Source organism: Triticum aestivum, chromosome 7A, assembly GCF_018294505.1.
Source record: "Triticum aestivum cultivar Chinese Spring chromosome 7A, IWGSC CS RefSeq v2.1, whole genome shotgun sequence".
In the NCBI taxonomy this organism is placed as follows: domain Eukaryota; kingdom Viridiplantae; phylum Streptophyta; class Magnoliopsida; order Poales; family Poaceae; genus Triticum; species Triticum aestivum.
The window spans coordinates 654,003,681-654,075,769 of record NC_057812.1 but is presented as its reverse complement, the minus strand read 5'-3'; the positions used below and the strand labels follow the sequence as shown (position 1 = coordinate 654,075,769).

Sequence of the window (72,089 nt, the reverse complement as noted above, 5' to 3'; positions counted from 1 at the left end):
ACCTAGATATGGAGGTAGGGAGCAGAGGAGTTGAATAAGAAATGTGTGTGTCATTGTGTTGGCAAGTGCTAGCTCGGTGTGTCTCCAGGTTGAGAGTGAGCTAACACGTACGTTGTCTTGGTACAGGTACTAGTAAGTGCAGAACTAATAGTAGTAGTACTACTATAAATTGACTCACTAATACATGTGTTTAGTACACAAATTGACAAGTTTAAACTCTGTATTATTACTGTAGGACTGCCAGACTGTAAATGTAATTTTCTTCTTAGATTCAGATTAAACTAATTCTGATATATATATTCACCGAGCTGCAAGAGACAGTAAAAACAGAAAAAGAAATGCCTAGGAGAAAACACTAAACAGAACATGTCACGATGTTAATACATTAACAGAAATCATGTCTCCAAGACCTATTTGATGAAATTATTGACCACACTTGATTACATTTTTTCATACTGAATTATATTTTGATAGAAAATAAACTGAATTAATACTAAACACTTGGTTATATTGATTTAGAGAACAGAGATACACCAAACTATTGGAAAAAATCTAAACTGAATTAGATTTGGTAGAGAACTAACTGAAATAGATATTGATAGAAGGTCGCATCTGCAGCCAGTTGACGAACATGTGCGGATATATCTACTTGGTACCTTGCAGTGTACAAGATGGAGAGAAAACTCAATGTTAAAAGATTCAAAGAGGAAGCATAACACAGACAACATACTGGCTGTTGCATGCACGCACATCTCACTAGTAGACACGCCGGAGCCACCGATTGCCGCTGCTGCCACCGTGTCATCACGCACACACAACGCACCCTACAAGTTGGAGAAGGCAATAGCCACGCTTAGAAAATCGACTATAGAGGGAGGCCACGCACCAGCCATAGCCTTCCCAGTGTAGGCAAATGAACCGGCGGTCGCACCAGCAACACAAGGCCATGGTATCGAGGAAGCCAAAAGGAGGGAGGGGCAAGGGCAGCATCACTAACCAGTCGCGACTAGGTGGGCCCTCCACTGAGCAATTGTGGTAACTGGCCACCCGAAGGTAGCTCCGGTCTGACAAGACCTGTGTCGGGGTTCAGCTTCGTCCCAGATCTGCGCGCGCCGGATCTATAGCAGCAGCCCAAGGCCATGGTATTGAGGACGGGAGAGGATGGGGTAGAAAAAGGCCGCAGCCGTGGAGGTGGGGTTGGGTGGAGGAAGGAGAACCAGAGCAGTGGGGGTGCGGGGGTGGCGTAAAGGAGAGGATCAGAGAGAAGGGAGAAGATGCTGGGGCGGCGGCGGTGGGAGAAAGAGATGGGGGAAGAAGAGGCTTAGGATTAGCTTTTATACGGGGAATGGGTCAGGCGGGCTTCAGCGGGCTAGGGGGCTGAACTAGGCCGGTTCATGATGGTTTATCAAAACGTCAAGAGAAATCCTTCATGTATTAACCGATTTCTTGTAGTGACACATGTAACCTAGCTAGTTACCTAACAAATCTACAGAATATTGATATGGAGTCCATCGATCAAAGATAAAAAGAAACCCTGGCCTTCCCCCAAAAAAGAGAAAAGGACTGACCAGAGCACACCTAGGATTTTACAAAAAACTAAAGGAGATAGATGACTAACGTCGTCTTTGTTGATGTCGCCAGCGACCACAGGCTCGGGCACCGGAGGCGTCACCCACGGCAGAGGAGACACCTGCTCTATCTGGGGAGCCAGAGCAGCTACTGGGGCCCACATAAATGGCTGTGCAAGGACAATTTCATGCCGGTTAAGTACCATATATAAGAAATTTCGGCCCAAAAAAATTCGGGTGCAGTACTGTACGTTTGTACCAGTGCTGCTGCTATCAAAATTTGGCATCAACACATTTTGGATGCACGAGAACCATGAGATCCGAGTGGTTCGTAGATCTTAAATAAAGATAACCTATACAATGAGGAGCCGACCCCCACACCCATGCACCCATGTGGATTCTCCCTGAAACCTAATGGATCTAACGAATCTAGGTTGACACCTATGATTGATCAGAGCACACCTAGGATTTTACAAAAAATTAAAGGAGATAGATGACTAACGTCTTCTTTGTTGACATCGCCGACAACCACAGGCTCGGGCACAAGAGGTGTCACCTGCTCCGTCTGAGGAGCTAGAGCAGCTACCTGGTCCCACATAAATAGCAGAATATTTTATATAGATCAAAAAATGTCATATACATGCCTAAACTAATGCAACCTAGCAACACAGCTTCGGATCCAGGATTTCAAAGTTGGGTGTTCAAAAATTAATATTGCAAACCAAAACCACAACAATATATTTTAAACGGCTGAGATCAAGTTGGCTTTTGAGTCCAGAAGGCATTCTCCTGCCCCTGCTTCTGTTACTCAAGAAATTAAAGAGTTAGGAGTACGTAATAGCTAAAATGTTCATGTGAAAATATTATTTTTTTCATCATACTGACAGTACAGACATGAATGACAGAAAATGAAGATTATTTAGTATGACATTTTCGTAAACAAGGCATGGTGTTGTTATCCTTTACTTGCAGAAAATATTATGATGAAAATAAGCAACCAAATAATATATTTCAAATAGGGATGATAACAAGTCAATAATATTACAGCCTATGGTAATTGGACTCCAGGAATCAAGCAATTGGTGTAGAGCAAATTGAACGACAAAAAATATGTCTGCTGGATTAAGCGTAAGAGGCTAGTTTTATACAAATTGACATGAAGTTTAGTGCATAAACTACACCACTTCTAGTACATTTAAAATAAAAGAACCATATATAAGAAATTTGGGGCAAATAATTTCGGGTGGTTGGTAGATCTATCTTAAAATTTGGCATCAACACATTTTGGATGCACGAGAGCCATGGATTGGAGTGGTTGGTAGATCTTAAAAACAAGATAACCTATGCAATGAGGAGCCGACCCCCACACCCATGCACCCATGTGGACCAAACCTACCTGATCTAACGAATCTAGGTACGGATTTCATAGATGGAAGAAAAGCAGAAACCCTATCCATGCCAAAAATAGATAAGGGGCTGAACAAGGAAACCTAGGATATTTCCTAAAATAGGACTGACCTCTTCTTCATCATCGTCGCCGTCGAAGTTGACCATGGGCTATGGCAGAGGAGGCAGATGGCGTGGCAAAGGAGTCACCTGCTCCAGCGTAGGTGACACCTGCACCGGAGCCTGGACATGGTCGATGACGTCACGGCCGCCCTGCTGCCGGATGGACCCCTCGCCGGTAGGGAGGGGTTTCTCCATGTGCAGCTTCGCATGGTTCTTGGATGCTTCGTGCACCATGGCGTCGGCCCCGGCGTCGGCCCTCCCTCCCATGGTGCGCTTGGGCATCTCGACGACGGAGGTGCAGCGGCGCGAAGGGAGCAGCGACGGGGTGAGCAGGCGAGTGGTGAGGCGTGGGAGGAGAAAACCCTCGAATTTGTAGATGGGGAAGAGGACGGGAAGAGGGCGGCGGCGATGTGATAAATGCTAATGGGGAAGCAGAGCGTGCTATGGGGAAGCGGAGCCGCCCATTTAGTCGTGGGAAGTCAAAAGGAGTTGTTGCCATGTTCACACCTCCCCGTGCATTGTTCACACCAACACGTCTTGCCACGTCAAAATGTAACTTCTCACTTCTCACTAAAATGAACAGCCCGATCGTGCACAGCCATGATTTAGGAGTAATTCAACTTCCCTTCAAAAAATTGTGTAATGCAATTGCTCCCTCATTACACAGAACAAAGTCATACAGTGGGACAACTGAATTGGTAGGCTTGTTTCATCTGCACATGTCATGTTTTATATTTGTCCTAAATTATGTTGTAAAACTTTACAAACAATGGAATGGAAAATGGATGTGACAAAACTTCGTCAGCAACCGTGCGGATTCGTCTGCCATATATCCGATGTCCGGTACCGAGGAGGGGAATGTTGATCCACGTGATGCCATGTGTTTCGTCTGGACCCATATCATGCACCCCGAGCCAACCGGGCCAAAACATGCGCCGCTAGCCTTCTCGATCCAAACAACGAGCTAGTGTCCACCATGCGCAGAGATGCTCATGCGGACAGGTTTGCTAGCACTAGTGAATGACGTCGGATCTCGGTGTGCAATATGTGAAGCCGCGTGTCTCTTTGGCGTGCCTGGCATACCGAAGGGACTCGTCGAAGGTCCAACGAACCGCGGTGGGGTCAATGCTGGATGTATGGTGTGGGTCAACCTGGCTAATGGTGCATGGTTTGAGTTTAGGTGGCTAGGTTTGCATGTCTGGGGGGCTAGATGGCTAATGAGTGCGCATGCGTCATCTGTACATTGTCAAGGTTGAATGGTGGTTGTCTACGTGGCCATGCGTGCATGCATGGTGTGGGTCCAGTTTGCGTTCGGCGCACGGGATGTGCCTTGGTGGGTAGGGCCCAAAACTTGCGACACAGAGTTCTAAAGCAGATGAAGGGGTGGGCCCCAGTCTTCGTCCACAAGCAGGACTTGTTCCGTCTCGATGGCTAGCTCCGGGATGCATTTTTGTCTCATTTACACACAACCTATGTGAAGTCTTATGTGTGCCGCTCTCGATGTTCGACCACACCCACACCGCGAGAGGTCCCAAGAAATTTGGATCCCTCATGAATTTGCACGGATTATAGCGGCGGCAGACGAGACCCGGCACTTTTTGCCCTTAACAATGGCTCTGAGGCGGCCCTGCCCATTGGTCACACATGGCACATATATGGACCAGAGCTTAGCATGGAACTGTCACCCCCAACCCCTGCTGTGATTTCATGTGGCCGCGGTATAGATCCTGAATTTCCGAGGATACTGCCCTTGAAATGCGGCAAATATCCTGAATATGGCAAGCGCGGGCTCCGAAAAAGGTCGGGACCTTGCATGCGCTTTTGGATTGTTCTCCATTGACCCAAGAGAGAGCATCGACGAAAATGGAGGAACGGGCCCGCATTCATTGCGCAAACCGGACACGTTACCTCAAGGTAACTAGATCGAAACCATGCACCCCCGCCGTCTAGACCCACGTGGTGCACCACTTAGACACTAGACCCACATCACTTACGCCGGCCCCCAAGCCAACCATTCCCCGTGTAGACTCATATGCCGCACCCCGCAAAATAGCTTAGCACAAGACTTCCACCCGATTTCCACAACATGCACCACTACACGTAAGTGTCAAAAAAATGGACTATCGCATTATTAACATTTTTTTGCCAAAACAAATATGTTGTTTTTAAATTGCTTGAAAATAGCAAGGTTTCTGTTAAATTATAATTTCATTAATTACAAATTATAACGTGCATTTGTTGTCCCTCAAAAAGGGGTGCATGCCTTTTTTGTAAACCCACAAAATTACTTCCTTTCCCTCGAAAAAAACGAATCCTTCTTCACCCTCTCACGATCACGTTCACGGTGGCCTCGCCCTATAATCTAGGAGTGGTCATTCCAATCTCCCCACGGGGGACAACTTCCACGCACTATCTATCTTGGTTGGTTGCAACCATCTTGCCATCATAGTTTTTTATGGGAAAATCACATTCTTTTGTTTTTCCTTCCAAAGATATGTGGCGAAAAAACATGGAACAAAAATTGTAGAAGGCATGGTGGGATACGTGCACATGTTGTCTTTTTGTACTACAAGTGCACTTGTTGGCAAGTTGCATGTGCATGTGTCATTTTTCATATTTTTATTGAAAATTATGTTATACACCTTTACATAGACACTTGAATTATTGTTTTCGTATGTTAATAATTCCTAAATATTCAAATTCAGCATGCACATAACACATGGTTTCCAAGCTTTGTCAGCGACTGCTTGGATTCGTCTGGTATATGCCCGCTGTCTGGTATTGGGCAGGGGAATGTGGATCCATGCGATGCCATGCGTTTCATCTGGACCCATGTCATGCACCCCCAACCAATCGGGCCGACATCATGTGCCGCTAGGCTTCTCGATCCTAACCATGCACTAGTGTCCATCATTTTGGCTGGCACTAGTGAATGACGTCGTATCTTGGTGTGCAATATGTGTAGTCGTGTGTTGCTTTGACATACCTGAAATGCCGAGGGAAGGGACTAATGTCGGAGGTCCAACGAACCGAGGAGGGGTCAATAATGGATGGATGGTGTGGGTGAACCTGGCAAACGGTTCACGGTTTGAGTGAAGCTGGCTAGGTGTGCATGACTGGGTGCTAGATGGCTAATGAGTGCGCATGCGTCTTTGTACATTGTCAAGGTTCACCGGTGAGTGTCTACTTGGACAAGCGTGCATGCATGGTGTGGGTCCAGTTGGTGTGCGGCGCACGGGACGAGCCTTGGTTGCTAGGGTCCACATCTTGCGGCATGGAGTTCTAAAGTAGATGAAGGGGTAGGCCCCGCACACCGTTCATAGGCCAGACTCGTTTCCTCTCAATGGACAATGGCTCCGAGGCGGCCCTTCTCTTTGGTGGCACATGGCCCATATATATGGACCAAAGAGCTTAGCATGTGATTGTTAGCCCATTCCCTGCTTGATTTCATGTGGCCACGGTCTAGATCGTGAATTCCCGATGATACTACCCTAGAAATGTGGCAACTGTCCCGAATATGGCACGCAGGACCCAAGAAAGGCCGGGACCTAGCATGCGCGTTTGGATTGTTCTCCATTGACCCGAGATAAAGCACCGATGAAAACGGAGGAACGGGGCCGCACTCAGTGCGCAAACTGGATGCGTTACCTCTAGGTAGCTAGATCCAAACCATGCACCCCCGCCGTCTAGACTCACGTGGCGCACCACTTACGCACTAGACCCACACCACTTACACCGGCCCGCAAGCCCAAGAATTCCCCCCAGGTAGACTCATATGTCGCACACCACAAAATAGAATTAGCACAAGACTTCCACCCAGATTCACCAGGTTACTACCTTGTGCACCCCTAGCTAGCACGATACACTGCAAGCACCTAGAGCCACCTGGGCCCACAACATGCACCACTACACAAAATGAACTAACCCATAATCAACATTTTTTTGCCAAAACAATTTAGTTATTTTTATAATTGCTTGAAAATGGCAAGGTTTATGTTAAATAATAATTTCCTTAATTACAATAAAGTCCATTTTGTAACCACACAAAATTCCTACCTTCCCTCGAAAAAAAGATTTCTTCTCTCACGATCACGATGGCCTCACCCTATAATCTAGGAGTCGATCCAATCTCCCCACGGGGGCCAAGTTGCACGCAGTAGTTATTTTTGGTTGGTTGCAAATTTCTCTCCAAAACGTTTTATTATGAGAAAATCACCTTATATTTTTTTTACTTCCAAAGACATGTGGCGACAAAAGCATGGAACAAAATCGTTGGAGGCACGGTTGGATACGTGCACATGTTGTCTTTTTCTACTACAACTGGACCTGTTGGCAAATTGCATGTGCACGTGTCATGTTTCAGTTTATCTTGAAAATTATGTTTTATACATTTACATAGTCGATCGAATTGTTGTTTTCATATGTTAATAATCCCTACATATTGACCACGTGACACATGTGGTAAGCAATCCAAACAATCCAAAAAAAAGTCCCTAAATATTGAATTTAAGCATGCTCCTAGAAATTATCAGTCATAGAACCAACTTCTCTTTCGTAGAGATTAAGGTACTTCCACATTAAATCTAATACAATAAATTCAAATGATCAACTTAATACATTAACAGCACATAGGGATGTAGCCCAGGAATCCAACGAGTAGAGAGAAAAGGAGGAACAAAAGCTAGAAGAAGAAGGACCAGCCAGCAGCAGCGCCATCAGCCCCTAGCCTCACAACTCCAGGTCTCCAGCCTTGTGAACTCCAGTTTTTTTTCCTGCGAAACACGAATGGCAAAGTTGCTGTTACAGGTTAGGACTTAGTGAAAATTACAGTTATGTTGAAACAGTTATAATGAAAAACAGTGTTGACATGATGGTTACAACAAGCAAACAAAACCAAGCTCACAAGTGCAACTTACTTTTAACATCAAACAATTATATTAACATGGCCACTTTAGAGCAAGATTTTACCATGCAACATAAACTTGTCATAGCAACAAAAGGCATGGCATGAAAGTATTGACGACATAATGCAAATAAATTTTAGGAAGCATGGCCATAGAAGTTATATTTTTAGTGGCAACCTTCAAGCAAAGTTGCATAGTTTTATAACAGAAAGGGCTGCTGTTATTGGTAGAGGCACACTGAGGTTGGCTAGCCATCGAGGATGACCAGTGGGCCAGGGGCCACATGACTGGGAGCATTTGTGTGTGCGTGACTGCCGTGGGACCCGGATGTCAATGGCTTGCTTTGAAAACAAAAGGGGGATTTATAGTTTAGTGGGAACCATCAAGCAAATTCGCAAAGTTTTATAGTTGACAGATCTATACTTGCTAAGATGCATAGAGTAAAATGATGGCATGTTGGAGGCAATAAATAAATATGCTACATGGCTTGTCATGGCATCTAATTGCACAGAATGCTAAGTACAAATAATGGAGAACAAGACATACAACATGAGCATCTCCATAAGAGCTGGTAGCTCTACCAACAAGAAATCAACAACTCAAAAAAAGGTTCAAATATAGTATGAAGCACTTAATAATAGAAAGACACATAACAAATTTTTGGAGTAGAAGTGCAGGTGAATATCAAATACTACCACTACAACAGTACAAATTTAGCCTAGGGTTCATATACATCATAATCCAGCCCCCAAAAGCATGTACTCAATCACTACCACCGCAACTGTAAGCACGAGCAGTAGGAAGATTAGGAGTGGGGAAGCTTACCCTAAACAACGGTACCACCACCGTTCAGACGCGGAGAGCAGCGAGGGAAGCATGGAGAACGGCGGGGAAGCGATGTCGCGACCACTGTCCTCCTCCTCTTGCGCTTCGGAGTCATCTCCGACTCGGTTGGAGGCTCCACAATCTGCAACGGCACCTCGTGCACCGTGGGTTCTTGACCCAGTGGATGTTCTACCCTGGATCTGAACGCCCACCACCTGCGCCTGTCCCACGGGCTGGACGAATTGGCCTGCTCCATCGCCCACAGGAGGATCTCGATGTCGTGCCTCGGTTGTGCGGGAGGGGAAAAAAGCTTTTTCTTCTCCCTGGATGTCATTTCCCTCAAAGTGGCCCTTGCCATCCAGTGCAACTGCCTTATGTTGTTAAACCAAAAACGGATCTCCATCAACCTGGCCATTTTTACCTGGTCGCCGCTGGCGATCTCCACGAAGTCGGCGTTCTCGCCGCCGGCGATCTGCTCCTCCATCAAGGTTCTTGCATGGATGGAAGAAGGGGGTGGGATGTGGAAGAGGAGACAAGCAAAGTTGCGGCCGCGAGAAGGAGGAGAAGGAGAGGGAGGAGATGTCACGGTTATAATGGCGATGGGTGAGGGAAAGGACGATGGCGGCGGCGGTTCTGCATTGGATGAGAGGGGCGGCGGTTCTGCATTGGATGAGAGGGGTGGCGCGTGATTGTTTTCTTCATATGACTTTTTTTGAGACAATTTTTTCCTATGACTAAAATGCCAGAGATTAAAACGGTTCCAAAAAAGCCCAACCACTATAAAACTTTATATAATAAATATAGATAATTCGGGCCAACCAAAGCCCACAACATGAATTAATAGTACGCTTACAACTTAAATAGCACCAAGTCAAATATAGATAGATAGATTTTTTAGCTAAAAAAGATAGATAGATAGATAGATAGATAGATAGATAGATGGCCGCCGCTTCTCCACCAGGCTCCTCTTTGCTCCTCCTCCGGGCGCCCTTCACTGCTCCTCCGCGATGTTGTTGATGGGGTATGGCAGAGTGTGCATGCGCTCGTCGGTGGGGAAGACGTTGTCGTAGTCCGTGAAGATGTTATGGGTGGTGAAAGCTATGAACTCGCAGCCACACCAGAACACATGACCGAGGAGGTAGAGCGCGTCGAAGGGGTTAGTGAAGTTGGCAAGGATAGCAACCACAACCCCGTTGTGGATGACCTCCTCGACTCGGAACATCCTTGGAGATCCCCAAGGGAGGTCCCCATAGCCGGTCCGAAGGAAGAAGTTGGTGAGCCCCGTTGCGCCCCTCCACCTTGACATCGCCCACACATGAAGGGTGCTCTCGACGTACACCCCGGCGGGGTAGAGCATCTCCGGCACGGTGGGGGGGAAGCGGTAGGTTGGCCCGGTGTACTGCATGGCTGCGGCGGGCTGGTTCATGGGGCTGTTTGTGGTGAAGAAGAAGAAGGGCAGGCGCAAAATTCAGGTGGGAGAGTATGGGAGATGGATGAAGGGTGTGAGAGGAAGAGGAACATGATAGGTGGCTTAAATAGCCACCGTGGCAGTAATGGGGTCAAATGTGAACAAATTTTCCACCCACCGCGGCATCGGGAGTGTACACGCGTGGGAAACTGTAGTGTGAATCAAAATGCGAAGTTTAAGTGCTGGCCTATGTGCCGTTGGTCGGGTCAACCGGGGACGGCTCTGTGGCGCGTGCTCCTTTGCGTATGTGCACGCATGCAACGTAGGCTGAAGCGGACGCATGCATGCAACCGCATGCAACGTAGGCTCGCTTGGGCGCATGCAACGGCGGCGGACATCGCTCGGTCCAACGGGTGGGCTTCTTTACACAGCCCAATGACACGATGCATGGTAGCCCATCCTCGAGCGCAGAAAAAAAAAGCGCAGAAAAAAACGTAAGTATTAGTATGATTTATCGACGCGAAAGCCCTAGATAATCCTTCCAATGTCAAAAAGCTATGAAACTTGGCAATGATGCTAGTCATGTTGGTACAAGGTTGCTGGTCCAATTCAAGGATGTCGACAAAAACATGCTTCGAGACGGACCCTTCCCGTCCTGAAAGGCCTCCCATGAAGCAGGTTCAGAATGACACCGAATTTTGCCAGGATGTAAGTCCAATGAGATCAACACTTGTTCATGTTGGCCAATGTGGGACTGACCGTCGAAGGAGATAAAGATTGATACTTGTTCATGTGGGCCCATATTTTTTTACATTTGGTGTTGATAGAACACAAAAAACAAACATGACTATATGCTTTTAGGTCTTCACCCTCCCCAATTTGTTCGCCAACTCAGCAGGTTTTGCCTTAAGATGCCACCTCTTTCTGTAAGCTGCAATTTTTGTGGTTTTGGAATGCTGGTTCTCTTTCCTGCAGAACGGGCATTTATAGAGACCGTTACGCCGGTACACAATCTTTGTAGCCATGAGCCACTTGAAGATTTTCTTTCTGAAAGCTTCCCTCAGCTGTAGGTAGTTCTCCCATTCTTCCAAATCTGCAATCTGGTATTAGAAGAAGAAAAATCTCATGCCAGCGAATTCTACATTATATCAAAGGCAGGTAATATATTGTTTTTTCTTTGTATTGGTTTCCTAAAACTTTGGTTATATGAAAGACAGGCATAAAATGAAATACAAATGATCCATTCATCTAAATTTGCAAACCCTAGGACTGATAACCGTACGATTGATAAAAAAAGGCGAACAGTACGATTGTCTATACGAATAGCAAGGAATAACAAGAGAGCAATTTCTAGGGTTAACCTCGAGAAGGCAAATTCTAGGGTTAATATCTGCAGACATTAACTGATTCCTCGTCGTTGGTGCTGTGTTGTACCAGCTGCGGCTGCGAATCAGCGGCGACGACGTCCTTGGTGACCAGTTCCTTCATGGGGTCCACATCCGCCGCACGGAGCGCACCAGCCATGCACCCTCTCCCGGCAGGTAGGATCCTACTCGCCAGCAAGAATGTGGGCTTTTTGGTGGCGGCTAGTAGTGGGCGGCGACAAAGACGGGGGTGGATAGGCAGAGGTGATCGAGCGCTGGAGGCGGGAGCGAGATTTGGGGAGTGAAAATTCAATTTGATTGGGAGAGAGAGGTCAAGGCCGCGCACAATTCGTCACTTTTCAAATTTAGGTACAAACATGCACGTATACGGCATCGTGCACACCCAGAGATTTGCCCGAACCAACCAATCAACCAACCAAGTAAAAGAAAAAGTGCACAATGTCGGTCCACAAACGTGGCAACATAAACCGAACAACAGAATAGTGTGTTAAAAAAACAGAAAAATAGGAGGGACGTTTTTTTTGTTTTGCGCAGTACTACTAAATACTAGAAGGGAGAACTACTGAAAAAATACTAGAAGGGACAGTTGGCACATTTAATTTCACATGGCATCTACTAGCTTTTTTGTTCATCGCTAGCTATGTTGTACTGATTAGGAAAAATGAATGGATAATTATTAAACCCTAGCTATTGTCAAGGTTTATCGGTGTGTGTCTACGTGGCCAAGTGTGCTTGCACGGTGTGGGTCCAGGTGAGTGTGATGCACGGGACGGGCCTTTGTGGTTAGGGCCCACATGAAGCGGCACCGAAGTTTGAGGAAAGTGAAGGATCGAGCCCCACACACCGTCCACATGCCGGACTTGTTACCTCCCATTGGCTATATCCAACATGCGATATGGCCTCGTTTACACTTACCCCGCATGAGGGTTTATGCATGCCCCTCTCGGTGTTTGACCATACCCTTCATGGGTCATATGATGAGACCACGCCAGCCCCGTGATGCACCGCCTAGGCACAAACCAGGCGCGTTACCTCTCGGTAGCTAGATCCGAACCATGCACCCCCGCTGTTTAGACCCAAGTGGAGTAGCACCTAGACACATGACCAACGACACTTATGCCAGCCCCCGAACCATGCATCCCCGCCGTGTAGACTCACAAATGGACATGTGTGCATGCATGTTGCGGGTCCAGGTGAGTGCGATGCACGGGACAGGCCTTGGTTACTAGGTCTAACATCACGTGGCACCGAGATTTGAGGCAAATGAAGGAACGGGCCCCGCACTCCCTTCATAGGACGGACGCATTCCCACTCTGTGGCTTGATCCAGCATGGGATATGGCCCCAGTTGCCCACAACCTACGTGAGGGCCTACGCATGCCGCTCTCGATGTTTTAGCACACCCTCTAGGGGTCGTATGATTACACTTGCGCTAGGTCTCGTGAATTTTCGGCCCCTCGATAATTTGCATGGATTATAACAGCAGATGATGAGAATCATAGCCTAGAGAACAGCATCGAGGCACCCCTCCCTTTGGTAGCATATGGTGCATATATGGACCAAAGAGCTTAACATGGGGCTTTCATCCCAATCCTTGCTATGATTTCATGTGGCCGCCGTAGATCTTGAACTTTCGATGTTACAACCCTAGAAATGCGGTAAATGTCCCGAATATGGGAGGGAGGGGGGGAGGGGGGAAGGCCACGCAATAAACAATCCCCATAATTTTATGTTTGTTTTATCTGACAAGACAAACAAGTTTTTTAAAATAAGGGTTTTTAGCATGTTTTAATAAGGATTTTATAATTTCACATTATAAGGTGCTTATTTTTTCCTAAAACAAATGTGTTGTATACGCACAAAGCTCCACATTGAGCCTCTCACCATCACGTTCACCTTGAACGCACCCTAAAATGAAGGAGAGGTAGATCGAATCTCCCCACGGGGGGCAACCTCCATCTAGTAGCTAAATATGGTTAGTTGAGAATTTCTCCCCAAGTCGTTTTTGAGGCAAAATCACTTTCTTTTTTTTCCTCCAATATTGTGGCGAAATACATGGAAGAAAAATCGTGGGAGGCACGGTAGAACGAGTGCACCTGTTTTTCCCCTCCAAAAGTGCACTAGTTGCCATATTGCATGTGAACGTGTCACCTGTACAAACAATTGAATTGTCGTTCTTATTTTGTTAACAATTCCTGAATATTGAATTTCAGCATGCACCTACCCCATGTCAGTTAGGTCAAATTTGTTTTATCCAAGCTCCGCCAGCGACCGTGCAAATTCTTGTACCATGCACATGCTGCTCCGGGCCTCTGGCGTCCGGTACCGGACAGGGGAATCTAGATGTGATGCAATACAATTCATGTTGACCCATATCATGCACCCTTAGCCAACCAAGCCGACAACATGCACCGCTAGCCACCTCAATGTAGACCATGCGGTAGTGTCCACGATGGGCAAAGATGCTCAGTTGGACATGTTGGCTGGCACTAGTGCATGATGCCCAATCTCGGTGTGCAAGACGGGTAGCCATGTGTCGCTTTGACATGCTTGGCTTACAGAGGGAGGTACTGGTTGGAGAACTAACGAACCGAGGTGGGGTCAAGGGTGGATGGATGGTGTGGGTTAACTTGGGTAAAGGGGAACGGTTTGAGGCCATTTGAACAATGGATGCCATGGCTATGGTCATGAGCTACCTCACTTGCCTTACCACTAAATTTTTCATAAGGGGACAATGTAAACCTAAAAATTTTGAGTTTTATTTTTGGATATCCTGTTTGTTACATTTATGGCATCGTGTACAACAAATTTGGGGTTATTTTGGAGATGGTCAAAAAAATCACTTCATTACAAACGGACTGTTTGGTCTCATTTAAGCGTGTTTTTCTAACAAGGTGGTTTTTTCGACCACATCCAAATCACCTGAAACTTTGTACACATGATCTTTTCATAAACATAGACGGAATTTGAAAGTTTTCCATTTTTTTAGAATTTTATATAATTTATAGTGGCTTAGTGAAACTCAGGTACATACCTCTGATTTTACCCTAAGGGGACAGTGTAAACTTCATTATTGCTGAATTTTCTTTGATAATCAGGTTTATTACATGGATGTGATTGTGTTAAAAAAATTGGGTGACTTGGAAAAGAAAAAGCCCACCAACTAACAGGAGATATCAAACCCCACGGCGTGCATACGACTAGAAACCCGACAACCATATGGGCCAGGATTCAGGCCCGTGGGACATTGATTTCTCCTGCTAGTAGGTCCCACAGGGCATACACAGAAGTGGATAGGGAACTTTCTGTTTCAGTGAGAGAGGCTCATGCAATTGGTGTCTCAGCTGCGTATATAAGTAGGTGCGTGCGCGTCTCGCTTGGCGAGGTGGGACTAAACTCCCACCACCCGTCAGTTGCGCCCGGTGCGTCTCAGCATTGGGCCAAATTTTGTTGGGCTGTCCCAGGTGAACCTCGCCCGCGTGCTGGACCACGCGTCCCTATAGATGGTTGGGCTGGCCCATCATGTACGCATATCCTTTTTCTTTTTTGTTTTTCACATATTCTCTTTCATTTATTATTATACAGTTCTGAAACAAAGGTTGTCATAAACGCACGGAACTCCTTCTTTAGCCTCTCACCATCATGTTCATGTTGAACTCACCCTAAAATCAAGGAGAGGTAGTTCGAATCTCCCCACGGGGGATAACCTCCACAGAGTAGCTAAATATGGTTACTTCAGATTTTCTTCCCAAGTCGTTTTTTGTGGGGAAAATACATTTTTATTTTTTCCTCCAATATTTTTGGCGAAATACATGGAACAAAAATCGTGGGAGCCACGGGGGCTACCTGTTTTTCCCCTCCAAAAGTGCACTTGTTGCCAAAATGCATGTGAACGTGTCATATTCCACATTTTCCTTAATACATGTTGTACACCTGCACAAACAATTGAATTGTCGTTTTCATTTTGTTATCAATTCCTAAATCTTGAACTTCAGCATGCACCTATCCCATGGCGTCTCATCCAAGCCCCACATCAACCACGCAGATTCTTCTACCATGCATGTGTGATGCTCCAACGTCTGGTACAAGAGCGGGGAATCTTGATCCGGTGATGCGATTCATGTCTGTCCATAGCATGCACCGCTAGGCAACCGGGCCGACAACATGCACCGCTAGCTGCCTCGATCCATATAATGGGCAAAGATGCTCAGCTGGACATGTTTGTTGGCACTAGTGCATGATGCGCCAATCTTAGTGTGCAAGACATGTAGCCATGTGTCGTTTTAACATGCTTGGCATACCGAGGGAAGGGACTCATCGGAGATCCAATGAACCGAGGTGGGGTCAAGGGTGGATGGATGGTGTGGGTCAACTTGGCTAAAGGTTTACGGTGGGTGTCTACGTGGCAAGTGTGCATGCATGGTGTGAATCCAGCTGTGTGTGATGCACTGGACATGCCTTTTAGAATAGGGCCCACATGAAGCGGCAATGAATTTTGAGGAAAATGAAGGAATGGGCCCCACACTCCGTCTGCATGCCGAACTCGTTCCCTCCATTGGCTACATCCAGCATGCGATATGGCATGCCTTCCACATAGCCCGCGTTAGGTCTTATGCGTGCCGCTCTCAGTGTTTGACCACACCCTTCATGGGTCATACGACGAGACCACGCGAGGCCCCGTGAAGCACCGCCTAGACACAAACCCGCCGTCTAGACCCACATGTGGAGCATCACGTAGACGTTTAGACTCATACGTGTACATGCACCCTCTTGGTAGACATTTAGACTCATGCGTTACCTCTTGGAAGCTAGATCCAAACTGGACTCACACCACTTATGCCAGTCGCCGAACCATGCATCCCCGTCGTTTAGACTCACACGTGGACATGTGTGCGTGCATGTTGTGGGTCTAGTTGAGTGTGATGCACGAGACATGCCTTGGTTACTAGGTCTAACATCACGGGGCATCGAGATTTGAGGCAAATGAAGGAACGGGCCCCGCACTCCTTTCACAGGTCGTACGCATTCTCTCTCGATGGCACCACACCCGGTCCGGTGAATTTTTAGCCCCTCACGAGTTTGCATTGATTATAACGACAACAGACGGGCATCATAGCCGTAGAGAAGGGCTTCGAGGCCACGCCTCCCGTTGGTAGCATATGGCACATATATGGACCAAAGAGCTTAACATGGGGCACTCATCCCATTCCCTGCTATGATTTCATGGTGGCTGCATAAGATCTTGAACTTTCGAGGTTACAACCATAGAAATGCGGTAAATGGCCCGAATATGCGAGGGGGGGGGGCGAGAAAGGCGACGCAATTACCTACCCCCATTATTGAAGTTTGTTTTTTCTGGAAAGAAATAATTTTTTATAAATAAGGAATTTTCAGCACTTATTAATAACGATTTTATAATTTCACATTGTAAGGTGCATTTTTTTCTCTAAAACAAAGGTGTTGTAAACGCACAAAACTCCTCCTTGAGCCTCTCACCATCACCTTCACGTTGAACTCACCCAAAATGGATTTCCCTCTTTTTTACGATTTTCCTTTGTTTTTCTTCTTTAGACAAAAGGATTTTGCTTTGTGTTTTTTGTATTAGTAACATAGGGTTTTACTTTGTGACTGGTAAGCGGCCTGTGGGCCTGTTTGGTTGTTTCTTTACGAACTAGACCCACGAGCCGTTATTTTCTGTGCTTGACACGGATAGGGTCCGTGTCATCACCCCCATCGCCCACACACCCCGCCCCCCTAACCCCCACCCTCCCCACAAACCACCCCGCCGCGACCCCGCCGCCTACTCGCCTGGCCGCTCTCGACGGTTGGAGCAGAAGAGCGCGGAGTGAGATTGGGAGGCCGTCAGCAAGCACCTAGCGACAACCGGCGACTAGTTGAAGTGAGAAACCCTAACTTGTAATCTTCGACTTCTTTGTTCCTTGTTGTGTTGCCGTTTCGGGAGTTGGATATGGTTTTCAAAGTCAGATATTAGATAGTTAGAATTTTTAGATCGGAGGTTAGTTGGAAGGCGATGCAGAGATTGAAGGAAGTTTTCTACAACTGTGGCTAGCTGGGTATTTTTTTAGGGTTTCGGTATTCCAGGGTTTTCATAACAATGAACAAGTGAAGATGCGTAACACAATAGCAGCAAATTTCAGCAAACAGTCCTTTAAAAACTTTAAAAAATATTTGCCTTGTGCAGTGGCGAATCCAGGAAGAAACCAGAGGGTGGGCTCAAAACTTATAAGCTGGGCTAGTGGATTAAATTCCTTTTTAGGATGAAATTAGGTTGGGTTTAGTAAGGCAGCCGTTAACCTGTAGTCCTAGATTGCAAGTCAACTAAACATTTCTCAGAATAATACTTACTGCAGTGTTTTTTTTTGCAGAATATGAAATTTTGATCCAAATATTTGTATCTTTGTAGGGAAATAACAATAAACTCTTAATTTTGTTGCCCAAATTAGTTCATATTTTAAAGATTATAAATGTGAGGGCGTACAATATATCAGAGTTTTTAGGAATTATTTTAGTCTTTATTTTGTGTGGTTATGTAGTACCAGGAAAAAGTGAAGTAAGTTCATTTTCTCCAACATGACAGACAAGTGGCTAATTGAGTTGGTTACCCTGACGATCCTTCGTCCGTCCAGAACAGATTTTCTTTTCTTTTTCAAGGACCATATTGTTGGATGCGGATGTATGTAGATGGGCTGTGTGTTGAAGGTGTGCGTGTGTACATTCGGGTGGGCCGAGTAACAGCAGTAGTAGGATTTATGTTTTCATAGGACTTTTCTCAGAGATTACTGCTCAGTCTCAGACACTACCTTAGTTGTGCTGCAGAGGAGGAGGGGCCAATGCCGCGCATTGACGCTCGAGGTGAGCCCGTGCTGCCGGTCGAGGATGAAGAGAAGGACATGTCTGAACAAGCTGTGGTGCGGCGGGCACGCGCTGTGTTGCGGGGTTATGAGGAGTGGAGGGCGAGCCACCCGCTCAGTTCAAGTGTATGATTGTTGATTACTGATGCAGTACCTTCGTTGATTATACTGTATGATTATTGCCTAGTGTATTTACATGCATAAGCCCTTTTCTTAAATTCTCATCCTTTGCTTTTCTTCATTTTATTTTGTTTACACAGGTGGTGTGCATAACCTATCGACAGGACTGCAACAGGCCCAATGAAGATGGGTTGACATTTACCATCAGGCTAGATGGGGACACTTCAGCTCTGCTATAAATAATCATGTCAATTTTACTTGTACTGTGTTTGTTCCCCTCTACTTTGAAGATTAACAATATGTAGGAAATAAATAGCAATTAAATTCTACATCTACAGATCGTGCCATGCTATGCAAGGCACCAGTTCAGCGCCATCCCAGACAGTTCATTACTTTTTCAAGCGAGAGGGAGCCGCATGTATGATTTTGGCGTGTACAAAGGGAATTCAAGGGCGATCATCTGTGGTGAAAACTGGTGCAGGTTTGTTGAAGACTTCGACCTGCGAGAAGGTGAAATTGTCTCCTTCAATTTGACTGAAGACATTCCTATGGTGTACTGCTGCAACCTGCCAAGGACATGCGATCAAAACGAAGAGCGTAAAGATCCTCTAGAATTAGCTGTCATAACGAACGGAATTAATCTTACGAAGCAAGAGGAGCGTAACCTACATGACCTTTTGGCGATGAAGAAAGGTTATATAGGTGCATATTTTGTCCACCGCTTCACCAAGTCGAACATAGGAGTAAAGACGATGGTATGTTTTTGGTGTACTAGTATTTTCTATTTTGTATGCAATTTTGTTTGTTTTTTCATGGAGATAAAGTTTAATGATATGCTATTGTAGCTGAAACCAGTGAATACACTGATGTGTGTTTTTGCATAGCCTTTTGTTTCCCATAACTGTAGATCCTTATGTAATATATGTAGATGTAGCTGAAGATCCTTTTGTTTACTGCTCCTTCACATATTTTATAATTTTTCTTCCTATGACGGTGCATACAGAGATTACCGGTGAAAGTTGTCGACGCCCTGAAGACCCCAGGAGATGGGGAGATACCGGGAGATGGGCTTGTTGGCATTCGGCTGTGCAAGGACAGTTTGATACCGGTCAAGTACCACAAGTGTGATGATGGCCGCATCATCTTCGGTAAGGGATGGAGTGATTTTGTTGACAGTGAAGAGCTTAAGGTTCATAAAGCCGTCCTTTTCGGTTTCAAGACCACCACCCGTGAAGATCTTCAGATCGAGGTGGTTATGAACATGCTGACCGAGGAGCCACAAATGTAGCACGACAACGCAAGAGTGTCCTTTACACTAGGTATAGTGCGAAAACTATTTTGATAGCAGTTATGCATCTATGGGGTTACGTCTTCATTATGTCTTGGGTGATGATGACTATGAGAGGAGGACATGTTGCAGTTAGAGTAAATGCTAGGATTCGGCCCTATTCAGGACTCAAAATAGGTCTTTCACAGGTGGTTGCTTTATTGGCTGCTGTTTCCCTGGCTATAATCATGAACGATGGTAATGCAAATGGAATCGTTAAGGGGTTTTTATTAATATTTTAAATCATGGAGTTAAGATGGTAGAACTACCTATGAGTGTTTGCGTAGGAGATGCGGGAAGGGCATCAGTTGTGTTCTTGACTCTTTGGCAATGCAGGAATAATGTGAGATTACAAAATAAATGGTATAGTGATCTTATGATTCTTGTTTAGCTAATTTGCTTGTGGATCATGGGATGGTCTATATTGCAGATGAAGGTGGTAAACAAAGAGGTGCTGATGGTCTATATGCACACGCTAGAGCATGTAGCAGGTGAATTGTACAGTTCATCGCAAGTGTGGAGTCACAGGGTACTGCGGTGTCGCCTGCGCATCTCTGCCGTAGTTTTATTTTTTGGACCTTCATGTTAAGTCTGGCTGGGCTTGCTACCATGTATGATTTGTGCTGCTAGTTGATTACTTTAGTTTCTAGCTGTAGTTTGTATCAGGGGCTTGAAAGACCATGTGTTTTCTGTTAATGGAAAATCAGAGGGGGCGACCCTTCTTTTGATTAAAAATGAACTTTCTCTATGCAATTAAAAAATAAAATTTCTCTATTCAAACCCAGTTGAGAACAGTATTCATTATAAATCTGAAATAATCTTTTGGAAAAAATGGCTATCGCATTCTGTGTATTCATTATAAATCTGAAATAATCTTTTGGTAAAAATGGCTATCGCATTCTGTATCATAGCTAGCGAAACCGAAACAAAATAAACGTCTTAAGTATAATATCTCGTGAACGTGGATCAAATTAGGCAAGACAGCTAGAATAAAGGATGATTCAACTCGCAGGAAATTTGAACTTACGACTTACTAGCAGTATAATAAAGTTTACAGACTATCAGCTAGATAAATAGAAGAAACATTTTATGTTGATTCATTCTTCCTTCCGGACTTCTTTGACCGCCTGGATGGTTTGGCGAGATGCTGGCGCTGACTCTCGAACCCCTTCTGGAAGTTCACCAACCGCCTGTATACGTCGTAGGTGGCATACGCGTCCATGGAAGCATAATAGATGTTCTTCAAGGGCAAGGGCGCTTCTGCCCATATATGGTGGTCATCTTCTGTGAGAACGTCCTTCATCTTGTTGTAGCTGTGGTGGATGATGGAACCAGCGTAGTCAGCCAAGCCATACTTTGGCTTAATCGTCACTGGATCAGGCACTCTCCACATATTCTGGATATCCACAAAGTTTTGTACCACCAGACCAACATGCTTGAGTTTTTTCTTGTCATTCTCGATGTCCACCCCAACAAAGGTGTACTCCTCGTCGAGCAGGAAGGTGGCAAGCAGGCCGCAGTGCTCATCAGCAACGCTTATGTGGTACACGAGGACGTAGATGCCAACGCATAACTGGACCACGGCCGCCATCTGTGTCGGACAACGAGGCCAGGTGTACTCCACATCCAGTGCAACTATCTTCTGGTCGTCGTTCCGCAGCCAGTATTTGAATCTGCCAATACAGTACTCAACACAGCTAGCCTTGTTCGTGTACTTCACACAAATTTCGGTATTTCCATCTGCCCTAGCATCATAATCATTCTCGAACGCCATGCCGAAGGACTGTAATTGATGAAACCAGTATAAGACATGAAGCATGACAATAACATGATAACAATAAGCCGAGATGAATATGACGGCAGATAGTATAGGAATTCTGGCGCTATTGAAAGTTTATGTAAACAAGTGCATGAACAATTTAAACTAAACAAGTACTCCCTCTGTAAAGAAATCACTAAAGCAGTGAACCAAAAGTTGTTATATTTCCTTGCAGAGGGAGTATATGCGAATTAACAATATAAATTTACGCTCTTGAAATATTTATCTAAACAACTGCATCAACAATCAAGAATAAACATGTATCTATGAATTGTTCATCACCCATGCAGATGAAATTGTGTGTACAAACTAAAGAAGCAGGAGAAAAACAAGAAATTGACAAGACAACGGACTAGATGTTGCATGCAGATGAATCTGTGTGCAAAATTCTCATAAGGCAACGGACTACATGTTGCAGGCAGATGAATCTGTGCGCACAAAATAAAGAAGCAGGAGAACAAGAAATTGACAAGAAGAAGGCCATCGTATGTGCTGCTACTGGAGAACTACTAACAAAATTGACAGGAAGGAGAACTCACCGTTCCAGAAGCCAGATTGTTGGGAGAGTGGGCGACGCAGAGGAAGAGGGAATCGAGAGGACGCAGAGGCAGAGGAACCGTTTTTGGAGAATCGTGGCAGTGAGGACGAAGCGCCCTCGCGCATGCCCGTCCTAAATAATTGGGACGGGGCTCGTCCCGCCTGCTGGAGTCCTCGCTTCCTTTGTCATGTTCACATTTAAAATGGGCTCACCCATAGGCCCGTATAAGAAAGCACAAGAAGCCCAAACGCTTCACGGTTGAGATTACTGATCTAAACTTGCTAAAAAATCCTCAAAATAAAAATATAAATAAAAAACTTTACGTGATCTAAAACTACCTCTTCGTGAGATCCCAAATTCCCAATATTTCCTTGTGGTGGGTTGTTAGAGAATCCCCTATACATAAACATTACGTGATCTAAAACTACCTCTTCGTGAGATCCCAAATTCCCAATATTTCCTTGTGATCGGTTGGTAGAGAATCCCCTATAAATACGAAGCTTTTCACGGCATAGATCGTATACTTCCACCCCACGCCTCCCACCCCACGCCGCCCATACCTAGCCTTCCATGACTACACCGAATTACCACCCCACGCCGCCCAAAGTAGCTCCCAGGTCGGTGAAGCCGACGGAGCCGTCATCTTCAAAGCCTGCGTCGGCGAATCCTGAGATGAAAGACAAGGGCACGTCAGAGAAGCCGACGAAAGAGAAGGGCACGTCGGAGAAGCCGGCGAATCAAAAGATGAAAGCGAACGGCAATGGAGCCGGTCGCCATCGAGAGAATCCTCCGGTAACGATCGAGATCCTTGTATTGTGTATACACCCTCCTTCCCAAGTCTGCATGCAATCCCATTATTTACGGCGCACTTCTTTTTGATCTCGTTTAGTTACAGCCATAACGAACTATCCCTATTTTACCGAAGGGAGATTGGTGTGTCTAGAAAGGCTTGCACGAATCTTAGCATAAAATCAATGACATAGGACTTAGATAAGCAATACTTAGAGCACATCTACATGTGCTTTAGCAAAACTTAAGGGAGATCGTGGATACCTTCCTCTCTTAGTTTTTAGTCGTGAATGCCTCTCTCTGTAATGAAACTTGCGCTAATTTTCGTGCTGGAAAGTTCTACGTGCAACGATATGGAAAGGAAGGACTAGTAATTCAACTTTGTTTAAAACCAGCAACCGAATCAACAAAATAATCGTAGTACTCCTAAATGCCTGATCAAATACGCAGTAGACAGAATACAAAGTAGTTTTGTACGTAAGTTGCACGCCTCACTTATTTGGCATTGAGAACATCAAATGTATGTACTATATTAAATTTTAGGTTGACGAGAAATAAAGGAGAAAACTAAAGAGAAAGATGGACAGTAGGATCACATGTTACATTCCTAGTATGGTGATTATCTATAAACTATTGATCTTGTGATCATGTATGCAATTATTTTCGTAAGCGTGACGCCTGAAACTTTAGTAGTGTACATAGAACAAAGTCTGCTCTTTGTACTAAAAATCTATACTATTATCAGTCAATTTGCGGACAGAGATAGCTTGTTTTTCTATGTCTGGTGTTCATTATATGGCCTAGAAGCTCTATAATTTCATGCAGCAATGTAGAGCACAATTTTGATATTGGCATAGATTACATCTAGTCGGTTCTATGCGTGTTTAAATGAATACCATACAGAATCTAATCACACTATTTGTACATTCAGGGAACTCAGGTTGCTTCATTGCTGCAATACGAGAAGTTCATAAAAGATTTAAACGCACAGCAACTGACGTACATCAAGTTGATTGGACTGGGTGAACTTCTCAAGACTCCTGGCATGAGAATGAGACGTCTACTGTGCCAGGCCATCGCTTATTCATATGATGCAGAGCAGGATGCCTTTATAATTAATGGGAGACCATGTAGGATCACACTAAAAGATGTGGAGCATATAACAGGCCTGCCCTGCATGGGGAAGAATCACGTCTCTTCAAATCACAACGATACTTTGGAGTTGTGGAAGGAACTGAAAGACCCCAATGACACAAAAGTAACTTTGAAAGGATTGCTAGCCAAGATGAAAGGCAACAGCACACCTAATTTTGTCAGGCCATTTGTCTTGTACACCATAGGCAAATATGTATGCCCGACAACACAGCAGTATGTGGACAACAGATACCTTGGGATTGTTAGAAACGTTGAGACAATAAAGAGCACCAATTTTGGACAGCTTACACTTGACCATCTTATGACTAGCGTCAGGAAATTTGTAAATGGTGGAGCAAATCTGGAGGGCAACCTACCATTGCTGCAAGTAATACAATCATTATTAACATACAATACATTTAATTTTATGGAAAATTTTCTAAGCTGTTTTTGTTGTAATGCAGACGTGGTACTACGAGAAGTGGAGGGTGCACCAATTGGACTCTACCATCTCGTATGCATCAAGGTTAAGGCCGCTGATCCAAAACTGGAGTGACGAGAAGGCACAGAAGGTTGACAACATAATCAACAAAAATTATATAGGGGTTGGAGAGGTAAAGTGTTAGTACTGTGTGCCTGGATTATCTACCATATGTTTTGAATGATACTAACGACACTAACATACAGTATGTCGATGACCTGCTGCGGCCTTTCAATCCGCCACCAGTTGGGACGCCGGTCAAACCAAAGACTGACGGTCAGGTAAATGATGAACATCAGACACAAATATATATTGTAACTTTGCAAGTACAATCGAAGTCATATGCTTCTAACTGCTTGTAATTTGCAGGATAAGGCACTCATGGGCCGTGTATTGGCTGATTTGAAAGAAGTTGCCTCCATTGTGCGGGAAGCCAGTGCACAACAATTTGATAGGATGAGCACCCTTGAAAAAAATGGACGAGTGCCTTAGGCGTACACTTGCGAACGGCAGACGCACGGACGACCTCATCACAGAATTCAATGTAAGTATACCATTATGAGTTTCTATAAATATTTTTACTATCAATACTCTCCACACTAACACATTTGTTTTAAAGAACCACCGCTATGGAATATTTGATGCTGATCGCCCAGGAGTAGAGGACATACAGCTATCTGACCTGGGAGTACCTGCGGACCCAATGGAGGTCCCAGGAGAGAATACTACTCACCAGCAAAAACAAAAAAAGACACGGAGGTCATTGCCAAAGGCATTTCTGCTAAGGGAATACAAAAAGATAACATGGATGCCCCCATGAAGAACGTAGCTGAAGATTTGCAGCCTGCTCCTAGTTTGCAATCGCGAAAGCATTCAAAAACCACCACAAGCCTTGAAGCTTTCATGGTGATACACATTTCACATCTAACTGATTTTGTTTTAAGTTAATGAAGATTTGTAGCTAACAAGTGCTTTATTTCGAATCACAGGATCCTCTGAATTTGAGGCATAATGAGAATGTGCGAAAGGCTGAAGAAAGAAGAGATCAAGATGATGAAGATGTCAGTATTGAGGTGGGGGGAGAGGCAGGTACCAAAAGCAAACACCGGTCTGCCAAGGCTAAGGCAATAAGGGAGCCGGAAGAGACACATGTCTTCCCAGTTGATGAGGACAACTATGATGATTCTTTAGCAAAGCAGCGACAAGATAGCGTGGTTGATTCCATGCTACCAACTCGTACGAGCATCCGGAAAAGAGTGGCATCTTCATTATTGTGCAATGAAGATTATGTTCTGTACGATAGTGATAAGAAGAGAAAGAGAAACAGGACTCCATCGGAGTCTACCAACGATTCCAAGGACACAAAGAATACAAAGAGGAAAAACCGTGCAAGCATTTTTAAAGATACAGACACAGGTGCTTCGAGGCTGGAGACCGACCTTGACAAGTTTCGACAGAATCACGTGGCCGAAATTGTCAACACCTCAGATCTTGATAAACAATTGGTGGTAATTGATGACATTGTTCTGCTACAGAAGCATTTGCAATGCCTCACCATGACAGATGGAGTTTTAGATGACAAATGGTTGGGTGACGAAGTAAGATATTTGCCAAATTATTTTATCAATTTTCTTTTGCACAGTACAATTAACTTGAATTTTGTTTTAGTTGGTTGATGCTGTGATTCAGATCATGCGTCATGATCATCCTGAGGACATAAGGGACGGGCAACTGGTTTACATTGAGAGGGTGGCCGGCGTCGCTATGCTCGAAAGAGATGGTAAGGTAGAGAACTGCCACGAGGCCGCTTTGGCGGGCAGTCATGGAACAACAAAAGGAGACAACTACCTCAGACATGATCTGGTACCATCTAACCATGACATAAACACATTTATTTTTGTAATCATTATGCATGTTGATGTAATCATCTTTGCTGTCCAGGTTTTTCTACCTACGAACATGGCGAACACCCACTGGTTCCTTGTGGTCGTAAACCCCAGAAGGAGGGAGATTCAGATTCTTGATTCACTTTTCAGCTACGTAGTAACACAAGTGGTTCACGTGGTGAGATTTTAAACGTCTTTCAATATAACACAGCATTTAGCATCATACCTAACCTTGAACCGTGAGCAACTTCTCATACCATGGACTTTGGCAGATACGTGGGGTGGAAGCACATCTGAGAGCATCGCTGCGAATCAATGGACCACAAAGCCATGCATGGCAAGACATTAACGTGACCCAATGGACAGTAAAGCATGTTCCTGTGCCAAGACAAGATGACAAGTCAGTCAACAGTATTAGCTTCTCAATATGTTTTGAATTTTTAATACGTGAAATGGTGCTAACAGAATTAATTGTTGTAGTTCTTCTTGTGCACTCTACATGCTGAAGAACATCGAATTCTTTACGGGAGAAGATCTTACGCTGCGTTATGACCAAGTACGTAGAGTAACACCTAAAATTCTGTCAATTTTGTAAACATATGGAACGATACTAACATATCCTCCCATGCAGGCATACATTGACAATTATAGAAGAGAGCTGCCTGTTGCCCTTCTTACTTCGCCCTACAACAAATTGAAGTCCATGAAAAGGCTGAAGACGTACATTGCTAGCCTATCGGATGCAGCTGCGATTGAAGATCATGAAGATGCAAGCAGTTAGTCCAGCAGTGGTTGATTCTTAGATCTGGAGTGTACACTTGGTTATGAAGCGGTAGAGTAGGGTGTGGTTTGGTTTTAGTCCCGAAGAAGGTTTCCTAGCCATGTTCATAGTCCAGTGCGGATTAATCAAGTTGTAATATTTCACAGTACTGGTTCCAAATACTATTCTTGAAATAAATTTGGTCTGCATGGGAGACGCTGAAACATATATTTGCTTTTTACAACCAGAACTTTTGAAGCTTTTTTTAACATTGCTAGTTAGAAGTTTCAGAAAAATTTCAGTTAGTGCTGAAATATTTTGGCTGAAAGGCAAATATTGCAGTGAGTGCTTAAATGAATGAAGTTCAGTTATTTCATCGAAATCTCACCGAAGTGAAAACCATGGTGTCGTGCCATCTTGAGCAGCAACAGAAATGATTCAGCGTTATTAACAAAATTTGGTCTCACAGATACGAGGAAAAAAGGTATGATTTTGAACATGCAAGATCGGATGGGCAATAAAATAACTTCACAAGAGAGCCAAATACTATTCTTGAAGAAGGTTTCCTAGCCATGTTCATAGTCCAGTGCGGATTAATCAAGTTGTAATATTTCACAGTACTGGTTCCAAATACTATTCTTGAAATAAATTTGGTCTGCATGTGAGACGCTGAAACATATATTTGCTTTTTTCAACCAGAACTTTTGAAGCTTAGGAAGGTTAACTGAATTCTTAAATTTATATTTAAGTGTCGTCGGAGTCTGGACAAGATTCAGAACAATTACATTGCTAGTTAGAAGTTTCAGAATTTTTTAAACATCGCTAGGTAGAAGTTTCGGAATTCTTTTAACATCGCTAGTTAGAAGTTTCAGAAAAATTTCAGCGAGTGCTGAAATATTTTGGCATCGCTAATTAGAAGGTTCAGATTTTTTTAACATCGCTAGTTAGAAGTTTCAGAAAAAATTTCAGCGAGTGTTGAAATATTTTGGCTGAAATTCAGTGAGGCTGAAATATTTTGGCTGATTTTCAAAGAAACGGGAACGATATCTTTTTGATGATCGTGATTCTCAGGAGACCTACATGTTGTTACGCAACTTACCTTGTTTTTTTAAACCATAACTTACCTTTGCTAAACTCCCCACGCCCCCCCCCTAATATTCAACCAGGTGGGTCCCGTCCCGTGATTTCCTCCAACCAAAAAAATCTATCGTAGATATATGTCCGGGTTGTTACGATCCCTATAAATATGGATCCTTTGAAACCTTGTAGATCATAATTCGTCCTTCTGCGCCGCCCAAACCAGCAAGACAAAAGGACGGAGCAACCCAGGAATCCAGCAAGACCGAACAACGGAGCCAAACATGGATCCTCTGGTAACTCCCCACGATCTCAGCCGCTGCTATTTTTCATGCCACGATCTTCCTCGCATGATCTCTTGTTGCGACCCCACTCGTTGTTTGCATATTCATGTAACTCCACACGTTTTTAAACAAATTAAGTTGGGGGCATTAGGGGAGGGCACTAGGATTTGTTTCCTACCAGATTGGCAGTTCATTGATTAATTCCAGGCTAAATCTTAGCGTCTGGTCTTGTTGATGCCAATTAGTGCAGCGGGCGCTTGCCTTCTTTTTTTCCTTCCGCACGAGTCATGGAAGGCATCGATGGCCCTTGTTTTAATTCCATACTACTGACCATGATTAGCGCCTAAAGTTGAGGAGACCACGGTTGGATAGTTTTTTATTTTCCAATGTTTATTTTATTTCAGATAAGTGCCTTGCAATGGAGATTACCTTAGATGACCGTTCAAACGTAACCAAGCTGAATCACATGATAGCATTTGCACATACATGGAACTCTGCATGCTTGTACCTCATGCAGTAGCGTAGAGCATAATTTTTAGGTTGGTATATATAAGCTGTATTCGTCTGTATGAGTGTTTAAATTGTATACCATGCTGAATCTAATCACACTTGCACATCCATTGAACCCAGGGTGCTTCTTTGCTGCCATATGAGGAGTTCGTAAATGGATTAAACACGCAGCAAAGGATGTACATCCAGTTGATAGGACTGGGTGGACTTCTCAAGACACCTAGCGTCAAAATTAGACGTGTACTCTGCCTGGCCATCGCTAATTCATATGATGCAGAGCAGGATGCCTTTATCATCAATGGGAGACCATGTAGGATCACATTAGAAGATGTAGCGCATATAACAGGCATGCCCTGCCATGGGAAGAAGCACGTCCCTTCAAATCTTGATGATAATATGGAGTTGTGGAAGAAACTGAAAGACCGTAATGACACCAAAATAACTTTCAAAGGATTGCTAGCCAAGATGAAAGTCGACAGCACACCAAATTTTGTCAGGCCATTTGTGTTGTACACCATAGGCAAATATGTATGCCGAACAAAAGAGGAGTATGTGGATAACAAATATATTGGGATTGTTAGAAACGTTGAGACGATAAAGGGCACAAATCTTGGACAGCTAACGCTTGACTATCTTATGGATAGCGTGAAGAATTTTGTAAATGGTGAGGCAATTCTGGAGGGGAATCTACCACTGCTGCAGGTAATTCGTAGTAGTACAATTATCAGTTACCTAACATACATTACATAATGTACGGGAATGTTTGTAAACTGCTTTTGTTGTCATGCAGACATGGTACTACGAGAAGTTCAGAGTGCACCAATTGGACTCTAGCATCTCGTATGAATCAAGGTTAAGGCCGCTGATCCAGAACTGGAGCGAGGAGAAGGCAAAAAAGGTTGACAATATAATCCAGAATAATTATCTGGGAGTTGGAGAGGTAAAATGTCAGCACATTGCCTGGATTATGTAACATATATATTTTCTAAATCATACTAACGACACTAAACTGCAGTATGTTGAGGACCTGATGAGGCCTTTCATTCCAGCACGAGATGGTACGCTGGCCAAACCGAAGACTGGCGCTCAGGTAAATGAGTTACATAAGGCACAAATATATATTGTAACATTCCAACTAGTATGAAGTTATATGATTCTAACTGTTTCAAAGTCTCAGATTAAGGTACTCGTCGGACGTGTATTGACTGATTTGCAAGAAGTTGCCTCCCTCGTGCGGGAGTCCGGTACAGAACAAAACCATAGGATGTGCACCCTTGAAAAGAAAATGGATGAGTGCCTTAGGCGTACCCGTACAAATGGCAAGCTCACGGAGGACCTCATCAAAGAATTGAAGGTAAGCCTAGAATTATGAGATTAGTATATATAATTGGAAATTTACGTGTACAAGTTTTTTTCTAATTTAGTTTACTATCAAAACACCCCAGACTAACATGTATTTTTTAAAGAAAAACACGATGGAATATTTCCAGGAGTGGACGACATACATCTATCTGACCTCGGGGCACCTTCACACCCAATGGAGGCCTCTGTTGAGAATGCTGAGCAGGCTTCTGACCAGGGGAAACAAAAGGATGTCACGGAGGTCGATGCTAAGCACGATTGTAAGCAGGGAATAAAAAATGATGACATGGAGCCCCCCATGAAGAACCTTGATGAAGATTTTGACGTACGCATGTTAACTTAATTATGAAACAATCATTGTCGTTTCAGAAATAACATTTGATCTTCCACGTACAGGATGAAGCATTCGAAAGAGCTGCTGCAAATATCAAACAGGATCTCAGTGGTATTCATAAGCTTTTGAAAGAGGTGGATGATATCCAGGGAGCTCCTAGTTTTGATAACCAAATGCATTCCAAAGCCACCACAAGCCTTGAAGATTTCCAGGTGATGCACATTTTACCTATAATTGAGCAAGAATCTGCTAAAGGCTAACACACGATTTATTTCGTCTGACAGAATCCGTTCAACAGACGGAGTAAGCAGCACTCTGTGAAGGCTACGGGATCGCGAGATCCTGAAGAGCCACGTGCCTTCACAAATGATGACAGCCATGATGAATCCTTTGAAAAGCAGCAACAAGTAAGTGTGGTTGGATCGACGCCACCAAATCATGGGGGCGAAAAGAAAAGGGTGGTATTGCAATTATTTAAGGATGACGAGTATGCTTCGTACGACACTGAGAAGAAAAAAAGGAAAAAAAGACTCCATCAGAGTGTACAAATGATTCCGAGGACACGAACAGTAAAAAGAGGAAAATCGGCTCTAGCAACTTAAAAAAGAGGTCAGAAGTTCCTGAAACCCAGAGGGACCAGCTAGACGTGGTTCGACAGGATTTCGTGGCGTCACTGATCAACACTACAAATCGTGAAAAACAAATGGTGTTAGTTGATGACATTGTCGTGCTATCAAAGCATTTGCAATGCCTCACCCATAAAGATGAATCTGAAGATGGCGTATGGTTGGGTGACGAAGTAAGATAGTATTTCAAAAATTTGTTTATGAAGTTTCATTTTTGTACAATACAATTAACTTGATTATTGTTGTAGGTGGTTGATGTTGCGATCCAGCTCATGCGTAATGATCAACCAATTGACACAAGGGACGGCCAACTGGTTTACATTGAGAGGGTGGCCGGCGTCGCTAAGCTCGAAAGAGATGGTAGGATAGAGGAGTGCTACGAGGACGCTTTGGCAGGCATTCCTGGAACAACACAAGGAACCACCTACCTGAAACATGATATGGTATATTAAGCTGACGTAGAACAGATTTTTTATTACTATGCATGTTGATCTAATTATCTGTGCACTCCAGGTTTTCCTACCTACGAAAAGTTTATACACCCACTGGTTCCTTGTGGTCGTAAACCCCATAAGGAAGGAGATTCAGGTTCTTGATTCACTTTTCCACTGTATGATACCCAAAGAAGTAAATAACGTGGTGAGAATTTCAACATATTTAATTATAAGAAAGGATTTAACATCGTATGTAAGTATTAGTCGTAGGCAACTTCTCATCCCATTGGGCTTGCAGGTACGTGGGATGGAAGCACATCTGAGAGCAGCGATGCGAGTCAATGGGATTGAAAGCAATGCATGGGAAGACATTAACGTGACGCAATGGCCAGTACGGAATATTAATGTGCCAAAATCCGATGAGACGTCAGTCAACAATATTAGCTTTTGTTTTTGTTTTAGATTGTTAATATCTGAAATGCTGATCTAACAACATAAAATGTTGCAGTTCTTGTAGTGCACTGTACATGCTGAAGAACATCGAATTATTTATGGGAGTAAAACTAAGGTTGCAATATGACGAAGTACGTAAAGTAACACCTAAAATTTTGTCATTTTCTGAAACATATGGAACGATACTAACATATCCTCGCATGCAGGCCTACATCGACAAATTCAGAAGAGAGCTACCTGTTGTGCTTGTCGATTCACCCTACAACAAAATGAAATACGGGACTAGGTTCAGGCAGTACCATGCTAGGCAATCGGATGCAGCTGCGGTTGAAGACGACGAGGATGCAAGCAGTTAGTCCAGCATTGTGGTTCATTCTTACATGTGGAGTGTACACTTGGCCATAAAGCGATAGAGTAAGGTGTGGTTGGGTTTTAGTCCCGAAGAAGGTTTCCTAGCCGTGTTATTAGTCCATTGCACATGAGTCAAGTTGTAAAACTTCAATAATATTGGTTACTATATTTTGCTTGAAATAAATTTGGTCTCTACGGGATCTCGTAGAAATCTATATTTGCTTTTTACTACCATGTGACAATAATGGTGCCTGGGGCAACCCTAGAAGAATAATGGATTATGATATGTCTATTTTCATACGAGAGAAAAATTTATTAAAGCATGAGCATAGCCTCACAACAGAAGTCAAAAATACTGCCTGATTCAACACGCAATCCCAGCTATGTCTCGTAGGCAGGCCGCAAAGCCAAAAAAATAGAGCATGTGATAAAAAGAGTAAAAGCACGTACCATAGGGGGGCTCTGCAGGTGCTGCAACGCTGAATTGAAGCGATCACCTTCAGGAGCACAGTGGTGTGGACATGGTACATCCATCCTGCCTCAGGGAATCACATAGCATGTTCTGTCATAGCCCTGCAAAATAGAGGAAAAATTACTACTTGTACTAACCTTGTCAAGTGTGTGCATGTAACAAATGTTGGACATAACTAAACACGGAAGAATGAAATGCAACATATGAAAGAATCGAATGCTCATTCCTTTCTCTCTGCTTTTTGCGAGGACCATTACTCTCCCTTTAACAAGGCTAAAACATCATAATAAGACTTAACAGCAATCTTGAAAAGGTGGATATCCCATGTGAATCTAATTTTTCATATAAAGCACATACCAAGTCTGTTGATCCCAGTGTAGCAATTGCACAAGAAGAAGCGAGCATCATTAATATTGAGCAACATAAGCTATGAATTATTTATAGTACATTCCAAAATTAATAGCTTATCATCTCCATTGATCTCCAAATCTCACCTATCAGCCAAATTGAAAGAATACCTGTTGAATGCAACGATTGAACATTCGTAGATCAAGCAGTCGGGCTGGACGAATGGGGCTGGCCGTCGAGTCCGGCGGCCGGCTTCATCTAGTCCCGCAGAACATGATTCATACCCAACCACCTTGCCATCGAACGAGATGCATGGCCAGATAGAAGCTGCAGCCATGGCTGAGAAATGATATGTAGAGGACGCAAGCAACCAATTGGGGTGTGGGAAAGAGGTTGCCTATAACCTTGTGGCTATAGGCACCCGCATGGAGAACTGGGAGGTGGGATGGCGCCGACTCTTCGCCAGCGGCCGCCGCGGGGAGGGCAGTGGGCCTCCTCTCGTGTTCGTTGAAAATGCGGTGCGAGATCGCGAGGGAATTGGGGTGGAGGAAGGGAAGGGCCACGACGCGCGGCTAGATCCTGCCGGCGACGAGGGAGGGAGGGGCCGCGACGAGCGGCTAGATCCTGCTGGCGACAAGGGGGGAGGGGCCGCGACGAGCGGCTAGATCCTGCCGGCGAGGATCAAAACCGTAGCGGCGGCGAGGCATAAACCCTAGCGAACGGGATAAATATCGAACCGAAAATAGCCCTCAAATTCATACCGAGAATACCCTCGAAATATTTGGGACGGAAAAACATATCAGTTCGAAATATTTTTTTCTCCCGAAAATGCCCCTCGGGGTCTGATATAATACACGTGACATTAGTGTATTGCATCGGATCTGGACCGTCGATTTCTCTCCGATGGACGGTCCATATCGTCCGGATGCACTGTAAAAACTCATCTCTATTGGATATGTGGGTAGCATATTTGGTAGCTAACCAAAGATTGAGTACTAGAAGATACCATTTTAATTAAAGATTGAGTACTACAAGATACCATCTATTGCTGGACTAAACAAAGCAAATGTCCCACAAGTACCACTCAAGGTCACCCCGTCCTCATAAGTACTAGCATGTGTGCTTCCGGACCCAAAAATACTAGTATGAGTCAGTTGTATCCACATCTACCACTTGTAGCCATTTGGGCCTAGATGTACCTCTCCGAGTCATCTGAACCCACATCTAATAGTATGACTTGTTTTTCCCACATGTACCGCTCCAAGTCTTCTTTCCGCGGACAAATCAATGAGGAGTGACAACAGGAAGATCGACGATTTGACCCGAGAAGAACACTAGGGCCAGGCCGCCACCACATTGTCGATGTGAGGTTGCGCCTCCGCATCGCCATCGCAGGACCTTGCCGCCGCAGGTCTGTCCCAGCGCCACCCATGCGGCCACCTCGGCAGCACCACCACCAGTACCCCCCCTCCCCAAGCTTCGGCTCCTAAACCGCATCCGGGGTCAATGCGCGTGCGCTGGCCGGAGTGCTCCCGCCGCGAGAGATCTCAACGCGAGAAGGCATCCCCGCCACCGCCGTTGACCAAGCGTCCTCGGGCGGCGGCAGGGAAGAAGATGGAGAAGATGGGCACGGTAGCGGCGGCTAGGGTTTCTGCCCCCCCCCCCCCCCCTAATCCCTGTGAGGGACGCTGGCGTCTGCTCTGCCACCGCTCTGAGTCTTCTAGACCAACAAGTAGCAGTGCATGTATTTCAGGCCTATATGTACAACTCGGAGTAAACCGGATCCAACAGTCGTTTGGTCCCACACATACCATTTTTAGTTTTCTGGACTATCTACTACAACAAGTTTTGTCTGGCTCACGTGAAGGAGAGGCGACGACGGTGGCGCGCCTTCGGCTTGCTTCACTGCTTGTAGTCGTCGCTAGATGGTCTACGGATATAGATGTAATCTTTATTATCTTTAGTCCCTCTATACCGAAATACTTGTAGTTGGGGAAAGCTAGTACAAGTTCCCCCAACAAGTATTGTGGTACAAAGAGAGTAGTATGCGTGAATAAATCGCATAGTTTTTCCGCAAACAAAAAAAAGTGCGTCCCTTGAGGCTACATCAGAAAGAAAGGAAAAGGAGAACTAGTTTGAGAATTTCACTTTTACCCTGCACGTTCTTAGACTCTTGCAACATTAGTTTTTCTTATGCGCAGAAAAAACATTAGTTTTATTTTCTCTCCCAAATAAATCTCAGCTATAAACTAACGAGACAGATCGCCCTATTAATTTTTTTGGGAAAGTATATACCCCCTATTTTGGTGCCACAAAAGTCCAAGACGTAAAAATCGGATCTGCTATACAGATCGGAATGTGTTGGGCGATGGACTGCCTGTTTGTTCAAAAGTCAAAATCACCACGCTTCAGGAAATGACTTGGTTGCCCCTGCGCGCGGACGTGCGGATGTGCATGGTACTCCGGAGTGTGGTTTTGGAGTACCACGGTACCGTAAAAGACCTCGAGTAGAGTAAATACTTCAGTTGCTCGCCCTAGAAACTAGCTTGATTGAAAACCAGTATGACTACATTGGTGTTATGTTTCACTAGTTGTTTATTACTCCAACTTGGGACGCATGGGGAAAATCATATCCGTAGAAGACATGTTGTCGTTAGAACTGCAACTAGGACACGATCGAATACTTGCAGGAGGCATTCTTGATTCACACGCAGTGAGGAAGTGCTGCCTATGCTTATATAAGAATCAGTCTTGTATCCACTCATCTTCGGCTTTGCATTTGCGGTAACTTCAGCCTGCGATGTTTTGCAAGGGCCACGCTTTTTCAGGACTCGACTCCCCTTACTTGTAGAAGCACAGTCAGGGACATCACATAACTGCTCCATCAACATCATACGTCCCAACTCCTTTGTAGTACTCTAGTGCTATCCTGTACTCTGCATTGTCTGCCAGTTGTTGTGGTTGTGGTTCTTGAACTAAAACTTAAGAGAAAAAGAGAAAGAAGCGGTTACCTGGACTAAAACTTCTGATCTATTTTTATTTATTTTCCTTTTTTGAAAAGCAGGTTGAAATCCCCGGCATCCAAGGGTGAACAAAGTCATATTTGTTATATTACTCAATATAATCTGACAAACAAAACTTGAGACAAAACAAAACTTCAGGTAAAAAAGAGAGAATCTTGTAAGATTTTCAACACATAAAGAAGCTGCTATAGTGTGAACAAACATGCATGCTCATCTCAGTATGGAAGCCCCTCAAACACGAGTAAACAACACAGACGACAGATGGAACAACTAGTACTTCATCCGGATGAATGTGTTGCAGAACTTTAACACTAAGAACTCTGCACAAAGTTTCCAAAATTACTAGAAAACTTGGTGCAATGAAGAAATAAATAGCGTTTTCTGAACACTTTCAGTAACTTAAGAAATGAACGACTTCGTGTATTGGTATTTCAGAATTCATGATGCCAACAATATATCTTCAGCCTATATATCTTCAAAAGTTCAATTCTGGATTATTGAAAGTTATATAGCATAAAAAATTCAGTGCTTGAAATGCTTTTTGACACATAATTAAGAAACGAGTACCATCAATAGGTCTGTGTAACTTCTAATGATTCCATTTTCATCAAAAGCCTTTTCATTTCTGACTGAAATTTCTTTAGCTCTTAATTTTTATTTTATTTCCTGGTTTTTGTTTCCCGGCTCTTGGGAAATACAACAACTAAGAGAGTTAAAATAGAGTACTGCAAAATTGTTTATTTGTACTATAAAATTAGGGATTTCCTTCATATTCATAATGAAAACGCTCAAAAAATTCCACGAAGTTGTAAAAATCACCTTTAGAGTTTTGTTGTTCACACTATCACACCTATAGGGAGTCCTTTGGTAATATGCAACTAATTTTTTTTACTACAACTGCTTCTTGACAATACCTCTGATGGTGTTTACTACTGCAACTTAATTTATTTGTACTATAAATTTTTGGAAATACCTCTGATGGTGTTACCTTTCTTCTCTTCACTAGCCTATCAATCCATGTTTTCTTCAAAAAAAAAATTCATTTCTATCTATTAATTGATTATGTGATGTGCTGATCTTTTTTGTCCTTGCTGTTGGGTAATGCAACAACTCTCAACATTAAAGAAGAATTCTGCAACTTATTTTATTTGTAGTACAGAATTAGGGAAATAAATTCGGTGGTTGTTCTGGTGCTCCAGCATTAGGCGATTTTTTCTTTCTTTCTTTCTTTCTTTCTTTCTCTTTGAACTTTTGTTTTCAATTGTCTTTTTTCAGGCGTGCAATGCTCAACAGATCATTTAATGCTTGAGGAGTCCCACTGGCATCATGTCTCGTATCAGAATTATATGCGCATGCATCGACTTGCTTACTAATGCTATCAACACTATTCAAACATACTCCCTCCGTTTCAAATTACTCGTCGCAGAATGGATGTATCTAGAACTAAAATACATCTAGATACATTCATACCTGCGACAAGTAATTCGGAACGGAGGGAGTAGATGTTTGGGTGGCGAAGTTATCTGATTTGTGTACCTCAAAAAGGTTGTGCAATTTGTATGGAAGAACTTTTTTTGTGCTGAAAGGCCTCCAACTTTGGAATTTCTACAACAGTTATTCAATGACTTTGTTGAATAGATCCCGACTGTGCTTCTCGAGGCTAACTATTCAATATGTAATATGCAGGATACAATTTAATATTTATCATCTCAAGGACTTTCAAAGAATGGCGCATAATAGTTCTATTCTCTTGAATTATGCACAACTACGTTTAGCTATTTAATTGTTATGCAGGATTGCTAATAATTTTGAATTCTTCTTATAATGTCCCAACACTCAGATATAACAAGACTGTAAATTTTAATTGGTTTGACCAACATGGGTGTCTTCATTTTGAAATGACCTTTGTATCTGTTTTTCCTGTCTCAACTCTACTGAACGGTCTGATAAAAATGGATGTTGTCTAATCTGACTTTGGATAGTGTATTAGATCAACCTTAAAACTCTCATTTACTTGTGTGCAGGGCATTCCCAAGGTGAAAAAATTCGTCATGTACCATTCTTCTCACTTATCCTTTATGGCTTTACCTTATAAATACTATCAAACAAAGATTGCTTCGGATAGTGTTAAAAGTTTCTTCAAAACTTGCATTATCATCAAACTCGTATGTGCATGCACTAAAATCTGCAAGAAGAGACGGTTCTTATTAATCATTAACGTCAGACTTGTACGTACCTAATAATTGTTTGGCTGCATTTTGCATAATGTGAAAAGTACATAGGCCATGTTGGACTTCTTGAAATACATGCTCTATCACCATTCTGGCGGTTGCAGCGTCTTGATCAGTGAATATAATTTGAAGGTTCTTATTTACGTCTTGAAATAAATATATCAAAAAAGCTCAAAAAGAATTATGTCCCATCATTTGGTAGGAAGCACCAAAATTTCTCTGAAATGATTAAACCCAACAAACCCTCCAAATGGAATATATTCCTCATTTGTTCCCAAAAGTAGCATCAAATCTCACACCATCGCCAAATTTTAGATAGTCCGGCCCAGAGCTAGCCTAGCTTGACTGGCAAACTGAACGGTAAATGGAATGGTCTCGATTTCCGGCAGGCCCGATCAAATATTAGTTCCTATTGGCGCTTCGTTTGCGAATAGTTCTTGTGACCCCGACGTGTATAGATAAGATTACCTGATCCACTTATCCTTTGGCTAACCAACTCATAAGCTATTTTTGGTCCAATTCCCAAGTCATCGGTATTTCTGATTTCAATGTCCTATACTTCAGAGATTATTCGTTGAGATGGAATAAGATAGTGTACTTATTGCAATTGAAGCATGTGATTGTCTATAGTAAAAAAAATCAGGTATTTCATAACTTCCTACTTCTCAGTCTATTGTAAGGTCTCTTTCGTCTACACATGTCAAAATATTTTCTAGTTTTAGCTTGAGGGTTTTTATATGGATGGTCTCTTTTGTCTACTACCTTGTGACCCACTTTGAAACCAGTGTTCACACTAGCTTCGGAGTCTGTACTACTACTATAGGACTAGTAATCGTGTACGTGCAAATGCACGTATTGATTAATGCAAAAATAATGTTGCACATATTAATTTTCATTCAGTTTTCCAGCTATATAATGAGTACACATAAATTTCCAGTGATAAAAAAAATGTACAATACTATCAAGCTTGTTGTTCCCTGTTTCTTGCCTCGAAGGTTTTGTCTCGTTACAACATTCCATCAAATACAAAAGATACTAATAGACAAGTCTTTGCCTGTCGAAGGAAATTGCGTAGCTAAAAATAATATATATGCAGTACAAACAATATATTGATAGAAACCAGAACTGAATTATTTCAAGTGTTCATGGAACACAACACCCATTTCTGCACTTCTCTTGGGGCTGCGAAAATGAAAACAAAACAAAGAGGCTTATTTCAGTCTGGTCAGGAGATCATATATGGACTACAAAATTGAAACCCTAAGTTCGAACTGTCAGGATCCATGTCTCCCTAATAACAAGAAGACAATGCAATCTCACATCTTCTCAATGTCCCAGATAAAGAAACTTCATAGTGTAGCAAAAATTTGTTTGCTCCATCGGCAATCGCATAGATGCAGAAAACAAGTTGGCCAATCCATCAGCATGAAGAAAATTCACATTGTTAAGAATTTGAATGGTAGAAAGGCAATTTGATGAAAGTGATCAAAATGAATGCACATGGTAAACCCTATAGACAAATCTAACAACTTGCGATGAACACATAGGCCAAGATAGCAAAAACAGTGAGTCCATCAGAACATTTTCTATAACATCAAATGAGAAACATAGATTGTAGCTCATACAAATAAACAACCTGGTAAAGTTTCTGTCGGCTGGTCATCTAGATTTACCTATCAGCATTTTTTCTACAAATTAATCGTGTTCTAGATAATTGTCTTCTTTTCACAGGAAATGCTAGCTTGCGATAATGTTCTGCATAACCTTGAATCCACTGCATATTTTTTACAGCTTGAATCCTCTGTATCCGAATAATGCATAGAAAAACAAATTATACACTTAACCTGGATCGATGATGGTAAAGCTACGCAATGGTAGAAAGAAATATCACTTCACTCTTCAGTTTCATTCATACAGTAAGCTTAGTCAGATTATTCCCTTATCATAGATTCATTTTGGATTATATACAACAATCTAAGCACAAATCTAAAAGCTGAGAGAGGACTTACCGATAAATCATAACAAGCTCAATCGAAACATGGAAATTGCAAAATATCATAGGAAAATGTTTTTAGCAGAAAAAAATCCATGCTAATTTAGAAGATAAAACGCAACATTGTTCAGTTATGGTCATATGTCAATATATATAATCAGTAAGTACGGAAACTCTACCTATTATTAAATCTTCCTTCAGTAAGATCCCTCCAGTGTTGTGAACACAACAATATAGAAGCTAGAATAAGAGAAAAGGGTAATTAGGGAAACTGCAAAAAATAATCACACCGCTACATGATCTTGGAGAGAACAAATGTGAACACCACATAGCGAGGAAACTCTCTTGATGAATATAATACTTATTGTTTAATATTAAGATGTCCTCGACAGCGGCGACGGCGGCACCTCCGGCTAGAAGAGGGTGGCACAACTCGGGGTGGGTGAGCTATGGCATCGAGCGAGTACATGACTCTCCCGACTATACTTACATGTTCAGCAGCACTCACTGTCAAACAAATATATATTAAGATTTCAGGTCATCAACGCATACATGTAATTCGAGAAAACAAACTCATGAAATAAACTGATAAAATGATGGATAATATAAAACTTAGACAATTGCAGTTGTGAGGTAATCAGGAAAAGATGCAAGCAGGTCACATACCAGGGCAGTGGCTGTAGACAACCTCCTAGGCTTCTTGTCCTATCTTTTTTCCTCACAAGCTCCACATAATCACTTCACTGAACCAAGAAATGAGATCACCTATTGATAGTTAAGCATGATTTCCTGATCATCAACTCACTTGTTAGGTTAAAAATATTTATAAAGATGATTATTAGATCAGCATGCCTTGTTTCTTGCCATATTGGTGGCAGTTGGAGGCTGATACTTGTGATGTGCAGTTAAATGATTTAAGGGGGACTTGATTTGATGCCTATGTCTGACTATATCCGGCAATGGATACTGAATAATCGCATCATATTTTGAGATAGCAGTAAGGTGGCATTATCATAATACTTTAGCTTATTTACCAGATTACATTAGTTGCAAAATATTTACCTATCTACAACAGGAAATCCTATCTGTATCAGTATTGATGGAGCTAACACTAAACAGTATAATCAACATGCGTAGTTGAGAGCCCTCTTCCTCTCATTCCATGTTATACATGCTTTTATCCTGAAGTTAAGTTCTAATCAACAGTAAAGTTGGTGGTGTAGAAAAAGCAGGATCAGGTGTATACGTCCAATTTCAAACCACAACAGGGCCTACAAGGAGGGAATTAGCTAGGAAACGGAAGAAGCCTGAAAGGTAATCTTGATTAATTCTAAAATGGCAGACCATTATGGATGCCGGCGAGCTTCCTGAAAGAACGTGAATATTGTTCATCGCAAAAATTCAGAAATTTGTCATTCAGTAATGGAGCGCACAGATGCCAGCGATCCAGACACAGAACACGCACAAGCAGAACACCCACGCAGAGCACGGACGCACACAGTGGTAGACACACGCGGAGAGGGGAAGGAATCCATACCAGAAAAAACCAAAGGGAGGCTTGCTCAGCTGGTTGGGGAGGCAGAGGTCCGCCGACGCGTCGAGCCGGAGGTCCGTCATTCCGCCGTCACGTCGGGAAACAGGTAGAGGCGGCACAAGTCGAGGCGGGGGTCCGCCGGCGCGTAGAGAAGGCGGTCGCCAGTCAGCCGGCACGTCGGGAAAGAGGTGGTCGGGCGGAGGTCGTCCGGCGTGTGGAGGCGGAGGTCCACCGGTCCGTCGGCCCGCCAAGTCGCCCAGGCAGCGTGCGAGGATGGTCGGGGTGGGCAGGGACCGTGCGGGATTTGCAGACGGCGACGAGGACGAAGGAACGCCAGGGCCCTCTGCTGCTGCTGCAGGCGCCGACGAGGATGGGCTATTCCGGACGGCGGCGACGACAGAGGGGCGGCAAAGGAGCGCTGGCGGCGGCGCGTGGGTGGATGGTGGCCGTGTTCCTTTTTTGGTGAACTGTTCGCTCGAGGTGCGCGTGCGTGGATGGTGGCCGCGTTCCTCTTTTTTTAACTGTTCGCTCGAGGTGGGGAGCATGGATGGGAGAGTGGCGGCGGTAATGGCAATGGTGGATAATTAAAGCGTAAAACGCGTTTAGTATGCTGGAGGGATGTAGACCATCAGATTGCAGGTTTTGATGGATAGGATGATCTAGTTTTTCGCCCTCTCTTTCTTTTATAATGGTAGTAGATAGTAGATGAAGTAGAATATATGTGTGCATGTCATGTTTTCGATTTGCATGCAGTGGTGGAGTGCCAGCAAAGATAAAAGAAAAACAGTCTCGGGTCTACCCAGCATCAACATTCGATCAATTTCAACCAGTGATGCATTCCAAGGAGTTGCCTGTGTATGTCCATTTTTATTTGGCCGGACAATCATGAGAGGGAGGCTCATCGAGTGAAGTGAAGCTTTAAAGAAAGGAGACGATGAAAGATAAGAGAGGGAACGAGGGGATGTGAATTTTTGGGACATGCGGCTACGCGATGCCATAATCTGAGACGTCCCGTTGCGCATCAAGATGGCTACTTAATATAGGTCCATTTGTAATACCTGACGCGTTGATCACGGACGCACTTGAATACGTAGCGTTATACATCTCCTCTTCTCCATCTGCTTTTCCACAGGGCAAGGCTTGGAGCGAGGGGCATGCTTAATGATGTCTGCCCACCATCAAGATCCGTTATGCCATCCCCTGTGACGAGGGCTGCTACGAGATGAGCATGTATTCGTACGAGCATTAATAGCATCTGGCCCACTCCTGTGATGGCTTTTGCAGAAACGGAGTTTAACAGGTTAGCCGGTTAAAGCTATACTTGATCTGTGGTTTTCGGTTTCTTTTGGGTACGATTCAATGAGCCCACCTATAATCATCTCTCTGTTGCCTCAACCCCTAGCATGTCGACAATTTTTTGGGCAACTTATGGATCTGGATGCTTAAGTGGAACGTGGGAGATGCCTGTTTACATCTCATGTGTTAGAATTTTCCAGCCCGGTCTCACATTCCTTCTTTTGCTCAATTAGTGCAGGAAAAGCAAAGCAGATGCCTGACCAGCGAACAACAAGTGCTGAAAGATTAACCACCCTGGAAACGGCCCTAACCTGATTTTCAAAAATAACTATTGCACTCATTTAAAATACACCCCACTCTTTGAAAAAACAGATTACGCTCACTTCACTTAATTCAAACAAATAATCACAATTATTTTCAAAGGAAAAAAAATCATTCGTTTGGAACAACATATTTCGCTCGTTAAAAAAAACAGACTCCACTAGTTCACTCGATTCAAACAAATGTTTTCAATTATTTATTTAGAATGATGTACTTCATTCATTTATTTCACTCCTTTAAGAAAAATAGATTCCACTCTGATATTCAATTCGGGGTCAGGCCCATCTGCACCCGGTGAACAGTAAAAATAAAATAAAAAAATCAAAAAAACTGATTTTTTTTATCTAAGATGCTTGAGTGCGCCAGTTAATGCAAAATTTCATGGCTAAATTATATTCCAGGAGCTCATGGCAAAAAAGACAAAGTGAGCTTCGAACAGTGTTGTTTTCAAATATTTCTCACAGATACGAAATTTGTCTCTTTTGCCGACATCTACTAAAATGTCTGAACTACACGAAATTTAGTACGGACTTCACGAATACAAGCATCTGGCATCACAAGAAATATTCATTTTCTTTTACTATTTTTAATTATTTTACTATTCACCCGCGTTGCAGATGCACCCAAGAGCCAAAACGCCGCTCCCATTCCACTCATTTCACCTGATTCAAACAAATGTTTTCAATCATTTAAAAACAATTACACTTGTTTAAAACAACATACTCCATACTTCACTCATTTCAAAATACAGATTCCACTCAATTCAAATGAATAATTTCAATGATTTTTGAAAAGAATGATTTCATTCGTTTAGAACAACATATTTCACTTGTTTATTCCACACTCCTTTACAAAATTAGATTCCACTTGTTTGACTCAATTCAAACTAATAATTTCAATTATTTTCAACAAAAATGATTTCACTCTTTTCACAAAATAGATTGCACTCGTTTCAGTCAATTGAAAATGAATAATTTCAATCATATTCAAAATACAGTGATTTCACTCATCTAAAACAAGATAATGCACTATTTTATTTCACTCGTTTCAAAAGGAATATTGAAAATATTCGCTATGTACCGGTACCCGTGCACTCATTTAAAAAAAATCCGCTCTTCTAAAAAAATAATTTTACTAAAATAAACTTCAACTACTCAAGAAAACATGTTTCGCTCATTTCAAAAGAATAAGGTCGCTGCAATCAAAATCAGATTTCACTTGTAAGTGTTGTTCTAAGCAGTTACACTGAAATAGGTTGAGCGAAATAAGTGAATTTAAACATGTTTGAAATGTATTCTAAATTAGTCTTGTTCTAAGCTACCCAAAAATGTGTGTTAGGTTGTTCAAAAGATCACCGTCATATGGTTTTTGGAAGAAAATAAGTGGCTTAAGGAATCGAACTGACCAATAGGAGGATGGTTTCCATTGATCATCGGTAATATTGGCTAACACTTGCAGTACATTGTATTGAGAGACGATAAATGTTTATGTCAGAATATTTAGTCAAGCTTGTTTAATGAGAAGTTACTCTAGTCTCTAGCCAGTCCAACTAACCCAAGGGGTTTCCGCTGGGTGATGTCAAACATAAAAGGCCCTGAACTGTTTCCATGAAAACTTCCTGGGTGACTTAATGAGCTGCAGCTGAGGGGGTCCTGGTCTTGCAGGCCCGACTTAATTGACGTATGCTCAAATGCACTGCTCGTTTGAATGCCTGACCCTGCCTTGTGGGCCATCTCTTGGCGAGGGCGTAGGTAATATGAATGCAGAATGCTTTGTAGTATACAACACATCAATCTCAGTATACACGCTACTCATATTTGGACTGCACGAATCACATGGGAATGAGCGGGCCTGATACCGACCGCGCGTGGCACCATGTCCACTCGTGATTATTCGGGGAACGAGGGTGTTAATTTACGCACATTGATCTTCTTGTGGACCCACTTTGCTTTCGTAGGAGTGTTTTTTTGTATTTCAGCTTGCACTCGCATCTAGATTTAGGCCTTTTTTGGTTCATAGGATAGGATTATCATAGGAATAGGAATCTTGTAAGAAATGAGATGACATGTATCTCAAATTCTATGACTTTCCTATTCCTACGATTTTTCTACCCTATGAACCAAAGGAGGCCTGAGACGGTATGGTAGTCTTAACTTCTAACATGAGTACTTCCATTGCCCAGCCTAGAGCTAGCCTAGCTTGACTGACAACCACGATAATAATGAGACTGGTGTTCTCTTTTGCTAGTTGTGTATTTGTTTAAATTGGCTTTTGAGGCATCGGGACAAATCGTATCCACAGAAAGCACACTGCTAGTGCATAACCAGCTGCCAGGTCAACTGTTTACACTAGTTTCATTGTTTGAAGTATTACTAGAATGCGTTCGAATACATGCATGGTGAGTCATACATTTCAGAAAAGGGTTGGAATGTCGGCTATGATTAAAGAAGAAGTAGTCTCGTATTGACACAATTGCAGCTTTTGGATCTGATGTAACATCGGCAAGGGAAACTGCTTTGCAGACGACAAAGGCATGCACGACGGGAGTGCTGGCCATCTGGTACCATTTTATGATATGGATGAACGAACTGATATGCACTGTCGTGCAGAAATCATCTAGAAACCATTGTGTGTATAACAGCACTATTTCGCAAGTGATGCATGCGAAGGCACTAGATGTGTTTCGTTGCCTTTTTGTACTGGTTCGGAGAAAAATCTCGACGATCAAGAGGGAGACTCACCGTGGTCAGCCACAGTCTCAAACATTGATGAATGCCAGTTTTTTTTTGCCATGTACTAGTAATAAGAAAAACAGCTTTTTAACTTTTTGAAAGAATATCATCTGTAATGTATGTACCACTATTTATTTCCTTCTGTAATGAGGAGTAACAGAAATCAATTTGTCAATCTGTTGATCTGATCATTTTTCGATAAAGGGTGGATTTTATTGATTCAAAGTGAAGCATCAAGTAGATACAAAACACAATGAGTACACACCCGGCCTCTGCATAGTTAGGATGCACACAGCCAACACCAACGCACACACACAAGAAAACACACCGGCAAATAGCAAAGTCATACAAGACCAAATTTATGCCTTAGCGAGAAAAAAACCCGAATTGATAAAAACAACGGTCGACAAACTATGAAAACATCCATATCTGCACTAGCCTTCTCTTGACACCACAGGGACAACAAGATTCTTCAACAGCAACGCCTTCAAGAAGGAAATGACGCTAGGTTTTTCAACCTAAAGAACAAGTCCGAGCATATCCAAGAAACGCCTTCAATAAGGTAACGATGCAAGAACATCATCATTGCCAGGTATAACCAACTCGGGTCTGACCTAGGGTTTTCACCCCGGAGCTCAAGACCAGGTACTCAAGCAGCACCACCACATCGAAGTCAAACATGTGTTGTCGCCACCACTTTTCTGCGATCCCAGCAGCTACCCGCATCGAGCCTCTGCTACACATATGTACCTTCTGCATCAAGTTGCATCCATAAATTGCCTTACACCATCATCAAAGGTGAACTGGTAGGAGGGAGGGCCGCCCAAACCCACAACGGGGCCTTCTGGTTGCATCCCACAATTTTGGCGGTACAAGGCGCCGGCAGCAGTCATCGAATCTAAAGAGATCCCCCGATGTCCACCACAATCTGCAGCTCGAGTGACCGGCCAGTTTTGTCACAAGGAGAAAACCACGCAAATCCAACACCCGATGGCGTTCGTCGATTTGATCAGATGCGACAACTACCAAGAAGAGGAACGCTCAGTCCCAAACCTCACGGAGCTGCCGCCGGGAGAGCCGCCTGCACCACCGCCACCATTGTCGTGCCTTGAGGTACACAAACCCCAGCCGCCTGCTAGGTCCAGATCTTATCCAGACGGACAGCGCCCAACTCCAGTAGCGACGACGCATCCCACCTGATGCCGGCCACCATGCTCCAGGGCGTGGAGGAGCCCAGCCCGCTGGTGGTAGATCTGGATCACGAGCAGGGAAAGAGGACCTCAACAAGGGATGCATGAGGCCCCGTCGAGCGTTGCGCCAGGGTATTCTGGCTGCCACCCGTTGGATCCGTGAAGGAGAGGGCCGGGGCGGTGCCGGAGAGCTCGTGTGTCGTCGCGGCAGGGCCGGGCGATGGCGGCGACGGGACGAGCGTGAAGGAAAGAAGAGGAACTGTAGAAGAGTCCCGCCGCCGCCTAAAACCGTCAGGGCTTTGCCCCGCGGTGCTGTCACTGGCAGCGGCGAGGGAAAGATGGCTACAGGCCGAACCAAGGGCGGCGCGCGACCATCTGGTGCACGGTCATGTTTGAAATTCATATGGGCAAGCAGGGTTCCACCAGCGGTAAAGAATTTTGCATGGCGTCTTGTGACAGATTTGTTACCAACCTGGCAAAGGAAAAACAGAATTGGTCTTTGTCGGCGCCGCCTCCTCGCAGCGCCGCTTTTCTTCTACCTCGCTCACAACTCTCACTTGTGTTTATCTCCTCTCTCAAGAACACACACAAGGGAAAGAAGACTCAACACATACACGCACACATACACCAAGGAGGAGCACAAAGCTTTGCCCAGAGTCTCTTCTCCTTTGTGATCGCAAAGGCTACATGTTTCCTACATGGAGAGTGGATTTTCAGCTCCCGGGTGCCTAGACACCCCCTTATCTCAACCATTCATTCAAATATGGTGTCTCGAGATTTGTGCGTCACACTATAGCTAGCAAAAGCATTAGCAGAACTGTTGCTTCATTAAGCGTATGCATAAGGACAAAAGAACAAACAAGCTGGGCCTAGTCTAGCGCTGCTTTTCGTGGGTGTGACGCCCGGGTATTTAGCTACAGTAATCCCCCATTAATGATGCCACGTCACCGCAGTTATTGTTGATAATCCCGCGTTAGTTCAAAAACCAATTCAAATTCAAAATTTAATAAAAGGCAAACATCAAGATTTTCGAACTTTAAAACTAAAATGTTCGGGTTGTGCCCAACGGTGCAGAAGTAACTACGGTGGAGGAACCACACTTTCATAAAATGTTTAAATACTATAAGTGGATAAAACAGCAGCAAAACAATTAATAAAATGCCTTTGGTAATTTTATAAAATATTAAACTAATTTATTCTGGAGTAAAACTTTTTGTGGCAGTGCCATTCAAGGCAATTTGAGTTATGAGGCAAGTTACACTTTTTACAAAAATCAATTGATGGCTCTACTTAATGCGAATCAATATATATATATATATAAAAAACTAAAAGAAAAATAGAAAACAAAACAAACAAAAGATAAATAAAACATGGGGGAAAACCCCCGTGGCCCAACTGGGCCTTGGCCCAGCCGGCCGACCCGTCTACCCCCGTGGCCTACTTACCCCACTACCCCAAACCCTAACCCCACTTGCCCCCCACGATCCCCTTCTCCTCCCCCATCGAGATGGATCGGGATCGGCCCCGATCCCGTCGCCCCCGACGCCCTGCGGCTACCCGTCGTCGTCCACCATCGCCCGAGGTCTCCGCCGGCGTCGCCTCCTCGCCCACTCTCTCGGCGCCTACCTCACCGGAACCACGCCACCGGCCTCCTCGAGCTCCTCCTCGACCCGATGCCGTCGCCCGTCGTCGCCACCACAACGTCGCCGGCCTGCCTCCTCCTCCTCCCCGGCGGCTGCGTCGCGCCGCCTTCGTCCTCGTCATCGATCATCGCGACCCCGAGCTCCGGCGCCTCCCCGAGCTCATTTTTAGCACAACTACAGGGCCCCGTGAGCACGTTTTCCCCATTCCTCCTCTGTTCCGTCGCCGTTTCGCCGTGGCTGCGTGCTCGCCGTGTCCGCGCGCGCCCCTGCTAGCCGGCCCTGACCGCGTCCACCCCTCCCGGCTGCTTGCCGCCTTGGGACTCCATCCCTCGCTCGGTCCGACGCCCCGCCTCGCCCAGCCTACCTCACCTCGCCGTGCCTGTGGCCGGCGGCTTCCCCTTCGATCTGGGCGTACGCCCGCTCGGGCTGGGCGCCAACGCCCGTGCGCTCTGCCCGCATACCGCTCCGGCCATGGACACGCCGTGGCCACCGGCCTCTTCTTCCTTCGCCTGGCGCCGTCCACCGCTGGCCCGCGCCCTACCTCGCCCTCCCACGCGCGCCATGGAATGCCCCTGTCGCTGGAGCCGCAGCCTCCATCGACCGCCGCCACCACTCTCCGGCGGCGCCGCCCTTCGCCGGCGCCGTTCGCTGCCGGCTCCCCCTCGCTCCACCTACCGTAGCCGACGCCACAATGGCCGCGCCCGCTGGAGCCCCGTTCCAGCCTCGCCCGCGCCCGTTAAGCCCCCAGGGGCCTATGACAAGGGGGCCCCATCCCCAGAACTTTATTAAAAAAAGAGGAATTAAAAATAAATAAATAAATAAATAATAATTACATTAATTAATTAATCAATAAGCGAATTAATTAAGTTAATTAATCTTGTTTAATTAATCTAATTAACTAGTTAGTTTAATTAAATAGTGCTTAGTTTAACTAAGACCTAATTAACCTAAACAGAGTATGATAGGTGGGTCCCACTGGACCCACATGTCAGTTTGACCCAGTCAACTCTGTTGACTGCTGATGTCAGCATGACATCATGCTGATGTCATTAATCTGTTTTCCGAATTAATTAAATAATTAAATAAATTCCAGAAATTAATAAAATCTTTAGAAAATCATATCTTTTAATCCGTAACTCGGATTAAAATATTTTCAACATGAAAGTTGCTCAGAACGACGAGACGAATCCGGATATGCGGTCTGTTCGTCCGCCACACACCCCTAACCTATCGAACCCGCAACTTTCCCCCTTCGGCTCCTCTGCCCGAAAACACGAAACACCGGGAATACTTTTCCGGATGTTTTCCCCCCTTCACCGGTATCACCTACTACCGCGTTAGGGCCCACCGAACACCGCGTATTGCCTTGTTATATTTTGTGATGCTTTGTTTGCTCTGTATTCATTATTTCTTCCCCCTCTTCTCTCCGGTAGACTACGAGACCGACGCTGTTGCTGCCCAGTTCGACTGCGGAGTTGACGACCCCTCTCTCTTGCCAGAGCAACCAGGCAAGCCCCCCCCCCTTGATCACCAGATATCGCCTATTCTCCTCTATACTGCTTGCATTAGAGTAGTGTAGCATGTTACTGCTTTCGTTAATCCTATTCTGATGCATAGCCTGACATTGTCGCTACATCTGTTGATACCTTACCTGCAATCCTAAATGCTTAGTATAGGGTGCTAGTTTATCATCATTGGCCCTACATTCTTGTCAGTCTGCCTTGCTATACTATCGGGCCGTGATCACTTGGGAGGTGATCACGGGTATATACTATACATACATACATACTATACAGATGGTGACTAAAGTCGGGTCAGCTCATTGAGTACCCGCAAGTGATTCTGACGAGGGGGCTGAAAGGACAGGTGGCTCCATCCCGGTAGAGGTGGGCCTGAGTTCCCGACGGCCCCCGACTGTTACTTTGTGGCAGAGCGGCAGGGCAGGTTGAGACCACCTAGGAGACAGGTGGCCCTGGCCCTGTTCGGCGTTCGCGGATACTTAACATGCTTAACGAGATCTTGGTATTTGATCTGAGTTGGCTACGAGCCTATACGCACTAACCATCTACGCGGGAGTAGTTATGGGTATCCCGACGTTGTGGTATCAGCCGAAGCACTTCAGACGTCAGCGACGGAGCGGCGCGCGCCGGATTGGAACGTAAGCCTGCTCTTGTATTAAGGGGGCTAGTTCTGCTTCCGGCCGCCCACGCAACGTGCAGGTGTGCTATGGGCGATGGGCCCAGACCCCTGTGCGCTTAGGTTTAGACCGGCGTGCTGGCCTCTCTGTTTTGTCTAGGTGGGGCTGCGACGTGTTGATCTTCCGAGGCCGGGCATGACCCAGGAAAGTGTGTCCGGCCAAATGGGATCAAGCGTGTTGGGTTATGTGGTGCACCCCTGCAGGGAAGTTAATCTATTCGAATAGCCGTGATATTCGGTAACAGGACGACTTGGAGTTGTACCTTGACCTTATGACAACTAGAACCGGATACTTAATAAAACACACCCTTCCAAGTGCCAGATACAACCGGTGGTCGCTCTACCTCAGGGATATGAGGAGGGGATCGCCGGGTAGGATTATGCTATGAGATGCTACTTGGAGATGCTACTTGGAGGACTTCCATCTATTCTCTTCTACATGCTGCAAGACGGAGGCTGCCAGAAGCGTAGTCTTCGATAGGACTAGCTATCCCCCTCTTATTCCGGCATTCTGCAGTTCAGTCCACTGATATGGCCTCCTTACACATATACCCATGCATATGTAGTGTAGTTCCTTGCTTGCGAGTACTTTGGATGAGTACTCACGGTTGCTTTCTCCCCCCTTTTCCCCCTTTCCTTTCTTTCTGGTTGTCGCAACCAGATGCTGGAGCCCTGGAGCCAGACGCCACCGTCGACGATGATTCCTACTACACTGGAGGTGCCTACTACTACGTGCAGCCCGCTGACGACGACCAGGAGTAGTTAGGAGGATCACAGGCAGGAGGCCTGCGCCTCTTTCGATCTGTATCCCAGTTTGTGCTAGCCATCTTATGGCAACTTGTTTAACTTATGTCTGTACTCAGATATTGTTGCTTCCGCTGACTCGTCTATGATCGAGCACTTGTATTCGAGCCCTCGAGGCCCCTGGCTTGTATTATGATGCTTGTATGACTTATTTTATTTGTAGAGTTGTGTTGTGATATCTTCCCGTGAGTCCCTGATCTTGATCGTACACATTTGCGTGCATGATTAGTGTACGATTAAATCGGGGGCGTCACAGTGGGCTGGTTCCACCTAGAAAACAAAACATGGCAGATGAGACCATGGCCTGCTAGAATATAAAACAACTACGGGACGTGTCGCCATCAAATCCCTCGGCGATCTAGTATTTTGCCCATCAAAAAAAAGTATTTTGCCCCAAATCCTTCCACCCTCTGTGTTCCCCATCCGGGTAAAAAATTGCAACGATGGGCACTGGATAAAAAATCCAGTCCAGTGTATACGGGTAAAGTGGTAACTTTTGGCTAGTCGGGTGAAATAATGCGACGAGCTTTGACTCATCACTAAATCGTTCATCACTATTCATACCAACGAGTGTGTTTAGTATGTTTCTGTTGCTAGCCCCCCCCCCCCCCCCCCCCCCCCCCCGCACACATCCACTCTAGCTGCTCGAACGATGTGTACGACTGCTGGTGATCCCTGCGCAATCTCACAGCTGGCATAGAAGGACTGCTGTCATAGTGCATGCAGATAGACTACGATGACACATCTCTTTGGTAGCGAGGTCTATGTTTTGCACACATCATGGCACACTTCCAAATCTGGGCCATCCTCATGGAGTAAATTTATTGCAGTTTTTCTAAACCCTTGTTCAAGTCAGCGTCATATTCTTTCTTATGTTTGTTGCTTGCATACAAGGCCCGCCGTGTGGTTTTGAATTTATAATTTTCGTGTCTTAGTAATGTTGAATCCAGTTTAAATACGATAGAATGAACTTTTAGTTTCTCATAGCATATTGGTTTCGTTGGATATTTTTATCTCATGTCATCTTTTTTAATGATGGCGTTCTGTATTCATACGTAGTGGAATGCCGCCTATGCTAAGACAAGAATGAGTCTTATGTCGACGCATCTTCGGCTTTGGGTCCGCTGTGACTTCGGCCAGCGCTAGATGTCAAAGCCGTGTTTCTCCAGGACTTGGCTCCCCTGTCTTGTAGAAGGATGTAACTTCACTACTTGCATCCTAAGTAACGTTGGACGTCCTTTCGTCTGCTAGCTGCCGTGGACGTGCTACCCGAAGTAAAAGATCAGAGAAAAAGAGAACGAAGCTGCTACCCTGAACTAAAACAATAGAGAAAAGGAGAACAGAGACCTGTGCAATAAACATTAGAGAAAACTGCTTTTATGCCGGACAGAAACATCCTAGAAGGGGTTGTGGTCCTTCATGAAACGCTCCATGAAATTCATATGAAAAAATTAGACGGTGTTGTTTTCAAAGTGGATTTCAAAAAAGCGTACGATAAAGTCAAATGGCCATTTCATTAACAGGCCTTGCGTATGAAAAGTTTTGATCAGGCCTGGAGACACCAGGTAGAATTTTTCACGCAAAAAAGGAGTGTTGGAATTAAAGCGAATGTCGGCATAGGTCACTACTTCCAAACACATAAGGGCCTGGGACAAGGAGATCCGATGTCACCTATTTTGTTTAACATAGTAGTCGACATGTTGACGATTCTAATAGAAAGGGCTAAGGATGTTGGTCAAGTAGGTGGCCTGGTACCTCATCTAGCTGATGAAGATGTGTCTATCCTATAGTACGCCGATGATACTATCATCTTCAAGGAGCATGACTTGGCAAAAGTAAGAAACATGAAGCTTGTGTTATGCTTATTCGAACAATTAACCGGATTAAAGATTAACTTCCACAAAAGCAATTTGTTTTGTTTTGGAAGAGCCAATGAGGAACAAGAGGCGTACAAACAATTGTTCGGGTGTGAATTGGGGGCCTTACCTTTCATGTATTTGGGTATACCAATTCACCGTCGTAAGCTAACAAACAGAGAATGGAAGTGCATTGAGAATCGATTTGAGAAGAAATTGAGCTGCTGGAAGGGCAAGTTGATGTCATACGGGGGCCGATTAATTTTCATTAATTCGGTTGTCACAAGTATGCACATGTTTCTCTTGTCTTTTTTCGAGGTACCAGTTGGAGTTCGGAAAAGACTAGACTTCTATCGTTCTCTCTTCTTCTGGAAGAGTGATGATCTGAAGAGAAAATATAGACTCGCTAAATGGGATATTATTTGTCGACCGAAAGACCAAGGGGGTCTAGGTATCGAAAATCTTGAGGTGAAGAACATATGTCTTCTCAGCAAGTGGATGTATAAGCTATCTGTAGAGATGGAGGCCACATGGGCACAAATTCTGCATAATAAGTACCTTCACTCCGAAACTGTCCCAGGTGACAGTGAGGCCGACGTACTCGCCTTTTTGGAAAGGAATGGTGAGAGTTAAATAAGTTTTTTCAGTAGGACAAAGTTTATCGTTGAAAACGGTACCTCTACGAGATTCTGGGAGGATACATGGCTAGGGGAAACATCCCTCGCGCTTCAATATCCTTCTCTTTATAGCATTGTTCAATGGAGAGACGCATTTGTTGTGGCAGTACTTCAGTCTACTCCTCTCAATATTCACTTAAGGAGAACGCTAGCCGTAAACCGTTGGGAGGCTTGGCTCCATCTTGTGAGACGACTGATGGATGTTTAGCTTTCTCAATGACCTGATCAGTTGTGCTGGAAGCTAACTAGGAATGAAGAGTTTACGGTGAAATCCATATATCTGGATGTTATCAACTCTAGCTCTATTCCTAGTTCAAAACATGTTTGAAATGTCAAAGTACCTTTGAGAGCTAAAGTGTTTATGTGGTTTATACACAAACAAGTCATTTTAACTAAGAACAACTTGGCAAAACGCAACTGGACTGGATCTACTAGATGTAGTCTTTGTGATCGGGACGAATCCATCAAACACCTCTTTCTTGACTACCCGTTGGCAAAAAAATTATGGCGGACAGTTCACATAGTCTTCAATATTACTCCTTTGAATAATATCAACACGTTATTTGGGACGTGGCTTGACGGGATGGATTTCAAAACAGCGAGACACATTCGTGTAGGAGTATGTGCTTTATTATAGGCAGTCTAGAACTGCAGAAATGATTTGGTCATTTTTTGTAGGTTATCTTCCGAGCCACTGTGTTGATCCCTATGTGGTCGCTACTCACTCCGACGGAGGCCAGGGAGCGTTTGGTTACTGGATCTATCCGATGGGAGATGGTAGCACGGGCTATTTTCAACCGGTTTGGATAACGGTTATGTAATAGGATAAGCAATTCATTTTCTTATCTTTTTTGCCAGCCCGTTGTGGCTTAACTTTTACTCTTTGCTCTTTGTGAGCATTTTTGGTTCTTTTGTTTGAGACTTCAAGACCTCTATTGAACTTATTTGCTTATTAATAAATATGGCTATCACTAGTAGAAAAAGGGCCATTTGTCCCGGTTCATAAGGCCCATCTGTCCCGGTTGGGGAACCGGGACTAAAGGATCATTACTAATGTCGTAGGCCTTTAGTCCCGGTTCTTATACTAACCGGGACAGATGGGCCTCCACGTGGCCGCTCCGGCGAGCCCAGACATGAGGGCCTTTGGTCCCGGTTGGTAGCACCAACCGGGACCAATAAGCTTTCATGCGTCAGCATTTCAGGGGCTGGATTTTTTTTTTGAAAGGAGGTGGTTTGGGGGTTTTGGGGGTTAATTCAGGTTGGTATAGGTAGCTAATAGAGAGACGTGTCCTCTCTTATCTCCGTGCTACTACTACTGCTATGCCTAAACATGACATAGATTGAAGTGAGGTAACATGTGGTGCATGTCGAAAGTAATACTAATCCTAACTTGATCAAGTTTGGGTTGTACTACTTTTGACATGCACCACATGCAGGTTGCCTTCACTTCAATCCAATCCATATTCATTTCACCCGCTGATATATAATAACTCTTCATGCTCGCATCATGCATCATCATATATAACAACAAGTCTACTAATCATCATCATACAACTTCTACTCGTTATTAATAACAAGTCATATGATCATCACCCTCATAGTCATCGAACCAACCCTACTTAATTGTTCTTAGCACATGATCATCAGTATTAGGTAGGATCTAAATACCCTCTTTAAGGTAAAATAGCATAAAACAATATAGACTCTGACTCTTCATTATGGAGAATGGAGATCATCCTGTCTCCAATTCTTGCGCTTTGCTTCCTTTCGCTTCCAAGAACCTCCTTACGACTGTCCATACATTTTTTCCATCCTTTGATTTGCATGTCTTCATTCCTTTTAGAAATCTGGTATGGACAGTTGAGATTCGTAGGATGACCTGGCTATATGTTCAAAACATTAAGGCTACCTTTCTGATACATCAAATGAGGCACACAATTCTCTGGGATTATCTGTTGAAAAACATAGTAATAACTTCATAGTTAGCAATGATGTACTAGTTTTAGAAGTATGCAAAATATGCACGGATGTCGTAATAGTAAAAAATCTTACCAGGGTATCTCCATGGTAGTTACCGTAGTTCAACACATGCACTAGTGGCATGTATTGACCATAATGTTGAGGAGTTTGATTGTAGATATTGTAATTCTCAATGTCAGTACAAAATCTGACCAGATGATTTTTCTCCTTGTAAGTTAATTCGGAGCCGTCGGTGTAGTGGGTTTTGTCTACCATCTCCCACACATTCTTTGAAGAATGAAAATAAGTTGTCAATGAAAATAAACTGTCAACTATTTTGAAATAAACAATATAAATTAGCTAATAACTATGTTTGAGAAACTCACATAGCGGTAGAATTGGAGGCGTATCAACAAGGACCCAAATGTCCATATTGTCTTGCTCGATTTCAGGATCACCAAGATCCATGGTGACAAGCATACCCTCATCAAAACCATACATCTTGCAAAGTGCTACCCATTTTTTGCAACCAAAATGGATTATGCTCTCAGAATTGTATAGCTTTACTTCAAAATCCACATCATAATGAGTCCTTAGGTGAATTTTCTTTGTTTCAGAACTTTCATGGTCTTCAAAACCCATCCTCTCCAAGACATAGCGCCTTGCATGGCATGGGATAAGCTACTCGAATTGTAAAAGATGAAAATTACACGTTGAAATAGTTGTAGTCATGCTTAATTACAAAAAACACTTGTCGTTGTTACGCACCGTTTCAACATCAAAGGTCTCCTCGAGCTTAATGTTGAAGCACTGATCATCGTCCAGGTGAGGCCTATTGCACAGACCTCGATCGTCGTGGCACCAGCTGCACTTCCCCGGGAGACTTTCGTCGTTTGATGACGACATTTCCTACATTCATAATTCAAAGATTAAAATTGTACAATTAAATATATGTACTACAAAAACTAAATTAGATCATTATTATTCATCACGGGTTGACTATCGGTCTGTCGAGTCTTTTCTTGAAAACTCTCAGCTCATGTATAAATTGGACTCTCGGTGATGCTCGCTCCTCACTTCATCCCCACGTGCATTACACCAAAATGTCTAGCACACGGGAACGAAGGAGAAGCGACCCCCACGACAACAGTAGGGATTCTTCGTCCTCTCACATATATATGGTGGAACTCTCCCTCACTGATTCCTCTCTGACATTTGCGACCGTCGATGATGGTCATTACTCCTTCTTCCCCTAGTGCATAACAAAGGTCTAGCACCCAGAGAAGAAGGAGAAACGACCCCCACGACAACAGTCGGGATTCTTCGTCCTCTCATATATATATGGTGGAACTCTCCCTCACTGATTACTCTCTGACATTTGCGACCGTCGGTGATGGTCGTTACTCCTTCTTCCCCTAGTGCATAACAAAGGTCTAGCACCCGGAGAAGAAGGAGAAACGACCCCCACGACAACAGTCAGGCTTCTTCATCCTCTCATATATGGTGTAGACTCGACAGACTTAAAGTCAACCCGAAATATCGTTTAATTATCTTTCTAAAAAAGGATTTGGCTGGTCTCACCTCGAGGTCGGAGGGGGTCGGTGATGGGGATGACGGCGGGGATGATGGAGGGGGGCTCCTAGATTTTTGCGAAAGCAAAAACCATATAAGCTATCAACTAAGCATATGCATACGCCTTGCATAGTGGTCTCCAATTTTAGCATTCAAAGTAGGAGTAGTTTTCCAATTTAAGCATTCAATAAGCAAAATCAAATCGCAAAATAAAGTAGTATTCAAATTAGGATGCATTCAATTATAAGAAAAACTGCATCATCTCTTGCGTCCGTACATCGTCGAATATTATCACTAATACACCTCGAATACTATCATACATATAACATCGCTAGTACAGCTAGAACCGTAGCACCCGATGGGTATCGGCACGGGCGATTGACACCCAAAGAGAAGGAATCATCACAGGATCGCTCCAGTGAGATCCGTGAGGAACCTGCCAGGTATTGTTGAACATGCCCTCCAACGCAACCATGTAGCAACGGATGTGCTCGTCCACCTCGCTGACACGGTGACGTACCACCTCCGCGGTGTCCGGAAGCCTCTGCACCGTCACTGGCCCACACGACCGCCACCAAACAAGGATCGGGTCAACGACGGGCTGGCTCCTCACCAACCTACGCCCCCCTGGACATGGCCCCTCTGATCAAGCCGGCCTCCTCCATCGAGTCGACGACGAGGATGCGGGGTAGGCATCGTCGACGTCGATGCGGGAATAATTGCTTTAACTAAAAAAATTAACTAGTTCTATTAATTTTCTTGCTAAAAATAAACTACTTCTATAGTAAAATAAACTAGTTTTATTAAATCAAGTAATTCAACTACTAAAAATAAACTACTTCTATATATAATAAAATAAAGTAGTTTTATTAAATCAACTAGTTCAACTACTAATTAATTAAGCACTTACTATAAATAAAGTAGTTTTATTAAATTAACTAGTTCAACTACTAATTAATCATTTACTATAAATAAACTAGTTTAACTAGTTCAACTACTAATTAACCACCTCCGCGGTGTCCAGAAGAAGAAAAAAAGAGGAGAAGATCGAAGAAAAAAAGAACAAAAAAAGAGGAGAAGAAGAAAAAATAGAATATGTTTTCCTCTTCTTCCTCTCCTCTTCTTCTCCTTCTTCTTCTCCTTCTTCCTCTCCTGCTTCTTTTTGTTCTTCTTCTTCCTTCTTTCCTTCTTCATCTTTTCTTCCTTTTCCTTATTTTACTTTTTCTCAACACTAACATAAAATGCATTAAACTAAAATCGATATCTACTAAAAATCTAAATAAAAAATTAATACATACATATGGAAAAAGTGGGGCTCACATCGGGGGCGGGCGGCGAGGGCGGCGGCGGCGGGGGGCGGAGGGCGACGACGACGGCGACGGGGGCGGAGGGCGGCGGCGGGGGCGACGAAGGGCAACGGTGGGGGGTGGAGGGCGACGGCGGGGGGCGTAGGGAGACAGCGGGGGCGGCGGAGGGCGGCGGCGACGGCGGCGGGGGGCGGAGTGTGACGACGACGGCGACGGGGGGTGGCTCGGGGGCGGCGAAGGGCGACGGCAACGGGGGGCGGCTCGGGGGCGGCGGAAGGCGGGGGGCAACTGATTGTGAAATTTTCACAAGCCCAGCTTATATACCCAGAGCATTGGTTCCGGTTCGTGGCAACAGCCGGGACCAATGCCCCCCTTTAGTCCCGGTTGGTGCCACGAACCGAGACCAAAGGTCAGTTTTCGGCAGCCCAAAAGGCGGGAAGCGGCGGCCTTTGGTCCCGGTTGGTGGTACCAACCGGTACCAAAGGGGGGCATTCGTATCGGTTGGTGCCACGAACCGGTTCCAATGCCCCCCTTTAGTCCCGGTTGGTGACACCAACCGGGACCAAAGGCCTCGTTCTGCCCGTGCCCAAATATTTAGTCCCACCTCGCTAGCTGAGAGGGGCGCGTAGTGGTTTATAAGCCCCACTGCCGCACCCCTCTCGAGATCCTCTCCATTGCAGGCTTTCTGAGCCTAATTGTCACTGGTATGACTGATGGGCCTACTAGGCCTTCTGCGGGCCTGAATCCTGACCCATGAATGGGTTTCTAGTCGTACTCAAGCCGTTGAGGTCCAGTAGGTGGCATATTTTTTTTACGTTTTCCCTGTTTTTTGTTTTCTTTTTTGCTTTATTTATTTTGTTTTGTTTCAACTTACAACAAAAAACGTATTTATTTTATTTTGTTTCTAATTACTTACTTATTATGTAATTTTGCTATTAAAATTTCTAACAAAAAAAGTTCTTTATGAAAATTCTTTTAGCTTTTAATTATTTTGAACAGAAAATACTTTGGTAATTTTAGTTGCATCAATTTTATATGTAATTTAGTTTCAATAATACTAGAGGTTGCTTATAATGTTTTGAACAGAAAATACTTTGATGATTTTAGTTTCATAAATTTTATTTATGTTTAAAGTTTATTTTATTTTGTTTCTACTTATATATTTTATTAAATTTTATATTATTTTGTTTCTAATTACTTATTTAATTTATTTTATGATAACTCTTTTTGCTATTAAAGTTTGTAACAAAAAAGTTTTTATGAAAATTCTGTGAACTCCTGACCTTTTGTGTGTTCAAAATGCACCATTGAGCTATAAGCCACATCATCAATAAAATTCTTTTTGCTTTTAATGTTTTGGACAGAAAATACTGTGATAATTTTAGTTGCATAAATTCTATATAATTTTAGTTTCAATAATACTAGAGGTTTATAAAATGCAATATTCAAAGCATTTCAACAAAACATTCAAAGAATTTCAACAAAACGGATAATCTGTTTCGAGATATCAGAGTTTCATACGGAAACTCGTCTGTTACAACATGCATTTCAAATAAATTAGGAAAAGGTTGAAAGTTGGCATGGTATCATCATAATAGTTGTGGAGAGAAAGTCTTCCCTTTTTCTTTGCTTGTGTGCTTTGCTTATTGCCCCGTAACCATGGATAATCTTCATCGTTTATCAGGATGCTTGGGTCAGCCTTGACTTTGAAGGGAGGAATTTCATGAAACTTTTCGTAATTTTCGGACATGTCTGTCTTGCCCTCCACTCTCACGATGTCTCTTTTTCCTGAAATAACTATCTGGCGCTTTGGCTCATCGTATGATGTATTCGCCTCCTTATCTTTTCTTTTTCTCGGTTTGGTAGACATGTCCTTCACATAGATAACATGTGCCACATCATTGGCTAGGACGAACGGTTCGTCAGTGTATCCAAGATTGTTCAGATCCACTATTGTCATTCCGTACTGCGGGTCAACCTGTACCCCGCCTCCTGACAGATTGACCCATTTGCACTTAAACAAAGGGACCTTAAAATCATGTCCGTAGTTGATACGTCTCCAACATATCTATAATTTTTGATTGCTCCATGCTATATTATCTACTATTTTGGACATTATTGGGCTTTATTATCCACTTTTATATTATTTTTTGGGACTAACCTATTAACCGGAGGCCCAGCCCAGAATTGTTGTTTTTTGTCTGTTTTAGGGTTTCGAAGAAAAGGAATATCAAACGGAGTCCAAACGGAATGAAACCTTCGGGAATGTGATTTTCTCAACGAACAAGACCCAGGAGACTTGGACCCTACGTCAAGACACAAAAGAGGAGGCCACGAGGTAGGGGGCGCGCCTACCCACCCCCCCTCCCCAGGCGCGCCCTCCACCCTCGTGGGCCCCCTGTTGCTCCACCGACGTACTCCTTCCTCCTATATATACCTACATACCCCCAAACGATCAGAGACGGAGCCAAAACCCTAATTCCACCGCCGTAACTTTCTGTATCCACGAGATCCCATCTTGGGGCCTGTTCCGGAGCTCCGCTTGTCGGGGATATACCCCGTGGTATGACCCGGCTGGATGTATAACCCTGCCGGACTTGGTGACTCACTAATGACCCGCCCTGACTGGACGACATACTAAGTGACCCGCCCGATCCTGGCGACTTATGGGTGACCTGGCAAGCAGATTAGAGGAGCGACAAGACCCGGGGGCCCAGGAGGCTCAAGGCCCAGAAGGCCGGCTTACGTTATGGTAGGCCGGCTTAAGACAGAAGGCATGAGGAATATTTCCTTTACGAGGAAGCAAGACCCGTACTTGTATCCGACTTGTAATAGAGAATAAGTTAGTTCTAATCCTAATAGGACTCCATATGTAACCCGCCCCTCTAACTTATATAAGGAGGGGCAGTGCTCCCCAAAAGGGACAGACAAGAAGAAATAATCTCTAGGGCTAGACACAAAGAGCTGGCTTACTGGCGACTCCCTCATGATCATAATGAGACCTAACCACAAACAGCACGTAGGGTTATTATCGGATGATGTTTCCCGGGGCCCGAAGCTGTCTAAATCCTCGTCTTGTGTGTTGCGTCTCTCGATTCCGCTCAACCCCTTCAAGCTACCACATAGATGCGTTGGCCTCGCGACTAAGTCCTTACATTAGGACATCTGCCATGACAATTTCATGACAGTTGGCGCCCACCGTGGGGCATGCGCACGGTTGTGTTGAGTTCTTGGAGGGATCTTTTCTAGGGTTTCGAGAAGTTTGCAATTTTCCGGATGAAGAAGAACCGGTTTGAAAAGATCAGCCTCAAGATTTATGATATGTGAAAGAGAAATTAGAGTTGCAAGCCGCCTGCCGCCGTAGTCTTGAGGTTCATCTGAAGAAGTTTATTGAGCCGCCGAAACCAACAGGGATCAAGTTTTTGCGGCGACTTACTAAGAGAGCGGCTCGATGAATCTGACGACTCGCTTAAAGATTAGGGATTCGCCAAGTACTGTTTTTTCTAAAACCAAGAGATTCCATGGTGGATTATTGGCTGTGTATACTGACAAAAACATCAAGAGGAGTTTTGCAAAAAAAAATTAGATAAAGATTTTACAATCCGCGAGATTGAAGTCGAAGAAGAAAAATAGGGTTGACCCTGAGCCGCCGACACCAGTCTTCGTACGATTCGAGGAAATCGGATCAATAAAAGTTTTGAGCGTGCGCCGGCAGCAGTCCATCAAGCCGTCCAATCACCAAGTCGCTGAGACCGTCAGTTTCTGTTGAAATCTGATTAGGCGTACTATTCGGAGCATCTACGTGTTATTTCCTTCAACATATACAACAACCTGAACCCAGCCGGCTTTAACGAATCCAAGTGCTAGTCATGTAAGGAAAATAGCATGATTTGCCTTACGTAAACATACATGATTCCAACGCCTGACCGATTTGACAAGTCAACGCCAAGCTTGGACGAGGCCGCGGACTTAGGCTCGGCTTCCGTTTTCATCTCTGAGCCGCCATAACTGGGTGCGTCTCTGACGGCCACCCGTCCAAGTGGCCCTGCTGAACCGGCACCTCTCCAACTCGCTGAGGGCTCAGCCGCGCTTTGCCGCCTCTTCTCCACTCCGCACGCAACTGCCCCGGCTCACGTCTCTGCTTTACTCCGCGTGCTGCCTTGATTCGCTACCGCCGCCTCATGCTGTCCTGGCTGCAGCGCTGCCTCGCTGCGAGTTGCCACTCCCGCCGGTTTCCGTCTCTAAACCGCCAGCATGGACCCCCGACTTGCTGCAAGCTGCAGACTGTTTCTCCTGCGAGCCGCTGTCCCACGTTGAGCCGCCGTTTGCCTTCGGGTTGACTCGTTTCTTCCTCGGGCCACACCGCGCCTTGCCAGTTTTGCTCATGCTAAAGGCCGTTGTGCCCCGACCTCACTCGCTCGGTTGCCACAGCCCCTACGTCCGCCTAAGTCACCGTCCGTGGCCGACTCGCGGAGAATCGCCGCTGAAGAGCCGCCCTATCGAGCTACCCGACGCTTCATCCAGATCATCCATTGTACGGATAAACCAGGTGATATCTATCTGTTCAAGTTTATTTTATTAAACATATTGTTTTCATCAAAGAACAATTACTTTGGTCTGTATATTTTGATGTGCAGCAAAGGTGGTGCCATGTTGTGCCTATGAAGTGTACGTCAGCACCATCACGCACCGGCGTCTGCGCTTGATTACTGATGGAACAGGTGTGCGCAAGTCGCTGCCCGTGTAGCTTAATCTACATCAACCCGCCGGAGCCGCGTTGAGCCACCCTTGCCGCTTTGAGCCGCCGGGGTTATATTAAGTCGCCGGTCTACCTGAGCCGTCGGAACTATGAGTCGCTAGTCTGCCTAAGCCACCCCTGTCACATTGAATGGATCATCCATCATCCGAACAAAATAGGTGATATCCATCTAAGTTTATTTTATTAGCACATGTTGTTTTTGTTAAAAAAAACAAGTTTATCTTTGCCTTGGTCTGCAATATTGTTTATGCAGGGCAATTATTTATGACAAATAGTGATATTATACCGCGGAGATGGAGGCACGCCAACATCTTTTGGCACAGGTGGTCGTCGTTACTCAACGGACTCCCGCGCCGGCTTACAACGCCGTGGCCATCTCTCGCGACCACGCTGGTTTACAACAAGAAGGACAACTTGCCCGTCTGCACCGGCTTAGAACGCCATGGCCGGTTCATCTGTCTATGCCGCCTCTGATGTTACGGTCGTCTTTACCGTCCGTCTCTCGTGGCCTGGTCTACATCAACACACCGGGCCACACCTGTCTGCATGAGCTGCTTATTGAGTATGAGAAGTCACTGCTTGGGAAGCCGGTTTTCTTCCAACAAATTGGAGGCAAATTATCATGTATTATCAGCCGCCGTCTGCACTGGATGGCTCAATGGGCAGGCGCACAAATCGGCGCCACTACAGTTTGGTTAAGCTCCAAAAGAACCAGTTGGAAGGGACCATTGGCCGAGTTGCTGACGCGGCTCATACGGGATCATTTATAACCCGCCGCACTACCTCAACCTTCTGTGGATTCACATCGCGTTATCAACGCTAATGATATACACCTTCTGCTATGGTTAAATATGGAGAATCTCAAGCCAACTCTTCGAGTCATCTTGAGACTCGAGGGCTACAATGGTATGGCTCGGCAAAATTAGCCGGTTTCAATGAATTCAAGAACTCCGGGTCATTGAAGGGAAGATAACCGGCCCCGGAGGCTACTCTTTATTGGCGAATATTTAAAGGCCGTCAGAAAAATTTCCGGCTCAAAACGAAGATTCTGGTTTAAAATATAGCTCAAGAGACATCTCTCTCCCGCAAAGCTTTGAAGCTGTCAAATCCGGTTCAAAATCTGGCTCAAGGTAAATTTGTGTCTCACAAAGTTTTGAAGCTTTTAAATCCGGTTTAAAGTTCCGGTTCAAAAAGATTTAAATCTCTCGCAAGTTCGAGTTCTCAGAAAAATTAAAGGTTGCCAAAAGAACTTGCTGCCATGATGCGCGGTTCAAACTTGGATATCCTGCCTTACGGCTTATCTTATTATGATCACTTGGGGGCTTCCTGCTCATCGAGCATAGCTATCAATACCCTCTTGATCGGCGCAATGCCAAAATTTATATGGTCACTTGGGGGCTTCCTGTTCAAACATAGGTCATATTCGAACCAAAGAGAACATAGCTGTCGATACCCTTTTGATTGGCAAACTGCCGAACCTACTTGGGGGCTTCGTGATCGTATCCGAATCATAACTCAACCCCTTTGGGAATCGACGTGGATCGTATTGGAATCAGCATCATTAAACAACTCTCAAGGTCATTTGGGGGCTTCCTGTTCAAAAATAGGTTGTATTCAAACCAAAGAGAACATAGTTGTCGATACCCTCTTGATCGGCATCGCCAAAGCCACTGGGGGCTATATGATCGTATTCGAATCTTAGCTTAACCCCTTTGGAACGGTTTACTGATCGTATCCGAATCAGAAGCCTCAAAAAGTTTTATTCTATCTTTGGTAAAGTTTATTGCAGCCACAATTACTTAACTTGAGACCTTTTTGGGATTATATCTCAAATATATATAAGTGTTTTATGCTTAACCCGGCTTGACTTTTGACTATAAGTCGCCAGCTTATGACAATCATCATCTATGTGGAAGCATTGGCTTCTAAGGATTGGGTTATCACCCTTACTGCACAGGTCATGTAAACCGATAGTACAAATTCAATATCACAGTGGTTATATGTGAGGTATTATGACCCGCCCTACGACAAACCACCAAGGATTCTTGTGATCTACTTGTGTGCAGGGTAAGACTACATTTGGGTCGTTACCCGCCCTGGCTCTTGACGTTAAGTCGCCAGGGCATATGTTGTTTAAACTCTGTGCAAGATTTGCAGAATTATGACTTATATAAATGCTTCAGTCCAAGCTCATCATTGAAATTGGTGTCTCAAAAGGGTTATCAATTATTGATTTTCTCAAGGGCTATAGGCCACCGGGTTACAAAAATTCCAGCTTACAATGAATGTGTTAAGTCGTCATCGGCCAAGAGCCACCAGGTATTTAAACTCCGGATTTACTTGTCAACCGATGAGGTATTCAAATCTTTAAATAGCCAAAACTGGCTGGATTTTCATGATGACATTGAATGATTGAGGTTTTCATATCGGGTTATATTATTCAAATCTTGAATAGCCAATATGGCTGGATTTCTATTGTGATTATCAATAACCAGTGTTATGATTGAGGTTTTCAAAGTCGCTTTAGCGCAACGGCTATTATTTGTATCAATGGATATGATTTATTCTACAATGGAAGGAATAGTCCCGAGTCGCTGCAGGCTTACGACCCGGCACTTGGGGGCTACATTATTCAGATTGGGATTATATAAAATATGCAAGTCCCATGTCACTGCCAGCATGCACCATGGCACTTGGGGGCTAATGCAAAGTCATCTTTGCTCAATTTATTGAAGACCCGACTCATCACATTCTAAATGAGTTGGCCCTTGGGGGCTACCAATTGCTCCTGTCAAAATTTCAAGGTACACAAGCATTAATCCATTATATTGAACGGTCCACTATTCAGTTGGTGGAGTACAAAGCTCTTAACCTTGTGGACGTGGGTTCAAGCCCCATGGTGGAGACTATATTATATGATGTTATTATCAATTATATACAAAGTCCCAGCTCAGTATTATCTTATTAAGCCGGTCCTTGGGGGCTACACATTGCTGCTCAAATTTACATGGTTATATCTACAAAGTCCCTGCTCATTATTGCATAATGACCCGGCCCTTGGGGGCTACACTGGTTGAAGTTTTCATGAGCATAAAGCAATTACAAGTCCCAGGTTGTTGCAAGCATGACAACCTGGCACTTGGGGGCTACATGTGTGGAATATTCAAGGTTGCAACATTTATTGGAGCAAGTATTAAACCATCACTTTGTTCTGCTCAAGACTTGGGGGCTATAGGTAATATGGATATAAGGGAGAAAAATCTTCAAATTATCAGTTTTGAGCAAATCGGGAGGATCAATTACATAAACCGGTGTCAACAACAATTATGACCCGACATCGTCTGTTCTATAATCCGGAAGTTTTTGGGTAATGATAAACCGGCAAATTTTACATCTTCAAGCCGGCTGAATATCAGATAAGTATTTGAAGACCAAAATTATTTGACCCGGTGCCTTGGAAGCCGACTCAAGTGGATTATTCTTCACAATATTTTTCTGTGAGAAACCAACATCAGCAGATTGAGTATGAAGCTAGCTTATTTGACCCGGATTTTCTAGATGAAGGAAATGAAAATTGGACTTAAGGATAATTAGGTCCCGTCTCAGGAGAATATTTAATCCGAAGCACAAGGAATTAAGGATGATCAGGTGCCGGCGTACAAGAATTTTTAACCCGGAACACAATCTGTCAAATTTGTTCTTGTGTTTGTTTTACGGATCAGTTTAACATGGATAAATCCAAATTAAACTTGGGGGCTAATGTCGGGGATATACCCCGCGGTATGACCCGGCTGGATGTATAACCCTGCCGGACTTGGTGACTCACTAATGACCCGCCCTGACTGGACGACACACTAAGTGACCTGCCCGATCCTGGCGACTTATGGGTGACCTGGCAAGCGGATAAGAGGAGCGACAAGACCCAGGGGCCCAGGAGGCTCAAGGCCCAGAAGGCCGGCTTACGTTATGGTAGGCCGGCTTAAGACAGAAGGCATGAGAAACATTTCCTTTACGAGGAAGCAAGACCCATACTTGTATCCGACTTGTAATAGAGAATAAGTTAGTTCTAATCCTAATAGGACTCCACATGTAACCTGCCCCTCTAACTTATATAAGGAGGGGCAGGGCTCCCCAAGAGGGACAGACAAGAAGAAATAATCTCTAGGGCTAGACACAAAGAGCCGGATTACTAGCGACTCCCTCATGATCATAATGGTACCTAGCCACAAACAGCACGTAGGGTTATTATCGGATGATGTTTCCCGGGGCCCGAAGCTGTCTAAATCCTCATCTTGTGTGTTGCGTCTCTCGATTCCGCTCAACCCCTTCAAGCTACCAGATAGATGCGTTGGCCTCGCGACTAAGTCCTTACACTAGGACATCTACCGTGACAATTCCACGACACCGCCGGAGGGGGCATCGATCACAGAGGGCATCTACATCAACACCATAGCCCCTTCGATGAAGTGTGAGTAGTACACCTCAAACCTACGGGTCCATAGTTAGTAGCTAGATGGCTTCTTCTCTCTTTTTGGATCTCAATACAATGTTCTCCGCCTCTCTTGTGGAGATCTATTCGGTGTAATCTTCTTTTTGCGGTGTGTTTGTTGAGACTGATGAATTGCGGGTTTATGATCAAGTCTATCTATGAACAATATTTGAATCTTCTCTGAATTCTTTTATGTATGATTGGTTATATTTGCAAGTCTCTTCGAATTATCAAATTGGTTTGGCCTACTAGATTGATCTTTCTTGCAATCGGAGAAGTGCTTAGCTTTGGGCTCAATCTTACGGTGTCCTTTCCGAGTGACAGTAGGGGCAGCAAGGCACGTATTGTATTGTTGCCATCGAGGATAACAAGATGGGGTTTTCATCATATTGCATGAGTTTATCCCTCTACATCATGTCATCTTGCTTAAGGCATTACTCTGTTCTCATTAACTTAATACTCTAGATGCATGCTGGATAGCGGTCGATGAGTGGAGTAATAGTAGTAGATGCAGGCAGGAGTCGGTCTACTTGTCTCGGACGTGATGCCTATATACATGATCATACCTAGATATTCTCATAACTATGCTCAATTCTATCAATTGCTCAATAGTGATTTGTTCACCCATCATAGAATACTTATGCTCTCGAGAGAAGCCACTAGTGAAACATATGGCCCCCGGGTCTATCTTTATCATATTAATCTCCTACTACTTAGTTATCTCTTTTGCTTTTTACTTTGCTTTTATTTTACTTTGCATATTTATCACAAAAATACCAAAAATATTATCTTATCATATCTATCAGATCTCACTCTCGTTAGTGGCCGTGTAGGGATTGACAACCCCTTATCGCGTTGGTTGCGAGGATTTATTTGTTTTGTGCAGGTGCGCGGGACTCGCGCGTAGCCTTCTACTGGATTGATACCTTGGTTCTCAAAAACTGAGGGAAATACTTACGCTACTTTGCTGCATCATCCTTTCCTCTTCGGGGAAAACCAACGAAGTGCTCAAGAGGTAGCAAGAAGCATTTCTGGCGCCGTTGTCGAGGAGGTCTACGCAAAAGTCAATATACCAAGTACCCATCACATACCCTTATCTCCCGCATTACATTATTTTCCATTTGCCTCTCATTTTCCTCTCCCCCACTTCAACCTTGCCGTTTTATTCACCCTCTCTCTCTATCCTCCCTCTCTTTATCTATTTGCCTCTTTTGCTCGCTTGCTTTTTGTTTGCTTGTGTGTTAATTTGCTTTTTTGTCAAGATGGCTCTACCTAAAATTGGTGATCTTCGTCTTAAAAGGTTAGAAGAGATTGAAAGCAATGTCAGGAGTTTTATTGTTTTGCAATTTGAACATAATAGTTTCTTCAGAAACGAGCTTAAGGAACAGAAAAGTTTTATGAGTTTTATGAATAAAGAGCTTGATGATATGTCTAAAGAATTCAATGGTTTAAGATCCCAAATTGATCATCTTGAGAAATTGACTGCTGAAATTTCGGATAGGCATGCTACCTTAGTTAATAGGATGGCCGCAAAAACGGATTGCTATGAAAATAAAGATGAAGATCTAAAAGTTATTGATGTATCCCCTATTAAATCTTTGTTTTGCAATATGAATCTTGGTAATGATGGGACTGAATATGATCCACCTTTACCTAGAAGGTGTTCCAAGAATTCGGGATTTTTTGATCTTGATGCTAAAATTGATAAAAGTGGGATTGAAGAAATTAAAACCCTAGATGTTGCTAAACCCACTATTATGGATTTCAAGGAATTTAACTACGAAAATTGCTCTTTGATTGATTGTATTTCCTTTGTTGCAATCCATGCTAAATTCTCCTAACGCTTATAGTCAAAATAAAGCATTTACTAAACATATCGTTGATGTCTTGATGCAATCTTATGAAGAAAAACTTGAATTGGAAGTTTCTATCCCTAGAAAACTTTATGATGAGTGGGAGCCAACTATTAAAATTAAAATTAAAGATCATGAATGCTATGCTTTATGTGATTTGGGTGCTAGTGTTTCCACGATTCCAAAGACTTTGTGTGATTTGTTAGGTTTCTGTGATTTTGATGATTGCTCTCTAAACTTGCACCTTGCGGATTCCACTATTAAGAAACCTATGGGAAGAATTAATGATGTTCTTATTGTTGCAAATACGAATTATGTGCCCGTAGATTTTATTGTTCTTGACATAGATTGCAATCCTTCATGTCCTATTATTCTTGGTAGACTTTTCCTTAGAACGATTGGTGCAATTATTGATATGAAGGAAGGAAATATTATATTCCAATTTACATTGAGGAAAGGCATGGAACACTTTCCAAGAAAGAAAATTAAATTACCTTATGAATCTATTATGAGAGCCACTTATGGATTGCCTACCAAAGATGGCAATACCTAGATCTATCCTAGCTTGTTATGCCTAGCTAGGGGCGTTAAACGATAGCGCTTGTTGGAGGCAACCCAATTTTATTTTTATTCCTTGCTTTTTGCTCCTGTTTATTTATAAATAATTTATCTAGCCTCTGTTTTGGTTGTGTTTTTTGTGTTTAATTAGCGTTTGTGCCAAGTAGAACAGTTGGGAAGACTTGGGGAAAGTCTTGTTACACTTGCTGTAAAAAACAGAAACTTTAGAGCTCACGAGAACTGCTTCATTTTTATTTGGAAAGTGATATTTAGTTAATTCTTTTTGAATATGATTAATAGATAAATTCCTCACGTCCAGCAATTTATTTTAGAATTTTTGGGGTTCCAGATCTTGCGCTAGCTACAGATTACTACAGACTGTTCTGTTTTTGACAGATTCTGTTTTTCGTGTGTTGTTTGCTTATTTTGATGAATCTATGGATAGTAAAATAGTTTATAAACCATAGAGAAGTTGGAATACAGTAGGTTTAACACCAATATAAATAAATAATGAGTTCATT

The 72,089-nt window shown here is 43.9% G+C and overlaps 1 protein-coding gene across 1 annotated transcript; it reads right to left on the bottom strand.

Moving 5' to 3' along the window:
• Positions 1-40,168: 40,168 nt before the first annotated feature.
• Positions 40,169-42,901, bottom strand: LOC123153653 (mucin-7-like). Its single transcript, XM_044572671.1, has 2 exons — positions 42,360-42,901; positions 40,169-41,565 (listed from the first exon to the last, which is right to left on the bottom strand). The coding sequence occupies exons 1-2, from the start codon at positions 42,899-42,901 to the stop codon at positions 41,541-41,543; spliced, it is 567 nt and encodes a 188-aa protein (XP_044428606.1). The 3' UTR covers positions 40,169-41,540.
• Between the last annotated feature and the right edge of the window lie 29,188 nt (positions 42,902-72,089).

Coding starts and splice junctions, on each gene's coding strand:
- LOC123153653 (XM_044572671.1), bottom strand. CDS start 42,901: ATGCTCCCCACCTCGAGCGAACAGTTAAAAAAAGAGGAACGCGGCCAC. Junction 41,566..42,359: donor CCTCCCTTTGGTTTTTTCTG/GTATGGATTCCT, acceptor TTCTTGGTTCAG/TGAAGTGATTATGTGGAGCT.